We start from the raw sequence: 53,069 nt of genomic DNA on the forward strand, positions 1-53,069 counted from the left end.
TCATCCAGTCGTGTATTACAGGGAAGAGTTAAAAGTAAGCCAGGACAGTTAGCAAACAACAGGTGATGACTGCGTCTCTGGTCGTTATCAACCAGTCGTGTATTACAGGGAGGAGTTAAAAGTAAGCCAGGACAGTTAGCAAACAACAGGTGATGACTGCGTCTCTGGTCGTTATCAACCAGTCGTGTATTACAGGGAGGAGTTAAAAGTAAGCCAGGACAGTCAGCAAACAACAGGTGATGACTGCGTCTCTGGTCGTTATCATCCAGTCGTGTATTACAGGGAGGAGTTAAAAGTAAGCCAGGACAGTTAGCAAACAACAGGTGATGACTGCGTCTCTGGTCGTTATCATCCAGTCGTGTATTACAGGGAGGAGTTAAAAGTAAGCCAGGACAGTTAGCAAACAACAGGTGATGACTGCGTCTCTGGTCGTTATCAACCAGTCGTGTATTACAGGGAGGAGTTAAAAGTAAGCGAGGACAGTTAGCAAACAACAGGAGATGACTGCGTCTCTGGTCGTTATCAACCAGTCGTGTATTACAGGGAGGAGTTAAAAGTAAGCGAGGACAGTTAGCAAACAACAGGTGATGACTGCGTCTCTGGTCGTTATCAACCAGTCGTGTATTACACAGAGGAGTTAAAAGTAAGCCAGGACAGTTAGCAAACAACAGGTGATGACTGCGTCTCTGGTCGTTATCAACCAGTCGTGTATTACAGGGAGGAGTTAAAAGTAAGCCAGGACAGTTAGCAAACAACAGGTGATGACTGCGTCTCTGGTCGTTATCAACCAGTCGTGTATTACAGGGAGGAGTTAAAAGTAAGCCAGAACAGTTAGCAAACAACAGGTGATGACTGCGTCTCTGGTCGTTATCAACCAGTCGTGTATTACAGGGAGGAGTTAAAAGTAAGCCAGGACAGTTAGCAAACAACAGGTGATGACTGCGTCTCTGGTCGTTATCAACCAGTCGTGTATTACAGGGAGGAGTTAAAAGTAAGCCAGGACAGTTAGCAAACAACAGGTGATGACTGCGTCTCTGGTCGTTATCAACCAGTCGTGTATTACAGGGAGGAGTTAAAAGTAAACCAGGACAGTTAGGAAACAACAGGTGATGACTGCGTCTCTGGTCGTTCTCAACCAGTCGTGTATTACAGGGAGGAGTTAAAAGTAAGCCAGGACAGTTAGCAAACAACAGGTGATGACTGCGTCTCTGGTCGTTATCAACCAGTCGTGTATTACAGGGAGGAGTTAAAAGTAAGCCAGGACAGTTAGCAAACAACAGGTGATGACTGCGTCTCTGGTCGTTATCAACCAGTCGTGTATTACAGGGAGGAGTTAAAAGTAAGCCAGGACAGTCAGCAAACAACAGGTGATGACTGCGTCTCTGGTCGTTATCATCCAGTCGTGTATTACAGGGAGGAGTTAAAAGTAAGCCAGGACAGTCAGCAAACAACAGGTGATGACTGCGTCTCTGGTCGTTATCATCCAGTCGTGTATTACAGGGAGGAGTTAAAAGTAAGCGAGGACAGTTAGCAAACAACAGGTGATGACTGCGTCTCTGGTCGTTATCATCCAGTCGTGTATTACAGGGAGGAGTTAAAAGTAAGCGAGGACAGTTAGCAAACAACAGGTGATGACTGCGTCTCTGGTCGTTCTCAACCAGTCGTGTATTACAGGGAGGAGTTAAAAGTAAGCCAGGACAGTTAGCAAACAACAGGTGATGACTGCGTCTCTGGTCGTTATCATCCAGTCGTGTATTACAGGGAGGAGTTAAAAGTAAGCCAGGACAGTTAGCAAACAACAGGTGATGACTGCGTCTCTGGTCGTTATCAACCAGTCGTGTATTACAGGGAGGAGTTAAAAGTAAGCCAGGACAGTTAGCAAACAACAGGTGATGACTGCGTCTCTGGTCGTTATCAACCAGTCGTGTATTACAGGGATGAATTAAAAGCCGTATCGAATGATCAGTAAAAAGTAAGCCGAGTGAAAAGTACGCAATGGCCGGTGACGGTAAATACGGTATTGTCCATTCCCAACAATGTTTGATACAATGTTTGATACAATGTTGATACAATGTTTGATACAATGTTTGAGTCCAGTCACCGGACTCGGTGGTGTAAGTGTTTAAAGTGACAGACGCTAGTTTTTAAACACTGTCATGTAGTTTTCATAAAACCGTTTTTGATCACTTAAATTAGAAATACTCACATTTTATTAATTACAATATTCATTTTTGTACACCTGAATTGGTTCTGCTAGCCTAGGTTTTTGTAATACATCAAAATGCATTTTTAGTCATTCCAAAAAAGGACGTTCGTCTCAGAAGCAATTGTTATCGAGACAAATTCTAGTCTATTTTTGGATGGTATTTCCCCATTTAAACATATAAACGTTAGCTTCTCCCTGTTATAACGTTATCGAAATGTGTCACAGGGCCCCGTTCCAAGAAGCGATCTTAGCCCTAAAATCAACTTAAGCGCATAGGGTAGCTATGCGCTTAAGATAATCTTAGGGCTAAGAACGGGGCCCAGGTTGGTAAAGTTAAGTTTCCATTTCCACGGGCTGAAACTAGAGTATGCGCCTTTAAGTGATCAGGTGTAAGCCTGGTAGGTACTAGGTTCGCATCTCAGTACCGGATTCCACCCAAAGCGAGTTTAACGACTCATTGGGTAGGTGTAAGGCCAATATCCACTGTGATACTTCTGCATATTGACGCAGTCACGGAAGAGAGCGCGCCTTGTGAATACATATTAACTGGCATGGTGTCATATCTATCCATACACACAAAGCCTGCGCGCCTCGTGACTACATATTGACTGGCATGGCGTCATATATATCCTCCTGTACACACGAAGAGAGCGCGCTTCGTGACTACATATTGACTGGCATGGCGTCATATGTCCTGTAAACACGGAGAGAGCGTGCCTCATGGCTACATATTGACTGACATGGCGTCATATCTATCCTGTACACACGCAGTGATGGAAGAGGGCGCGCCTCGTGACTACATATTGACTGGCATGGCGTCATATCTATCCTGTACACACGAAGAGAGCGCGCCTCGCGGCTACATATTGACTGGCATGGCGTCACATCTATCCTGTACACACGAAGAGAGCGCGCCTCGTGACTACATATTGTCTGGCATGGCGTCATATCTATCCTCCTGTACACACGCAGTGACGGAAGACGGCGCGCCTCGTGACCACATATTGACTGGCATGGCGTCATATATCCTGTACACACGGAGAGAGCGTGCCTCATGGCTACATACTGACTGACATGGCGTCATATCTATCCTTCTATACACACACAGTGAGGGAAGAGGGCGCGCCTCGTGACTACATATTGACTGGCATGGCGTCATATCTATCCTGTACACACGAAGAGAGCGCGCCTCGCGGCTACATATTGACTGGCATGGCGTCATATCTATCCTGTAAACACGCAGTCACGGAAGAGAGCGCGCCTTGTGACTACATATTAACTGGCATGGCGTCATATCTATCCTGTACACGCAAAGAGTGCGCGCCTCGTGACTACATATTGACTGGCATGGCGTCATATATATCCTGTACACATGGAGAGAGCGCGCTTCGTGACTACATATTGACTGGCATGGCGTCATATATCCTGTACACACGAAGAGAGCGTGCCTCATGGCTATATATTGACTGACATGGCGTCATATCTATCCTTCTGTACACACGCAGTGAGGGAAGAGGGCGCACCTCGTGACTACATATTGACTGGCATGGCGTCACATCTATCCTGTAAACACGCAGTCACGGAAGAGAGCGTGCCTTGTGACTACATATTAACTGGCATGGTGTCATATCTATCCTGTACACACAAAGAGTGAGCGCCTCGTGACTACATATTGACTGGCATGGCGTCATATTTATCCTGTACACACGAAGAGAGCGCACTTCGTGACTACATATTGACTGGCATGGCGTCATATATCCTGTACACACGGAGAGAGCTTGCCTCATGGCTATATATTGACTGACATGGCGTCATATCTATCCTTCTGTACACACGCAGTGAGGGAAGAGGGCGCGCCTCGTGACTACATATTGACTGGCATGGCGTCATATTTATCCTCCTGTACATACAAAGAGAGCGCGCCTCGCGGCTACATATTGACTGGCATGGCGTCACATCTATCCTGTACACACGAAGAGAGCGTGCCTCGTGACTACATATTGACTGGCATGGCGTCATATCTATCCTGTAAACACGCAGTCACGGAAGAGAGCGCGCCTTGTGACTACATATTAACTGGCATGGCGTCATATCTATCCTGTACACATGAAGGGTGCGCGCCTCGTGACTACATATTGACTGGCATGGCGTCATATCTATCCTGTACACACGAAGAGAGCGCGCTTCGTGACTACATATTGACTGGCATGGTGTCATATCTATCCTGTACATACGAAGAGACGGAAGTGTGCGCGCCTCGTGGGCTTAGATCGCAGGATCGAATCCCATAGATGACTCACTTTCTGATCCCTTTGTCTCCGTCTCAACCTGTGCCACATGAGCTGTCAGATTTGTGGAAGACTATGTGTCAAAAATACCAAGTGTTGGATATCAAAACAGCCGATGATGAATTAATCAATCTGCTCTAGTGGTGTCGTTATACATACACAGTTGTCTAGGGTTCCAAATGCCCCGCCCCTTCCCTCTACGGCTTGGTTATGCCTTCCCTATCACTGCCACCCCCACCCCAGAACCCTACGCTTACATTTCCTAGCTGCATCATAAAAACCACAAAACATTACAATGGATTCTACGTTAATCAACTAGATAATAGCTGGATTTTCAAGTAATTTACTTTGTCAATTGGTTTCGCTGTAGTGTTTGTATTCCTGTTGTTATCTGACGACAGAACTCTGATCAAAGCAAAGGAAACAAATACATGTATAAAGAATATGTTTTTAATTCTCTCTCTGTCTCTCTGTCTCTGTCTCTGTCTCTGTCTCTGTCTCTCTCTCTCTCTCTCTCTCTCTCTCTCTCTCTCTCTCTCTCTCTCTCTCTCTATAGATATATATATCTAGGTAGACAGTGCGCACATACGCACACACTGTCTGTCTGTCTTTCTTACACACAGTCTCTCTCTCTCTCCCCCCCCCCCCCCCCCCCCCCCGTCTCTGTCTCTCTTTCTCTCTCTCTCTCTCTCTCCCTCTGTCTCTCTCTCTCTCTCTCTCTCTCTCTCTCTCTCTCTCTCTCTCACACACACACACACACACACACTCACACAGACTTAATCAAGTGTGAAAATAACTACGTTTAGACACCAAATTCCATTGTTTAAAAATGTGCAGGGGTATCGGCAAACAAACTATTCCTTTCTTTTGGTTTAATTTTTTATTTACAGAACGTGGGCTGATGTCAAAGGAAATTGTCTGAGGCGAAATTAGCCATTTAGCGATCGTGAGATCGAATCTCCATCGCACCATCATCGCTTGGTAACCACACATCCTGCGACGAAATCTCAATTTGGAATGTTCAACAATATGGCGGCCGTCTTGGATTTTGAAATTATTTGATTGAATTTCCAAAGTCGACCAATATTTAGTATATAATTATGCAGGTTTTCATGCTGTCACCTAAACAATAATTGGGGGTGGGGTGGGTCATGTTTGGCACATTTGGCTAGCACAATCGGATTATTGGGAACATCTTCTACATATAAAGTGATCACTTTCCCAAAAGGATAGTAGTACCACGATAGTAGTACCATGTGTGGCTAAAAGTGCCAGACGCAGCGTATTAGTCGATATATACGCCATGTATATAAATAATGCCATCCCTCTTTAGCTTAAAGTAAATCAGAAACAGTTGGGGGTTATGCTGCTCGTTATGCCAGTAACGGCTATAACAACCCAAATTTCGCACAAAAATTATCATACTATTTTAGTAGAACCCCGCACATGTTTGAGGAACAATGATAGTTGTTACATTGGCACTAGTTCAACTTAAATTGATAGGTAGATAGGTAGATAGATAGGCAGGTAGATAGGAAAGTAAAGAGACAGACAGACAGTTAGATAGGTAGGTAGTTAGGTTGGGTAAGGTAGCCCTAAAGATAGGTAAGTAAGTAGGTATGTAGGTAGACAGACAGATAGACAGACAGATAAACAGACACACAAATAGATATGATTTTTTTGTAGCAAACCTTTTATAACACGCGGGTCCGTTTTTCCATTTTAGCCGTCTGGGTGTTTACACTGCCTAAACCAATATGGTCAGTGACTTTATATGAGAACTTCTCCACAGACAAGACGGATGACTCACCAATATGGTCAGTGACTTTATATGAGAACTTCTCCACAGACAAGACGGATGACTCACCAATATGGTCAGTGGCTTTATATGAGAACTTCTCCACAGACAAGACAAACGACTCATCAGTAAGGTCATTGACTTTATATGAGAACTTCTCCACAGACAAGACAGATCACTCACCAATATGGACAGTGAGACAGATGACTCACCAATATGGTCAGTGGCTTTATATGAGAACGTATCCACAGACAAGACAGATGACTCACCAATATGGTCAGTGACTTTATATGAGAACTCCACAGACAAGACAGATGACTCACCAATATGGTCAGTGGCTTTATATGAGAACTTCTCCACAGACAAGACAGACGTCTCACCAATAAGGTCATTGACTTTATATGAGAACTTCTCCACAGACAAGACAGATGACTTACCAATATGGTCAGTGGTTGTATATGAGAACTTCTCCACAGACAAGACAGATGACTCACCAATATGGTCAGTGACTTTATATGAGAACTTCTCCACAGACAAGACAGATGACTCACCAATATGGTCAGTGGCTTTATATGAGAACTCCACAGACAAGACAGATGACTCACCAATATGGTCAGTGACTTTATATGAGAACTCCACAGACAAGACAGATGACTCACCAATATGGTCAGTGGCTTTATATGAGAACTTCTCCACAGACAAGACAGACGTCTCACCAATAAGGTCATTGACTTTATATGAGAACTTCTCCACAGACAAGACAGATGACTCACCAATATGGTCAGTGACTTTATATGAGAACTTCTCCACAGACAAGACAGATGACTTACCAATATGGTCAGTGGTTGTATATGAGAACTTCTCCACAGACAAGACAGATGACTCACCAATATGGTCAGTGACTTTATATGAGAACTTCTCCACAGACAAGACAGATGACTCACCAATATGGTCAGTGGCTTATATGAGAACTTCTCCACAGACAAGACAGATGACTCACCAATATGGTCAGTGATTTTATGAGAACTTCTCCACAGACAAGACAGATGACTCACCAATATGGTCAGTGACTTTATATGAGAACTTCTCCAAGACAAGACAGATGGCTCGCGGTTACATTAAATGATATATTATAGTACACGACACGACCAGAGGCTCACTCATTTCGGAGATAACGCTGCTGGCAACACGTATAAGACCGACGAGACACGATAAATAGCACACTGAATTATGGTAATTCGGACTGTTTTGGGTTGTAGCTCACACGTAGAGTGCTCGCTTGACATGCGGTGGGTCGCAGGATCGCTCGCTCTCAGTGTACTGTTACATCCCCCCCCCCCTCCAACCAGTGCTCCGCGAACACTTGATAATAACGCCCCCACCTTTCGCTCTCTCTCTCTCTCTCTCTCTCTCTCTCTCTCTCTCTCTCTCTCTCTCTCTCTCTCTCTCTCTCTCTCTCTCTCTCTCTCTCTCTCTCTCTCTCTCTCTCTCTCTCTGCTAAGGTGCTGTTAGACAAATGTTCCGTTCGTTTTGTACCGTTGTTTGTTTTGCCGTTAGCGCTGCGTGCTGTAATTGATGTGGGTGATTAATCACCGCCGCAGAAAACAGATAATCTCTGAAAACGAGGCACCACGCGGGTGGTCGCTTTTTCTCGAATTTGGCGACATCAGGTAAGAAACGAAAATAGATAGGTAAGCTTTCTATCAGTAAAGGCCGTTTTCTATGTGCGCGATTTCTGACACATCGCGGGCGGGCAATGCCGACAGCGGACGCGTACTTTACAATGTTTACACATACATCTAGTTTCGTTTGTGAAGTTTGTGTAATTTTAATATTTTAAAAAATTGTGCTGATACGTTAAGTTCTAAGTGACCTGGATCACTTTATAGCTCTTGGTTATCGTCTTTGAATGTCTGCGTGTGTATGTGTGCGTGTGTGTGTGTGTGTGTGTGTGTGTGCGTGTGTGTGTATGTGTGCGTGTGTGTGTGTGTATGTGTGCGTGTGTGTGTGTATGTGTGCGTGTGTATGTGTGCGTGTGTGTGTGTGTGCGTGTGTGTGTGTGTGTGTCTGCGTGTGTATGTGTGCGTGTGTGTGTGTGTGTGTGTGTGTGTGTGTGCGCGTGTGTGTGTGTGTGTCTGCGTGTGTATGTGTGCGTGTGTGTGTGTATGTGTGCGTGTGTATGTGTGCGTGTGTGTGTGTGTGCGTGTGTGTGTGTCTGCGTGTGTATGTGTGCGTGTGTGTGTGTGTGTGTGTGCGTGTGTGTGTGTGTGTGTCTGCGTGTGTATGTGTGCGTGTGTGTGTGTGTATGTGTGCGTGTGTATGTGTGCGTGTGTGTGTGCGTGTGTGTGTGTGTGCGTGTGTGTGTGTATGTGTGCGTGTGTGTGTGTGTGTGCGTGTGTGTGTGTGTGTGCGTGTGTGTGTGTGCGTGCGCGCGCGTGTGTGCGTGTGTGCAGGGGCGTAGCGTGATCTGGACCTGGGGGGGGGGTCGAATATGAACCAAGTGGACCTTTTTCTATTTTGTTTTTGCACCACCAGAAACTCCATATGTATAAACATGTATGTTTTAGTTCTGAAAGCGGACCATTTGCTTCAGCGGAGGGGGGGGGGGGGGGTCGTCCGAACCTCCCGAACCCCCCTAGCCTACGCCCCTGTGTGAATGTGTGCGTGCGTATGCGTGTGTGTTTGTCGTTCTCGCCGTACATCTATTACGGTCAGTTTTCAACTTGGGTGTGTGTATCAGTATGCGTACGTGTTGTGTATAGTATGTACGTGTGTGCGTACGTGTTATGTATAGTTTGTACGTATGTATCTGTAGGTCTCTCTCTCTCTGTCCCTCTCTCTCTCTGTGTGTGTGTGTGTGTGTGTGTGTGTGTGTGTGTGCGCGCGTGCGTGCTGTGTATAGTATGTATGGGGGTTTTTTTTTCAATAATTGTTATTAGAAATATTGTAGTATATAACAAATGTTAAATACTGGAAAATGTTCTGTTTAAATTAATTGTCGTCATCTCAGTCTATAACACAACCTTGGTAAATTCTCACTCTGTAAAAAACAAACATGAACTGTTCTTTTCTTATACAGCGAACATCAATACTGCCCAGCTGTCTCCGTGTACTTAGCTGTAATCTTTAACGGTGCGCTGAGACATCAAGTCGAGGGATTCAGTGAAACACAGCAGCAGCGATTTGCCTCTCTTCCTCTCTCACACCACACCAAGTATTACAATAACTATATGTTAGACACAACAACAGAAGCATTTCATGTAATTAGTTCATTTCCGAGGTGCCAGTAAACATTATCTTTTTTTCTTTAAAAGACTTTTCACTAAAAAAAAAATGAAACCAAAAATGTCAGTTCAAAATCAAAGAAAAATAGTAAAAATCTAGGCCTACATTATCGTCTGCTTACCTCTATAATAGATCTCCGGCTTCTTCTGCAAGAGAATCGGTTAGGCACTGTCGTGATCTGCGTACAAAGACACAGGTAAAAAGAGCAAGAACACCTGTGTGCAGGTAAATTGCATTATCCAACAGGTGACAAAACTCCGACTGGTTATCTCGACGCACGAGGAAGCGAGTCGAGTGAGCGAGACTATGTACGTCGTGTTGTCTATCGATTGCGACAATGCGACCGCCTATCGGTTTCCATGTGTCGTCGCATCGACCGCCATGTTGTGTGCTAATTAAGTAATAACTAGTTTCGCAAATAAGACCCGTTATAAATCATCCACTTTTGTTGTTGCTGTTATTTTTTTCTTTTCTTTTTCTTTATTTTCTTTCTTCGTTTCTTTTTCTTTATTTTCTTTCTTCGTTTCTTTTTCTTTCTTTTCTTTCTTCGTTTTTTTTTTTTTCATTTTTTTTTTTTTTTCATTCTGATCTAGATTTAAATGTACCCTTTTTGTAGCTGATGTATCCTAAAGAAGACATTATGTTCTGAGTCTCTTTTACTGACACCCCCACCCTCATCCTCAGGCCCCCCCCCCCCCCCTCCCCCCACCTCCAAGCCCCGTAATTTAGTAATTTTAGGTACAACTGAGTCCTAGTCATTAGTCAGTGTATTTTTTGGTTGGTTGGTTGATTGGATGGGGGCGGGATTTAGAACACTGAGTTGAGTGCTTCCTTGAGGTGCTTGCGTCGCAGGATCGAACCACTTCGGTGGATCCATTCAGCGGATTGTTTTTTCTCGTTCCAACCACTACACCATAACTGAACAAAGGCCGTGGTATGTGCTTTCCTGTCTGGGGGAAAGTGCATATAAAAGATCCCTTGCTTCATTAGGAAAAATGTAGCGGGTTTCCTATGATGACTACGAGTCAGAATTACCAAATGTTTCACATTCAATAGCCGATGACTAATTAATCAATGTGTTCTAGTGGTGTCGTTAAAAAACAACTTTAACAAACTTTTATATCCTGATATTATGATACTCGGCCGAGGTGCAGTGCTCTAACGAACTGCTAATTGCCGACTTCTTCCGACGCCTGTGGAATTACTTACAAGACGGACGACTCTTGACCTCTACACAGATAAGACGGACGACTCTTGACTTCTACACAGACAAGACAGATGACTCCCCAATATGGTCAGTAAGACAGATAACTCACCAATATGGTCAGTGGTTTTATATTAGAACTTCTCCACAAACAAAACAGATGACTCACCAATATGGTCAGTGGCTTTATATTAGAACGTCTCCACAGACAAGACAGATGCCTCACCAATATGGACAGTGAGACAGATGACTCACCAATATGGACAGTGGTTTTATATAAGAACTTCTCCACAGACATGACAGATGACTCACCAATATGGTCAGTGGTTTTATATGAGAACTTTTCCACAGACAAGACAGATGACTCACCAATATGGTCAGTGGTTTTATATGAGAACTTCTCCACAGACAAGACAGATGACTCACCAATATGGTCAGTGGTTTTATATGAGAACTTCTCCACAGACAAGACAGATGACTCTCCAATACAGTCAGTGGCTGTATATGAGAACTTCTCCACAGACAAGACATATCACTCACCAATATGGTCAGTGACGTTATATGAGAACTTCTCCACAGACAAGACAGATGACTCACCAATATGGAGAGTGAGACAGATGACTCACCAATATGGTCAGTGGTTTTATATAAGAAGTTCTCCGCAGACAAGACAGACGACTCACCAATATGGACAGTGAGACAGATGACTCACCAATATGGAGAGTGAGACAGATGACTCACCAATATGGACAGTGAGACATATGACTCACCAATATGGACAGTGGTTTTATATAAGAACCTCTCCACAGACAAGACAGATGACTCACCAATATGATCAATGACTTTATATACGAACTTCTCCACAGACAAGACAGATGACTCACCAATATGGTCAGTGGTTTTATATGAGAACTTCTCCACAGACATGACACGACTCACAAATATGGTCAGTGACTTTATATGAGAACTTCTCCACTTACAAGACAGATGACTCACCAATATAGTCAGTGGCTTTATAGTAGTGTCTATGGAATAACACCGTAGTTTGACACTATATATGGAGTGTCTATGGAATAACACCGTAGTTTGATACTATATATGGAGTGTCTATGGAATAAGACCCTGGCTTGACACTATATATGGAGTGTCTATGGAATGACACCGTGACTTGACAATATATATGGAGTGTCTATGGAATAAGACCGTGGCTTGACACTATATATGGAGTGTCTATGGAATAACACCATGACTTCACACAATATATGGAGTGTCTATGGAATAATACCATGGCTCGACACTATATATGGAGTGTCTATGGAATAACACCGTAGTTTGACACTATATATGGAGTGTCTATGGAATAAGACCCTGGCTTGACACTATATATGGAGTGTCTATGGAATAAGACCCTGGCTTGACACTATATATGGAGTGTCTATGGAAAAACACCATGACTTCACACAATATATGGAGTGTCTATGGAATAATACCATGGCTCGACACTATATATGGAGTGTCTATAGAATAACACCGTAGTTTGACACTATATATGGAGTGTCTATGGAATAACACCACAACTTCACACTATATATGGAGTGTCTATGGAATAACACCGTAGTTTGACACTATATATGGAGTGTCTGGAATAACACTGACAACACTATATATGGAGTGTCTATGGAATAAGGCGTTGGCTTAGCGCAGATAAGGCCAGGATTAAAACGCACACACATGGGCTGCTTGATGGGATGGGAACAGCCACGCCCACAGCTCGCTGATTGGCCCGCTAGCAGTGGCGGCAACAAGCGAGTATTCGAGCCTGCTGTCATGCTTGGTACCATGCCAGTCTAATAAGTATGCAAACGCTTGCGGTACTGACGCTTAAAGTACCTGCTTAAATTTGATCAGAAAGATGGCCGAGTTTGAAGTTGAAAAGTGGGCAGAGGAGAATGAAATAACACCTGCAACCATTATAGCACTGAAAGAAAAAGGATTTTCTACAAAACGAGCATTAGCTAAACTCACCCCAGAACTAATCGCTAAACACTTTCAAACGGGTAACAAAGCGATTTTACCAGCCCAGGCTCTGCTCTTAGAAGACGCCATTTCTTCTATTCAAGAAAAAACTTCAAAAGTGCAGCCACTAGATCCTGTTGTTCAAGAGTGCCAGTCCAAAATAAGCAACAACCAAGAAATGAGCTATGAGGACATCATGGCAGTAGTGACGAGTGCCGCTAGTCAGCTGAATGCCGAGAAGACCAGACCAGCCAAGGCCGCAAACCCAAACGGTATGTCTGTTCTTCACACATTATTATCAGCTACTACTGAAGGTTTACCTACGACAGCGAAAAGACCGACATTCCGTGATGTACGAGATTTTATCCATCATACAACGAATGAAAATGTTCATGACGATGAAGGATTCGCCTTAGGGCCTCTTGAAATTAAAATGATAAGACAAAAACTTGCCCTAGAAAAACTAACAGTAGCACAGTATTTCGAGGGGTCACTCAGAATCATGAAAGAAATGATTGAGAACGACGGCATGACTATAGACGGTGACAAAAAATATGTTGACTATTTAATCAAAGTGTCCACCTTTGCTCAGGCTTTTAACTGGAATTCTATTGCCAGATATGATCATGCATACAGACAAGACCAGCATGCTGAAGGCTTCCCATGGGCATCGGATAACACCTATCTGATGCAACTCCATCTCCGTGGCAAAAATGAAAGTACCAACCAGTCATCCAGTCGTCCTGTGACGTCACGAAACAAGAAAGACACCAAGACGGGAAAAGTGGTATGTGAAAGATGGAATGGGCGAAGGGGGTTTTCGCTGCCAGAGTGCAAGTTTGCTCACGTGTGCTTCATGTGCTACTCGACCGATCACGGCGAATTCAACCACCAAAGGCCGGTTTCAGACAATACCGCAACAAAAAAATAGATACTTCACAATCTAGACCAGAGTTCTCTGATCTAGGTTGTAAACTGGGGAAATGGACTACTGAACTAGAAAATGATCCAGATAAAGACTTCATCTTAGACGGAATTATTAATGGATTTTCTATAGTAGACGATGCTGATATAGTGCCAACCCCAGTTAAAGTTGCAAATTCAGGCTCGGCTTTAAAGCATGGAGTCAAAAATAAAGTTGAACAACAGATATGTGCGGAAATAAAACAAGGAAACTATATAAGGGTTAACTCACCACCTCTCGTGATTAGTTCATTAGTGCCGTCCCCAAACCAGACGGGGACATTAGACTTATTCATGACTGCAGCAGGCCAATAGGGCAAAGTGTAAATGATTATGCTGTTAAAGAGCCGTTTTCTTGTGATTCTGTTAACGATGTATTAAATGCTATAAATCCAGGCTGGTATATGGCGAAAGTGGATTTAAAATCTGCTTACCGATCAGTAAATATACATCCTGCCTGTTACAAATATACTGGATTAAGCTGGTTGTTTAATTCTTCAAAACATGAAACTTATTTTATTGATAAGAAACTTCCCTTTGGTGCTAGAAAAAGTCCAAACATTTTTCACCGAATAACCCAATCTGTAAAACGTATGATGATACGTAGGGGCTTCACTGCAACTGTTGTATTTTACGATGACTTTCTAGTAGCTGCGGAATCATTTGAAGAGTGTAAAATTGCTTACAATACTCTAATCGGGTTACTTCGAAATTTTGGTTTCAAGATTAACTGGAAAAAAGTGATTGACCCATGTACAAAATTAAATTTTTTAGGTATTGCTATAGATACAGTAGCGGGTACAGTTTCCCTTGAAAATGAACGGGTGGGGAAACTCTGCGATTTGTTGAGAACATTTACTTTTAAAAATCGCGCAACACGAAGACAGCTAGAAAGTCTAGCGGGTAAGTTGAACTGGGCGTCTTTTGTCATTCCATGGGGGAGACTGCATATTAGACGAACGTTTGATCTAATTTCATTACTCAAAGAGTCACACCATAAGTGCCGCTTGCCAAGTATTCAAGATGATATTCGGTGGTGGATGTTTCATTTGCAACATAGCAATAACACGAAGTTAATCTGGGACAGTCGCCCTGTTGTGCCGGTAATTACCGATGCGTGCATAAATGGGGGTGGAGCTTTCTGCTTGGGGGACTGGACTTACACTTCGTGGTTGTTGGACACGCCCGACATCGCTAATGAACATATTAATGTTAAAGAACTGGCTATGACTATAATGGCGGTAGATAGACGGGGCCCCTTTACTTAAGGGACACCACTTCGTGATTCAAACAGATACCACTGCAGCGTGCGCTATTATAAATGCAGGATCAACCAGAAACAATATAGCTTTAAAACGTTTAGATTGGCTTAGCTATTTATGTTTAAAGTACAATGTAACTGTAGAAGCTCAGTACATTAAAGGCAGTGATAATGTTTTAGCCGATTCAATATCTAGACTGCATGAACCAGGACAAATTAACACATTTGTAAATACTGTATTGCTATTGTTAGGCACACAGACCCCAGCCTACTACTGGCTCCCTTTCCATATGTCTAAAGCTTCTTTGTTCTCCATCCGTTATCAGGTGAAAGAATGGCAGCGTTTACAAGTGACCTAGACAGAGAAGCCGAGTTTTGGCATCTAGATTTCACAATTACAGAAGATATCCAGATGTGGGCAGCTATTCTGACTGCTTTCTTTGGCTTACTCCGTGTCAGTAACATAGCGGGTGATTTTAAACGTCCAGGGGATAAATGTCTAAAACGTCAAGACCTCAGCCTATTGCCATCTGGTTGTGTTCTTCGCGTTAATGCTTCCAAAACAATTCAGTTTAACGAGCGGGTCCACCCCGTGGCGCTTCCTCTTCTTCCCGGCAGTGAGTTATGTCCAACCACAGCGGTGCTCTCTTTCATCAAAGTTGCAGGAGAGTTAGCACCTTCCAGCCCCCCCCCCCCCCCCCCTTCTCTTTTGTCGTGAATGGGAATCCTTACCATATGTGTACTCGAGTGTTTCGTAATAGACTCAAGGACTTGTTGATCAAGGCGGGGCTTGATAGTGCCAATTACAACACGCATTCCTTACGTCGAGGGGGAGCCACTTGGCTTGTGTGCTCTGGGGTTCCTCTCCCTGTTGTCCGAGTTCTAGGGGACTGAAAAAGCGACGCAATTTTTGATTACATCCAGCCTTCACCTCAAACCAAACATTTAATAATACAATCTGCTACCAAAACAAATTTCTAACTACCCCTACTTATGGATTTGGGAATTCAATTATATATTAGTAGTAATACATGTACATTGTTGTGGTGGAAAGAGGAATATGTTTTCTTAATATTTTTATTGTTGTAGTTAGTGTATACTTGTAGTTTATTTGAAGCAATAAATGCCTCATGCCCGTATTTGTGTGTTGTGTTTTAAACCCTGGCTTAACACTATATATGGAGTGTCTATGGAATGACACCGTGACTTGACACTATATATATATATATATACTACTCAAAAGAATTTAAGGGTCAGACGATATTTTCGACATTAGTTTCTGAATGTCAATTATATTAGCTAGACCATAATGTCACGCATGGTATTGTTCCATTTTGACGAAAGTGGGTCTAAGCAACCCATAAATGAATTAAAATCCACTGTCATTGACACTGTCGACTAGTTCTAATGGCGAAAACATGCTTACATTTGCACGTAAATTAGGGCGAAAGCGAAAGGTCTGCTAAGTGCCCATAACTTGCTTTTTCACAAAGCGCTTCATTTGCACGCTTTGCATGTGTATTCCATGTTCCCAATGCTGAATTTCCGTATAATTGGAGCTTGCGTTCGTGTACGGTGCTCACTCCAAATTCGACAATGGTACAACGTCAACTGACTATCGAAGATCGAGGAAGGGCTATTGCTTGGCTTCAGGATGGCAATACGCAAAGAAATGACTTGGTGTCAGTCAAAGTGTCGTTGGCCGACTGTGGCAACGGTACCAAGCAACGAATTCTGTTCGAAATCGTCCACGTTCGGGAAGACCCCGAAGCACTACAAATAGAGAGGACCGCTACATCACCAATATGGCTCTACGTCAACGCACAACCACTGCACGCGATTACGTGACAATCTGCGGACTGCGACTGGAACTCGAGTGTCTGATCAAACCATACGCAATCGTCTGAGAGCCAATAATCTACGCTGCCGTCGCCAGACTGTTCGACCACCACTCCTACCACGTCACAGAACGGCCAGACGTCACTGGTGCACGCTTCATCTGCGGTGGCAACGTGTTCAGTGGGGTCGAGTGATGTTCACTGATGAGTCCAGGTTTAGTCTCCAGTTCAACGACGGTCGGGTTCGTGTCTACAGACGTCCTGCGGAGCGCTTCGCTGACGTTAACGTTAGACAACGTCACCGGTTCGGTGGTGGCAGCGTCATGGTGTGGGGCGGCATCTCTATCCACCACAGGACCCCCCTCTATGTGGTGGATGGCAATCTGAATGGAATCCGCTATCTGAATGAGATTATCCGGCCGTTGGTTCTCCCAGGCCTTCAGCAGATTGGCGGCGGGGCAGTTCTGCAGGATGACAATGCCAGACCCCACCGCGCCAAGGTGGTAACGGACTTTCTCAGACAAGGTATCGCCAGGATGGATTGGCCAGCATATTCGCCTGACTTGGCCCCAATAGAGCACGCCTGGGACGAATTAGGCAGGAGAGTTCGGGATAACCATGCCCCTCCGGCCAACCTTGATCTGGGTCAACTTCTTATGGCAGAGTGGCAGGCCATTCCCCCAAGAGTTCTTCAGACGTCTGATCAACAGCATGAGGCAACGATGTGTCGAGTGTATTCGCGCCAGGGGTGGATTCACACACTATTAAACGAATGTTCTAATGTGTAAAATCCATGTTTGACAACCTTCAACTTTGACAGCATGTCATGTGACTTTCTTGTATACAGTGACGTTTATTTGTGTTTTGTAAATATGGAACAATAAATAAAAAATTTGTAATAAATAAATAAATCAATCTAATACACTCTGAAACGTATTTGGTTATAAATTTTTGACCCTTAAATTCTTTTGAGTAGTATATATATATATATATATATATATATATATGTATGGAGTGTCTATGGAATAAGACCCTGGCTTAACACTATATATGGAGTGTCTATGGAATAAGACCCTGGCTTAAGTATATGGAGCGTCTATGGAATGACACCGTGGCTCGACACTATATATGGAGTGTTTATGCTACACCACCATGGCTTGGAAAGACTGTACAAAATTGCACTCGTAAATACTATAATACAATGATTATAGTTTGTAGAAAGCCCGGACGCCAGTCAATTAGTTAGTCACCGCCAATTTTTAACAAGACTTTAAAAGACTGGTTTCTAAACCCCGAGGTAGAATATCTAACTAGCATTTAGTTGAGTTCCAGTTACCTCGTGTTCGTGTCGTTTTTCTTTTCCCAGCCAATTATCGCGCACTCGGACAACAAAGGCTCCAATGACTGGTCAGACGATTTTAAGGATCGCATTATTAAAGCAATCAGGCGACTGGTACATCAAAAGTTGTGGTATATACTATCTTGTCTGTGGGATGGTGCATATAAAATATGTTTTGCTACTAATGGTAAAACGTAGCGGGTTTCCTCTCTAAGACTATATGCCAGAGTTACCAAATGTTTAGCATCCAATAGCCGATTATAAATAAATCAATGTGCTCTAGTGATGTCGTTAAACAAACCTCAGTGGCCAAATTAACGAAGGAGAAGGATTTAGCTCAGTCGGTCGAGTCCTCGCCCGAGGTGGTTGCGACGCAGGATCGAAGCTCCTCGGTGGATCTATTCAACTGACCGAGGTTCTCTCGTTCTAGCCAGTGCACCACAAGTGGTCAACGGCCGTGGTATGTGCTGTCCTGTTTGTGGGAAAAGTTATATATAAAAGATCCCTTGCAGCTAATGGAAAACATGTAGCGAGTTTCCAATCTAAGACTATACGTCAGAATTACAAAATGTTTGATATCCAGTAGCCGATGATTAATTAATCGATGTGCTCTAGTGGTGTAAGAAAACGAACCTGAGCACAATGTAATAGAAAAGTGGAGGGTGAGGGAATGGTGAACGTCCCCCTATTCTGCGGCCACTGTCACGACACGATCTCAACTTTGTCTCTCCTTTGTGCCTTTGTACCCGTCTCTCTGTATGTCTTTCTCAGTTTCTCTTTAAGACAAACATACAACTTACATCGATACTATATACTTTATTACTTTTATCATGTGCGTAACAAGCTATTCCATGAAATATCAATTTTGGCAGTCATGTAAATATGTTGGCATCTAGCACTGAATCCGGGAGAATGACTGTGCTGTAACACATCAGTATGTACCGAAATGAGCATTAACCTGAAAAAAAAGAAAAGAGAAATATAATGAAACAAGCATTCTGAGAGTATTGCTTGAGCAATACATGTCCCCTACCAGGCCTAACAAATGTTTGTATCTCCTAACTTCAAGGACCATAACTCTAAAATAAATAAAAAAAATATCAGGAAAACTACCAGTATATGACTGACATACGGATGGACGGACGGACGAGAGAACAGACATACAGATGGACAAAAAGAAAAAGAAAAAAGTTTTATTTAATGACGCACTCAACACACTATTTACAGTTATATGGCGTGAGACATATGGTTAAGGATCACACAGATATTTTGAGAGAAAACCCGCTGTCGCCACTTCATGGGCTACTCTTTTTGATTAGCAGCAAGGGATCTTTTATATGCACCATCCCACAGACAGGGTAGTACATACCACAGCCTTATACAAGTCGTGGTGCACTGGCTGGAATGAGAAATGGCCCAATGGGCACAGCGACGGGGATCGAGACTGACAAAAGAACGGAGATGGACGGTTGGACCGGTAGCCGGGCGTAATAAAAGGAAAGATGTTTGTTATAAAACACCTTGGCTCATTGGTTTATAAATGTTTTACTAATGGACACAATCACATGAGAGGAAACCCGCATATATATATATATATATATATATATATATATATATATATATATATATATATATACACATATATATATATATATATAGATATATATATATAGATATATACACACATATATATATATATAGATATATACACACACATATATATATATAGATATATACACACACATATATATATATATATAGATATATATATATACACATATATATATATATATAGATATACACATATATATACACACATACACACACACACACACACACACACACACACACACACACACACACACACACACACACACACACACACACACACACACACACACACACACACACACACACACACACACACACACACACACACACACACAGAGAGAGAGAGAGAGAGAGAGAGAGAGAGAGAGAGAGAGAGACAGAGAGAGAGAGAGAGAGAGACAGAGAGAGAGACAGAGAGAGAGAGACAGAGAGAGACAGAGAGACAGAGAGAGAGAGAGAGAGAGAGAGGAAAAACCCGCTATTGCTACTTCATGGGCTTTTTTTTTTTTAGATTAGCAGCAAGGGATCTTTTATATGCTCCATCCCAAAGACAGGATAGTACAAACCACGGCCTTTGTTACACCAGTTGTGGAGCACTGGCTGGAACGAGAAATATCCCAATGGATCCACTGACGGGGATCGATCCTAGACCGACCGCTTATCAATCGAATGCTTTAACTGGGTAACGTTCCAATTTCGCGGTTCAATCGACTAAGATCTCAAACATTTGGTAATAGTGACACGAAACCTTTAAAAGAAAACCCCTACAGACTGAATAGCACTTACACAGCCTTTGATATACAAATTATTGGGCACTGGTGGGAAGAGGAAAATCATTGACGAACCTCGACCCTGTGACCCATAACTACTCGGGCATATCTTCAATATATCCCACGGTCCGTCTGGGCGGGACACACCAATGATAAAGCGCTTGCCTGATGGATCTCTGTCAGTGGGCCCATTGGTTATTTCTATTTCAACCAGTGAACCATGACTGGTATATTAAAGGCTGTGGTATGTGTTATCTTGTCTGTGGGATGGTGCATATAAAAGATCGCTGTGGGATGGTGCAAATAAAAGATCGCTTGTTACTAATTGAAAAAAAAAATGTAGCGGGTTTCCTCTGTAAGACTGTCAAAATTACCAAATGTTTGACATCCAACAGCCCATTAATAAATCAATGTGCTCTATTGGTGCTGAACTAAACAAACGTTTTTTCGTACCAGTAAAACCAGCAACAACTATAAGGGGGGGAGAGACTAGACACCCCTCCCATTACGCCACTTGCACAAATCCTCTCAAGTATCTGGATTTGAACAGTAATAGGTTTAACTAGATCGCCAGTGAAGTTCGAGCCATAAATACAACAGATAGCATCTGATGTCAAATAAAAATCAATAGCACACAATGGTGATCATCGTACTGGAGATTAAAGACCGGTTTCCATAAAGTATGTAACAGTCGTCGATCGACACAGAACAAAAGACAACTGTAATGGGAACACAGCGTAGAACAGGTCCGTCTTAGATCTGACAACTGTAATGGGAACACAGCGTAGAACAGGTCCGTCTTAGATCTGACAACTGTAATGGGAACACAGCGTAGAACAGGTCCGTCTTAGATCTGACAATTAATGGGAACACAGCGTAGAACAGACCCGTCTTAGATCTGACAATTGTAATGGGAACAGTGTGTAGAACAGACCCGTCTAAGATCTGACAATTGTAATGGGAACACAGCGTATAACAGATCCGTCTTAGATCTGACAACTGTAATGGGAACACAGTGTAGAACAGACCCGTCTAAGATCTGACAATTGTAATGGGAACACAGCATAGAACAGACCCGTCTAAGATCTGACAACTGTAATGGGAACACAGCATACAACAGACCCGTCTAAGATCTGACAATTGTAATGGGAACACAGCGTAGAACAGACCCGTCTTAGATCTGACAATTGTAATGGGAACACAGCGTAGAACAGACCCGTCTTAGATCTGACAATTGTAATGGGAACACAGCGTAGAACAGACCCGTCTTAGATCTGACAATTGTAATGGGAACACAGCGTAGAACAGACTCGTCTAAGATCTGACAATTGTAATGGGAACACAGCATACAACAGACCCGTCTTAGATCTGACAATTGTAATGGGAACACAGTGTAGAACAGACCCGTCTAAGATCTGACAATTGTAATGGGAACACAGCATACAACAGACCCGTCTTAGATCTGACAATTGTAATGGGAACACAGCATACAACAGACCCGTCTTAGATCTGACAATTGTAATGGGAACACAGCGTAGAACAGACCCGTCTTAGATCTGACAACTGTAATGGGAACACAGCATACAACAGACCCGTTTTAGATCTGACAATTGTAATGGGAACACAGCGTAGAACAGACCCGTCTTAGATCTGACAATTGTAATGGGAACACAGCGTAGAACAGACTCGTCTAAGATCTGACAATTGTAATGGGAACACAGCATACAACAGACCCGTCTTAGATCTGACAATTGTAATGGGAACACAGCATACAACAGACCCGTCTTAGATCTGACAATTGTAATGGGAACACAGCGTAGAACAGACCCGTCTTAGATCTGACAACTGTAATGGGAACACAGCATACAACAGACCCGTTTTAGATCTGACAATTGTAATGGGAACACAGCGTAGAACAGACCCGTCTTAGATCTGACAACTGTAATGGGAACACAGCATACAACAGACCCGTCTTAGATCTGACAACTGTAATGGGAACACAGCGTAGAACAGACCCGTCTAAGATCTGACAATTGTAATGGGAACACAGCGTAGAACAGACCCGTCTAAGATCTGACAATTGTAATGGGAACACAGCGTAGAACAGGCCCGTCTTAGATCTGACAATTGTAATGGGAACACCGCATAGAACAGGCCCGTCTTAGATCTGACAATTGTAATGGGAACACCGCGTAGAACAGACTCGTCTTTGATCTGACAATTGTAATGGGAACACAGCATACAACAGGCCCGTCTGAGATCTGACAATTGTAATGGGAACACAGCGTAGAACAGGCCCGTCTTAGATCTGACAATTGTAATGGGAACACCGCGTAGAACAGACCCGTCTTAGATCTGACAACTGTAATGGGAACACAGCGTAGAACAGACCCGTCTTAGATCTGAGAACTGTAATGGGAACACCGCGTAGAACAGACCCGTCTTAGATCTGACAACTGTAATGGGAACACAGCGTAGAACAGACCCGTCTTAGATCTGAGAACTGTAATGGGAACACAGCGTATAACAGACCCGTCTAAGATCTGACAATTGTAATGGGAACACCGCATAGAACAGACTTGTCTTTGATCTGACAATTCTAATGGGAACACAGCATACAACAGGCCCGTCTTAGATCTGACAATTGTAATGGGAACACAGCATACAACAGACCCGTCTTAGATCTGACAATTGTAATGGGAACACAGCGTAGAACAGACCCGTCTTTGATCTGACAACTGTAATGGGAACGGTGTAGAACAGACCCGTCTAAGATCTGACAATTGTAATGGGAACACAGCGTAGAACAGACCCGTCTAAGATCTGACAATTGTAATGGGAACACAGCGTAGAACAGGTCCGTCTAAGATCTGACAATTGTAATGGGAACACAGCGTAGAACAGACCCGTCTTAGATCTGACAATTGTAATGGGAACACCGCGTAGAACAGGTCCGTCTTAGATCTGACAATTGTAATGGGAACACAGTGTAGAACAGACCCGTCTTAGATCTGACAATTGTAATGGGAACACAGCGTATAACAGACCTGTCTTTAATCTGACAATTGTAATGGGAACACAGCGTATAACAGGTCCGTCTTAGATCTGACAATTGTAATGGGAACACAGCGTAGAACAGGTCAGTCTTAGATCTGACAACTGTAATGGGAACACAGCATAGAACAGACCCGTCTTAGATCTGACAATTGTAATGGGAACACAGCGTAGAACAGACCCGTCTAAGATCTGACAACTGTAATGGGAACACAGCGTAGAACAGGCCCGTCTTAGATCTGACAATTGTAATGGGAACACAGCGTAGAACAGGCCCGTCTTAGATCTAACAATTGTAATGGGAACACAGCGTAGAACAGACTCGTCTTAGATCTGACAATTGTAATGGGAACAGTGTTTAGAACAGGTCTGTCTTTGATCTGACAATTGTAATGGGAATACAGCATACAACAGACCCGTCTTAGATCTGACAATTGTAATGGGAACACAGCGTACAACAGACCTGTCTTAGATCTGACAACTGTAATGGGAACACAGCGTAGAACAGACCCGTCTTAGATCTGACAATTGTAATGGGAACACAGCGTAGAACAGACCCGTCTTAGATCTGACAATTGTAATGGGAACACAGCATAGAACAGACCCGTCTAAGATCTGACAATTGTAATGGGAACACAGCGTAGAACAGACCCGTCTTAGATCTGACAATTGTAATGGGAACACAGCATAGAACAGATCCGTCTAAGATCTGACAATTGTAATGGGAACACAGCGTACAACAGACCTGTCTTAGATCTGACAATTGTAATGGGAACACAGCATAGAACAGACCCGTCTTAGATCTGACAACTGTAATGGGAACACCGCGTAGAACAGACCCATCTTTGATCTGACAATTGTAATGGGAACACAGTGTAGAACAGACTCGTCTAAGATCTGACAATTGTAATGGGAACACAGCGTAGAACAGACCCATCTTTGATCTGACAACTGTAATGGGAACACAGCGTAGAACAGACCCATCTTTGATCTGACAACTGTAATGGGAACACCGCGTAGAACAGACCCATCTTTGATCTGACAACTGTAATGGGAACACAGCGTAGAACAGACTCGTCTTAGATCTGAAGCAATGTACTACTGTGTTCCAGTAAAATATTTTCAAAAATTATTTTAAAAAAATAAAAAATAAAAAAAATCAAACAAAATCTTTGGTTTCCGGTTAGTCTGCGTCCGTCGGCGACTAGCAACAGATTTTATGAAAACCAGGATTAACTAACATTAAACCAGTTACTGCTAAAAGCAATACATTTCCACTACAACAGATTTCCATATCTTCTAAATTCAAGGGCCATAACTGTCAAAAAATTAAGCCATGAAATTGAAACCCGATCTGTAACTGTGCACAAGTCTACATACGAAATGTCAGCTCAATATATTGCGGGCTACAATGTATAACTGAAAAATGGGTAAATTATCATAAAGCTCAAACCTAACCTGTACACTCAAACCTGACCTGTACATGTACATTGTAACAGACAACAACATTTCATCTCAATACCTTGAGGTATTGCGAAAAACAATGTCCAGAAAACCATACGTGGGACAGACAGACAAACATACAGAAATACAGACAGATTGACGGACAGAAGGGCGGAGGCAAAACATAGCACCCCCACCCGGCACCCCGCCCCGGGACTAATAAATAAATAATATGAACCACTTCCTTAATGGAATTGCCATCGATCACCGACTTGTTACAATATATAAATAATTAGTTTTTCAATAAGGTTAATTATCTAAATTGTTATCTGCTTGTGTCAATACAGTGTTGTCAGCGATCCTTTTAATATTGCGCTCACCGCGTCAGACGGGATTTGGTAACAAAAAAAGAAAAAAAACCTAAAATTGGTTTTGGGGTCGGATGTAGAGCAAGGTAGGGTGGGGTGGTATGAGCCTCATTTTCAAATTTATATTCATTCAATTCAATTCAATTCAGTTCAATTCGTTTTATTCTATCTTCTTTCTTTTCAGGGTGAAGGTACAAGGGACCGTTCAATAATTACATAACGCTCTAGGATGGGGACCGTTCAATAATTACATAACGCTCTAGGATGGGGACCGTTCAATAATTACATAACACTCTAGGATGGGGACCGTTCAATAATTACATAACGCTCTAGGATGGGGACCGTTCAATAATTACATAACGCTCTAGGATGGGGACCGTTCAATAATTACATAACGCTCTAGGATGGGGACCGTTCAATAATTACATAAAGCTCTAGGATGGACATCATTACAAAGTGTTATGAAGAACGAAAAGGGTATTGGTCAATACGGTAGCTAGTTTAATGTTCGTTTTGATTAGTTTTGATTAGTGACACCACCAGAGCACATTGATATATTAATCATCGGTCATTACATGCCAGATACGGGCAATTCTGACATATGCTTAGAGAAAAAAACACTTTTTTCTCCAGTAGTAGCAAGGGATCGTTTATATGCACCATCCCACATACAGGATAGCACATACCATATCCTTGGATATACCAGTCGTGTTGCACTGGTTGGAACGAGATGGATCAATAGTTCGGTAACGTTAAAAGAAAAACGTCTTATTTTCATTCATAAAATATAATACAGCAAGCTATGGTGAATACCTACACTGCCAAACTGTGGGGCTGCCAAACTGTGGGGCTGCCAAACTGTGGGGGGGGGGGTGCCAAACTGTGGGGGGGGTGCCAAACTGTGGGGCTGCTAAACTGTGGGGCTGGGGCTGCTAAACTGTGGGGCTGGGGCTGCTAAACTGTGGGGCTGGGGCTGCCAAACTGTGGGGCTGCCAAACTGGACTACCAAACTGTGGGGCTGCCAAACTGTGGACTGCCAAACTGGGAGGCTGCTAAACTGTGGACTACCAAACTGTGGGGATGGGGCTGCCAAACTGTGGGGCTGCCAAACTGTGGACTGCCAAACTGTGGGGCTGCCAAACTGTGGACTACCAAACTGTGGGGCTGCCAAACTGTGGGGCTGCCAAACTCTGGACTACCAAACTGTGGGGCTTGCCAAACTGTGGGGCTACAGGCCTGAAATCATGTAGACAAAGATGGAAAAAAGATGTGGTTTTGAAATTGTGCAATTATTTTTATTGTTAAAATGTTAAAACTGCTTTTTTTACTCACATCGTATGCGTACATCAAAACACCCATATTTATCCCCCTCCCCACTCCCAATTCATGTACAGTAACTGATGGAAAGAAATGAGGAATGATGGAGCACGTGGTATTCTAGTCCAAGTACTCTACCGTTCAAGAGCTAGATGGACATTTGGACGTTCGTGATAGCTCTGTCCGAGATATCGAATACGCAAAACTTCTACCTACCACCTGCAACGATTCCCGCTCTAGTACAACAATAAGCCTAAGTTTCACAATTAATACCATTACATTGACCACATTTGAGTTTACCGATAACAAATATTTCACATATTAATCACCATTACACATATCACAGGACGAAACATGACAGTATCTCGCTCCGGTTAAATACGCAGGAGCCGACTTGTTTATTCCAGTTTCTGATCCTCCTGACCGCTTCTTCTCTTTTGACGTGCACTGCCGAACACCTGTCTGGTACTTATTTGATGCCACACTTCGCAAGGATTTTTATTAATGCTAAATTCCAGTCGACTGCCGATGATCGTGCTAAATATTGCAGTCAAAGATGAATTCCATACATTCACCAGCAATGGAAGCCGCCATCTTTGTCACTTGTCTGAGGGCTGCTTGTATCCACGGGGCGAGATTTTCAGAAAAAGCCCAGTGTAGGGCCAGCAGCCTCATCTAAACGATTCCGTGCCAAGCACGGGTTACATCCACTACATCTGGTAGTAACATGGGACTGAATACCAAGAAAAATTCCCATCCGTGAGAGACCACAACACAGGGCTACAGTCGGCATTCCCTCATTTCTTCCCATCCATGTATTGTATCCTAGAGAGATCACACAACACAGGGCTAGAGTCAGCATTCCCTCATTTCTTCCCATCCGTGTACAGTATCCTAGATAGACCACAACACAGAGCTACAGTCGGCATTCCCTCATTTCTTCCCATCAGTGTATTGTATCCTATATAGACCACAACACAGGGCTACAGTCTGTATACCCTCATTTCTTCCCATCCATGTATTGTATCCTAGACCACAACACAGGGCTACAGTCGGTATTCCCTCATTTCTTCCCATCCGTGTATTGTATCCTATATACACCACAACACAGGGCTACAGCCGGTATTCCCTCATTTCTTCCCATCCGTGTATTGTATCCTAGATACACCACAACACAGGGCTACAGTCGGCATTCCCTCATTTCTTCCCATCCATGTATTGTATCCTAGAGAGATCATCCTCATTTCTTCCCATCCGTGTACAGTATCCTACCACAACACAGGCTACAGTCTATTTCTTCCCATCAGTGTATTGTATCCTATATAGACCACAACACAGGGCTACAGTCTGTATACCCTCATTTCTTTCTTCCCATCCGTGTATTGTATCCTAGATACACCACAACACAGGGCTACAGTCGGCATTCCCTCATTTCTTCCCATCCATGTATTGTATCCTAGAGAGATCACACAACACAGGGCTAGAGTCAGCATTCCCTCATTTCTTCCCATCCGTGTACAGTATCCTAGATAGACCACAACACAGAGCTACAGTCGGCATTCCCTCATTTCTTCCCATCCGTGTATTGCATCCTATATAGACCACAACACAGGGCTACAGTCTGTATACCCTCATTTCTTCCCATCCATGTATTGTATCCTAGACCACAACACAGGGCTACAGTCGGTATTCCCTCATTTCTTCCCATCCGTGTATTGTATCCTATATACACCACAACACAGGGCTACAGCCAGTATTCCCTCATTTCTTCCCATCCGTGTATTGTATCCTAGATACACCACAACACAGGGCTACAGCCGGTATTCCCTCATTTCTTCCCATCCGTGTATTGTATCCTAGACCACAACACAGGGCTACAGCCGGTATTCCCTCATTTCTTCCCATCCATGTATTGTATCCTAGACCACAACACAGGGCTACAGCCGGTATTCCCTCATTTCTTCCCATCCGTGTATTGTATCCTATATAGACCACAACACAGGGCTACAGGTATTCCCATTCCCTCATTTCTTCCCATCCGTGTATTGTATCCTAGACCACAACACAGGGCTACAGCCGGTATTCCCTCATTTCTTCCCATCCGTGTATTGTATCCTAGACCACAACACAGGGCTACAGCCGGTATTCCCTCATTTCTTCCCATCCGTGTATTGTATCCTAGACCACAACACAGGGCTACAGCCGGTATTCCCTCATTTCTTCCCATCCGTGTATTGTATCCTAGACCACAACACAGGGCTACAGTCGGTATTCCCTCATTTCTTCCCATCCGTGTATTGTATCCTATATAGACCACAACACAGGGCTACAGTCGGTATTCCCTCATTTCTTCCCATCCATATATTGTATGCTAGACCACAACAGGGCTACAGCCGGTATTCCCTCATTTCTTCCCATCCGTGTATTGTATCCTATATAGACCACAACACAGGGCTACAGTCGGTATTCCCTCATTTCTTCCCATCCGTGTATTGTATCCTAGACCACAACACAGGGCTACAGCCGGTATTCCCTCATTTCTTCCCATCCGTGTATTGTATCCTAGATACACCACAACACAGGGCTACAGCCGGTATTCCCTCATTTCTTCCCATCCGTGTATTGTATCCTAGACCACAACACAGGGCTACAGCCGGTATTCCCTCATTTCTTCCCATCCGTGTATTGTATCCTAGACCACAACACAGGGCTACAGCCGGTATTCCCTCATTTCTTCCCATCCATGTATTGTATCCTAGACCACAACACAGGGCTACCGTCGGTATTCCCTCATTTCTTCCCATCCGTGTATTGTATCCTATATAGACCACAACACAGGGCTACAGTCGGTATTTCCTCATTTCTTCCCATCCGTGTATTGTATCCCAGACCACAACACAGGGCTACAGCCGGTATTCCCTCATTTCTTCCCATCCATGTATTGTATCCTAGACCACAACACAGGGCTACAGTCGGTATTCCCTCATTTCTTCCCATCCGTGTATTGTATCCTATATAGACCACAACACAGGGCTACAGTCGGTATTCCCTCATTTCTTCCCATCCGTGTATTGTATCCTAGACCACAACACAGGGCTACAGCCGGTATGCCCTCATTTCTTCCCATCCGTGTATTGTATCCTAGATACACCACACAGGGCTACAGTCGGTATTCCCTCATTTCTTCCCATCCGTGTATTGTATCCTAGATACACCACAACACAGGGCTACAGCCGGTATGCCCTCATTTCTTCCCATCCGTGTATTGTATCCTAGATACACCACAACACAGGGCTACAGTCGGTATTCCCTCATTTCTTCCCATCCGTGTATTGTATCCTAGACCACAACACAGGGCTACAGTCGGTATGCCCTCATTTCTTCCCATCCGTGTATTGTATCCTAGATACACCACAACACAGGGCTACAGTCGGTATTCCCTCATTTCTTCCCATCCGTGTATTGTATCCTAGATACACCACAACACAGGGCTACAGTCGGTATTCCCTCATTTCTTCCCATCCGTGTATTGTATCCTAGACCACAACACAGGGCTACAGCCGGTATGCCCTCATTTCTTCCCATCCGTGTATTGTATCCTAGACCACAACACAGGGCTACAGTCGGTATTCCCTCATTTCTTCCCATCCGTGTATTGTATCCTATATAGACCACAACACAGGGCTACAGTCGGTATTCCCTCATTTCTTCCCATCCGTGTATTGTATCCTATATAGACCACAACACAGGGCTACAGTCGGTATGCCCTCATTTCTTCCCATCCGTGTATTGTATCCTAGATACACCACAACACAGGGCTACAGTCGGTATTCCCTCATTTCTTCCCATCCGTGTATTGTATCCTATATAGACCACAACACAGGGCTACAGTCGGTATTCCCTCATTTCTTCCCATCCGTGTATTGTATCCTATATAGACCACAACACAGGGCTACAGTCGGTATGCCCTCATTTCTTCCCATCCGTGTATTGTATCCTAGATACACCACAACACAGGGCTACAGTCGGTATTCCCTCATTTCTTCCCATCCGTGTATTGTATCCTATATAGACCACAACACAGGGCTACAGTCGGTATGCCCTCATTTCTTCCCATCCGTGTATTGTATCCTAGATACACCACAACACAGGGCTACAGCCGGTATGCCCTCATTTCTTCCCATCCGTGTATTGTATCCTAGATACACCACAACACAGGGCTACAGCCGGTATGCCCTCATTTCTTCCCATCCGTGTATTGTATCCTAGATACACCACAACACAGGGCTACAGCCGGTATTCCCTCATTTCTTCCCATCCGTGTATTGTATCCTAGACCACAACACAGGGCTACAGCCGGTATTCCCTCATTTCTTCCCATCCATGTATTGTATCCTAGACCACAACACAGGGCTACAGCCGGTATTCCCTCATTTCTTCCCATCCGTGTATTGTATCCTAGACCACAACACAGGGCTACAGTCTTTATTACCTTTTAGATAAATTTCATGCGTTTTGATTGGTCAATAGCTAATCCATACCACAGGTACACCGTGTCATTTTCTGGGTCAATACAGAATTTGGGCACCAATACAAAATTTGCCAGGGTGTACGAAACTATCACGTGACTTCCGCTTTGTAAGTTCGGCAGAATTGTTATCGTTTTGTGTTTTCACTCTCGCGCCTCAGCTCTTAAACTAGGAAATACGTATTGAATTCTGTTCGAAAGAGATTGCGATTTATGGTAAGTGTTTTTTTATTACTTTATTATTTTTAAATACATACTTTCTTGAACAGGTTATAACCAAAAAATATAGAAAATCGTTGATTTTCGCATACTCATGCTACTGCATTGTAAATTTAATGGCGGGAACTATCACTGTGTAGGCAACCGAACTATAACAAAACTATTTCTTTGAAAAACGCATGACATGCATTCTTTGGAATGTTATACGGGTAAGTATAGTTCGATAAATATCTATGTGCCCGAGTGTAATCAGTTGTTTGGTAGTTTTCCGTGTAATAATTTTTATTTATAAATTGACAAGACCCGTGTCATTAAGGTGATAAGAGTTGTCCCCCTTTGTTTACAAATCGTCTGCGTTTGACAGCTCGCTACAATGGCCAATAAGAATAAGAATAAAAAAATGTTCTGCTATTTATTAACATTTTCTGCATTAATAACAGAAGTTGAACATTTCATACATATTAAATCAACTTGGATAATTCACTTAAATTAATAATTAAAGTTAAAAATGTTTGTAGTTAAATCTAGATTAGTGATTTGTATTGCCCTGATAAAAGTAGAAATATTTTCAGTTAGTTATAGTATTTTAATTTCTATAGTATTATCTGGTAAATGGCATATCTTAGTGTATAAATAGTTTTTAAAAAATGTTAGTATATTTCTAAAATTCATATAAAGCGCATTCCTTTAAAAAATAATATTTTTGTGTTTTATTTGAAATTTTATCTTATAAAAATATTTTAAACCTTAAAAATCTTTGTGTGATTTGTTCAAAATGTTTGAAAAAGATCTAAAAGGTAATAAATTCGTTACGCAGTTTTTGCCAGGGCGTACGGGATTGTACGCCCCTTCAAATTCTGTATTTCCTGAGGCGAAGCCGAAGGAAATACAGAATTTGCCAGGGCGTACAATCCCGTACGCCCTGGCAAAAACCGCGTAACTAATAGTATTCCCTCATTTCTTCCCATCCATGTATTGTATCCTATATAGACCACAACACAGGGCTAGAGTCTGTATTCCCTCATTTCTTCCCATCAGTGTATTGTTTTCTAGATTGATGAAAATACAGGGCTACAAACCAAGAATGCTAAAATTTGACGGAAGTCCCTGAAGGTCATCTTTATCGAAGTTGAAGGCCGGTCGTTCGCCGTTGTTGTACTTCATAGCCACTACTTTCAACACCTCGTCCAATTCCGGCAGCTGCAAAGAAAAGTTGAGTGTTTTCTTTAGCACCACCACTAGAGCACATTGATTTATTAATCATCGGCTATTGGATGTCAAAACATTTGGTAATTTCAACAGTTTTAGAGAGGAAACCCGCTACATTGTTCTATTAGTAGCAAGGGATCTTTCATATGCACCGTCCCACTGACAGGACAACATCGTTGGTCGTGGTACATTAAATGGAACGAGAAATAGCTCAATGAGTCCATCGATGGGAATCAATCCCAGACTGACCGCGTATCAAGGGATCTTTCATATGCACCATCCCACAGACAGGATAACATCGTTGGTCGTGGTACATTAAATGGAACGAGAAATAGCTCAATGAGTCCATCGATGGGAATCAATCCCAGACTGACCGCGTATCAAGCGAGCACTACCACTGGACTACGTCCATCCCTGGCAGCTGCAACAAACCAATTTACTCGTGTTACTGTTATCAGGAGCCGGTCGTAGCCCAGTGGTAAAGTGCTCACTTGCTGCCATTGGGCTATTTCTTTTGGCAGCCAGTGCACCACGACTGGAATATCAAAGGCTGTGGTATGTGCTATCATGTATGGGATGTTAGGAAGGAAGGGTATGGGATGTTAGGAAGGAAGGAAATGTTTTATTTAACGACACACTCAACACATTTAATTTACGGTTATATGGCATCAGACATAGGGTTAAGGACCACACAGATATTGAGAGAGGAAACCCGCTGTCGCCACTTCATGGGCTACTCTTTTCGATTAGCAGCAAGGGATCTTTTATATGCACCATCCCACAGACAGGATAGTACATACCGGGATTTTCCATATTTAAACCCCGGGCTTAAATAAGGAAAATGCCACTTTCAAGACGGTAATGTTTTATCCGTAATTAGGCCCTGGGCTTAAATTAGGAAAACGTTATTTTGACACTATAACCCACTGAAGAAAATAAATAAGATATGTCACAGAATGATGTACTGTTATTGTTTAGGGGGGGGAGAAAGTACCTTTTGTGAAATACAACATATCAATTATGGTAAGATCTGCTATATTTATTGTGTACGAAGAAAAAATGATGCGAAAATCTGTCTTATACATTAAGAGAAAATTAATGTGCGGTAACTAATATATAACGTATTACACACTTTCTAACCAATATTATGTAGTAGTGTTGGTATAAAGTGCTCCTAATGGCAATAGCTAGTGGGAATTTCCCTATTAGCTCAGTTGGTAGAGCACTGGACTCCACACTGAGTCTGTGGTTCGAATCCCCTCAATGGAGGTTGATTTTTATCTGTTACAGTTGCTCAATTTAAACAATTTGCTGTCGTTGTCGATTTGTCATTCCAAATAATGTGATAGGATAAAAGATTATCCTTTCTAAAAGCTATCAACCAGTACTAATGTTGTCAATCAGAAACAGACTCAAAGCCGTAAGATGTTTTACTAAATTTATGCTAATTTTACGTTGTTTTAAAGTATGCAAAACTAACACGATGATAACATACTATTTGCAGTAGGTATTGTGATAAATATGTGTTGCAACAATACTGTAATATTCCATTTTATTTATGTGAAAATTTGAAATAAATGATTATTGAAGCAAAAACGTTAGAACTAGTACTTTGAACATTGTCGCCCAAATTCGAGTAATCTACGCTACATTTTGTTTATAAATACAAGTTATGTTAATAGAACCAAGCAAAATAAAATATCAAAGGCATATTTCAGAGCCCTAACATGACCAAATCGATAACAAGTATTACTTGTTACATTTAATACAAACTACTGTCTCCATGTTGCACAATAGTAGCGAATTTCGAAGCGTTCTGTTAAGCATGTAATCTACGAGACCGCCCCCATCACACACGTGGGTAGTGCCAATCACCCACAGGTTTGTGTATATAAAGCGGTAATACCAAGTAGTCTCATAAATGCATTGGTATACATGTGGCATTATTTTAATTTATTATTGTGGGTGGAGAAGCATTTGAAGTAATTTACGTGATGTAATCAACGTTACATGTAAATTCTAACATTGCTATTAAAACCATTGCTTGACGTTTATTATTGACTCCCACTAAACGTAGTAGTCTCCCTTGCCAAAACATGTTCTTTGAATATTACTATATGCCTTCATAATCTATAGGTAACGTAGGTAACAATCTATAAGTAACGTAGATTAAAGATATTTTTTAATTATAGTAAAATTCAGTAGTATTGCAATTAAATGTAAGTGTTAGTCGACACTGTCTTAAATATAAAATTAGTAACACTTGAGCTTGAGAACCAATGTTTAGTTATTAACTAATCATTGAATTTGTCTTGTCTGTAGCACTTGTTTCAATAGTAAAGAAGATTACCTTTTCATTTCCAGGATTTCAAGGGTAAAAATTCAGAGACTATAGGCAAAGAAAATTTGTGAGAGAGAGAGAGAGAGAGAGAGAGAGAGAGAGAGAGAGAGAGAGAGAGAGAGAGAGAGAGAGAGAGAGAGAGAGAGAGAGAGGAGAGAGGAGAGAGAGAGAGAGAGAGAGAGAGAGATAGAGAGATAGATAGAGAGATAGATAGAGAGAAAAAGAGAGAGAGAGAGAGAGAAACCTATAGTAGAAAGAACAATGGAAAATGGAAAGGAGAGACAAGGTTAGAATTTGGGTAAAAAAAAAACATCACAGGGAGCGAATGAAATAAGCTGAGAAGAATATTTCTCATGTTGGTTCTAGTCCGTATATGGGTATGGATATTATTCAGGACCACGAAACCTCTTCAAGTACATATATATGGGGGAAAAAATAAAATGAAATCTACGTTACTGTTGCTTTACAGTTTTGTTAGGCATATTGTGTGCTATTTGTTTTATAGGAAACCAATGATGCATAATTGTGCAGATTTGAAAACAGCCCTTATTTGTGGTAAAAATATTGTAGAAACTAAGGTATTGAAACACTGCACGTGTGACTATTTGACACTAGTCACACAATTAACTTAAAATGTTTGAATTCATGAAATAAGTTCATGTTGATTGTTTATTCTGCCAATTATGTGTTTTGTAATCTACGTTTTTTTCGCTTTTGTAATTTATGTTACATAGCTATCAATCGGTCTCTGTTATACAATTGAATACATGATTTTTTTTTGGTATTTGGCTGTGATGGAGTATTTTACCCAGCAAATACAACGACACTTCGAATACAGTATATATTTAATCACATTCACTTGCACCTGCTTTTATAAAGAGGTATTATAATACTTAGTAGTGAGCATATTTTCACATTATGTTTAACAGAGGTAGTTGCTGTTACTTGGCCATATCAAAATCTATCGAATAACAACAACCGATTGAAATGTGTGTAATTACTTTGTAAATTATTTGAAATAACACAACCGTCATGTAATACCATTGACTGGTCACGTAACTTACTTTTAACATTTTATAGCGCTATGTTAGAATATTCGCAACTTTGACATGTTCTGTGTCCGAGTCCTGAAATTTGAGATACTGACTCAATATTAATATTTTAGTAATAGCTGTTTTTGTAAACATTCAAATGTTTTCAATTTTGATTATTTTGTGCTGTCACTTTGTGCAACATTGGTGAGAAAGGGTGATTAGGCTTAAACAAAATAAATTGTGTTTCTGGAGAGGTGCTAACAAAAATTACGTCTGCATTTTTATATACTAAAACGCAAAAGAAACGCAGGTTCTCATTAAATTGGATATAAAATATTAAAAAAACAAAACGAAATGAAGATTTCAACATTTATTTTGGAAATTTTTGATTGAATTCCTTTTTGGCTATTGTTTCATGTCATAAAGTAGGGTGGGGGTCCATGTTAAAAATGTGAAAGAGACGACCTGTAGCATTGTCAAAGTCAGTATCGCGTGTGACCACCCTGGGCATTCAAACAGGCAGTGCAACGTCTCCTCATTGAGTTGACAAGCCGTTGAAAGAATGCCTGAGGGAGTGAGTTCCATTCATGGACCAATGCTGCCTCCAGCGCCTACATATTCTGAGGTTGTCCGCGAGCCTGAAGGCGACGTCCGATTTCATCCCAGACGTGTTCGATAGGCGCCATGTCCGAGATAAGGCTGGCCACGGCAACGTTGGGATGTTGTGCTGAGCCAGCAATGCCTGTGTTGCCCTGGCAGTGTGCGGCCTGGCATTGTCTTGCTGCAGCAAGCGCACACGTGGGTGAGCGGCAAAGAAGGGAACGACGTGATTGTTGATGACGTCATTTTGGTACACGGCGGCATTAACGCGTTGTCTGAACACATGAAGTTGTGTTCTGTGGTTGAATGAGAACCCACCCCACACCATCACACTACCCCCGCCCCATCGGTCGGCCTGCAGAACGCAGCAGTCGGAGTAACGTTCATGTCGACGTCGCCATACTCGGATTCGGCCATCAGCGTTGGAAAGATTGTAACGGCTCTCATCAGTAAACAGAACGTGTTGCCACTGGCCACGTCGCCATCTTTGATGTTGTTGCGCCCACTGTTGACGTTGTTGGCGGTGCCGAGGGGTCAATATTGGTCCCACATAAGGACGGCGGTTACGGAGTCCTGCTGCCCTCAGACGGCGTCGGACTGTATCGGCGGACACTGGACCACGCACCTGGTGAGCGGTGTTAGCTGCTGGCAGCATCCGATTCCTAAGGTGGGTCACCCGGATGTACCGGTCTAGGGCTGCGGTTGTCACCCTCGGGCGGCCGGTGTGTGGTCGATCGTTCACAGATCCAGTGATTTGGTGACGTTGAGAAAGGCGTGCGATTGTCGAAACATGACATCCCAATTGTCTGGCTACAGCAGTACGGGTCTGTCCGGCTTGCAACATCCCGATGGCCATCCCTCGCTGGAGTTGCGTCAGTCGCGGCATTTTTAAAATGTGATTCTGTTCTCAAATTGAATTTATGCGATTAAATCCAGGTGTGTAGGCTTTATAAGCATTTCAATGAGTGTGTTTGCACTGGATTCATGATACGGATGATCCAGCACGTGCAAACGTGTTTTGAGAATTCGTGACGTCACACAGGTAATGAAATTGACACGCAGGTGGGACTGCGGTGTGGGTGTGTGCCATGTCCTTTAACACAGTTGAGGTTCAATTCCACCAAAGATACTGCTTTACAAAGTGCAATTCTTTCGCATTTTCAGGTCCTGCGTTTCTTTTGCGTTTTAGTATATATACATTTATTTTCTTATTTATAAATTATTGCTATTATTCATACAGAATGATTTAAAAACTTTTTGTATCACTGTTAATACAGTCAGTTACTTGCCGTGTTGATCACACGTGTCCCTATCAGTAACGTTACGCGATTGCTGTGTACACTACATAATAAATTGTAAATTGGAGGCACGTACATGTAGTTCTGGTATGTTTTTTTGTGGTTTTAGGGATTATTAAGAATGTAAATATCGAATATCAAACGGACATAATTAAAACATAGAATAGTAACGATTATGCCCCCTAGTAACGATTACGCCCCCTTCCACGACTAACTTCTATTAATGAGAATATATCCAAAATCTTAATTATGAATACTTATTTTTAAATCTTCCTTTTTATGTCCTTTTTAATAAATATGACGTAATTTTTTGGTAACCAAGGGGAGGTAACTATCAATTTGTATCTGTTTTAATTAAGTCCATGGGCTTAATTTCGCATGGGCTTAACTACGGGAAATCCCAGTACCACGGCCTTTGTTACACCAGTTGTGGAACACTGGCTGGAACGTGAAATGGCCCAATGGGTCCACCGACTGGGATCGATCCCAGACCGACTGCGCATCAAGCTAACGTTTTACCACTGGGCTATGTCTCGCCCCATGTGGGATGGTACATATAAATGATCCCTCGTTACTAAAGCAAAACTGTAGCGGGTTTCTTCTCTAAGACTATACGTCTATACAAGTGACACGCAGTACACGAGTATTTAAAACTGTAGCGGGTTTCTTCTCTAAGACTATACGTCTATACAAGTGACACTCAGTACACGAGTATTTAAAACTGTAGCGGGTTTCTTCTATAATACTATACGTCTATACAAGTGACACTCAGTACACGAGTATTTAAAACTGTAGCGGGTTTCTTCTCTAAGACTATACGTCTATACAAGTGACACTCAGTACACGAGTATTTAAAACTGTAGAGGGTTTCTTATCTAAGACTATACGTCTATACAAGTGACACTCAGTACACGAGTATTTAAAACTGTAGCGGGTTTCTTCTCTAAGACTATACGTCTATACAAGTGACACGCAGTACACGAGTATTTAAAACTGTAGCGGGTTTCTTCTCTAAGACTATACGTCTATACAAGTGACACGCAGTACACGAGTATTTAAAACTGTAGCGGGTTTCTTCTCTAAGACTATACGTCTATACAAGTGACACGCAGTACACGAGTGGGTTTCTTCTCTAAGACTATACGTCTATACAAGTGACACGCAGTACACGAGTATTTAAAACTGTAGCGGGTTTCTTCTCTAAGACTATACGTCTATACAAGTGACACTCAGTACACGAGTATTTAAAACTGTAGCGGGTTTCTTCTCTAAGACTATACGTCTATACAAGTGACACTCAGTACACGAGTATTTAAAACTGTAGAGGGTTTCTTCTCTAAGACTATACGTCTATACAAGTGACACGCAGTACACGAGTATTTAAAACTGTAGCGGGTTTCTTCTCTAAGACTATACGTCTATACAAGTGACACTCAGTACACGAGTATTTAAAACTGTAGCGGGTTTCTTCTATAATACTATACGTCTATACAAGTGACACTCAGTACACGAGTATTTAAAACTGTAGCGGGTTTCTTCTCTAAGACTATACGTCTATACAAGTGACACTCAGTACACGAGTATTTAAAACTGTAGCGGGTTTCTTCTCTAAGACTATACGTCTATACAAGTGACACTCAGTACACGAGTATTTAAAACTGTAGCGGGTTTCTTCTCTAAGACTATACGTCTATACAAGTGACACTCAGTACACGAGTATTTAAAACTGTAGCGGGTTTCTTCTCTAAGACTATACGTCTATACAAGTGACACGCAGTACACGAGTATTTAAAACTAGCGGGTTTCTTCTCTAAGACTATACGTCTATACAAGTGACACGCAGTACACGAGTATTTAAAACTGTAGCGGGTTTCTTCTCTAAGACTATACGTCTATACAAGTGACACGCAGTACACGAGTATTTAAAACTGTAGCGGGTTTCTTCTCTAAGACTATACGTCTATACAAGTGACACGCAGTACACGAGTATTTAAAACTGTAGCGGGTTTCTTCTCTAAGACTATACGTCTATACAAGTGACACGCAGTACACGAGTATTTAAAACTGTAGCGGGTTTCTTCTCTAAGACTATACGTCTATACAAGTGACACGCAGTACACGAGTATTTAAAACTGTAGCGGGTTTCTTCTCTAAGACTATACGTCTATACAAGTGACACGCAGTACATGAGTATTTAATACATTCTAGGGGAAAAGACAAATGATAACACTGCCTAGAAATGTGCCGTAATCAATTATGGAGAGGGAATCGCACCACTGTGTGTCTCGTGTGTAATTTCGCCATGATGGTCATCTCTGTAAGGATCTAGTAGATCTAGTAAAACCTCTCAACACCATCTTTGAAGCCCGTCGGCACTGACAACTAGCCTAAGACGCCTTCTTGTTTGCAGTACAAATTCAGCTGGTGATTAATTCATTTCCAGATATATAGTCCCGTCAGTACAGCGTTCACCTCAGGTGGTTGGGTCATAGGGTCGAACCATGTCAGAGGACCCATTGTCGGGTGGTCTCTTTCCCACCTCCCCCGGCCCCACCAGTGACCAGCGATTGGTATTTCAAAGGCTGTGGTATGTGTTATACTGCCTGTGGGAGGAGTGCTACTACTAAAAGAACAAAATCCAAATGTTTAACATTCAACAGACGATGATTAATAATTCAATGTGCTCTGTTTTTTGCAGATGGCATTTTATGTCTTATAATAATGTAGAATTGGGTATATTTTAACCTTTTCGAATAAACTGACCACATTATCTTCCATTTTAATGCTTAGAATTAACAGGGGTGCTAGCCTAAGTTTAGTATTGTATGAAGGAACAGGAAGGAAACACACATTGGGCCCACGGGCGATAAGGTTTATTTTGTTTAACACCACACTAGGATTTTCATTTATTAATCATCGACTATTCAATATTAAGCATTTGATAATTCTACAAGTCATCGGAATAAACTCACTATATTTTTCCATTTAGTAGTATGGGAACTTTTATATGAAAATATTCAGACATGACAGCACATACCACGGGCTTTTGATACAAGGTGGGAAATATTTTATTTAATGATGCACTCAACACATTTTATTTACGGTTATATGGCATCAGACATGGTTAAGGACCACACGTACTGAGAGGAAACCCACTGTCACCACTTTATATATGCTACTCTTCTCGATTAGCTGCAAGGGATTTTTTATACGCACCATGCCATGAACAGGATAGTACATACCACTGCCTTTGTTACACCAGTTGCACTGGCTGGAATGAGAAATTGCACAATGGGTGCACCGACAGGGATCGATCCTAGACCGATCGCGCATCAAGTGAGTGCTCTACCACTGGGCTATGTTCCGCCCCTGACTTTGGTATGGAGTCGTGGCTCATGCGACACTAGTTAGAAAAGAAACCAACCAGAGAATTGGTCCACCAAGGAGATTCGATCCTCTGACCCAATCACCTGACTTTGGTATGGAGTCGTGGCTCATGCGACACTAGTTAGAAAAGAAACCAACCAGAGAATTGGTCCACTGAGGAGATTCGATCCTCTGACCCAATCACCTGACTTTGGTATGGAGTCGTGGCTCATGCGACACTAGTTAGAAAAGAAACCAACCAGAGAATTGGTCCACCGAGGAGATTCGATCCTCTGACCCAATCACCTGACTTTGGTATGGAGTCGTGGCTCATGCGACACTAGTTAGAAAAAAACAACAACAGAGAATTGGTCCACCGAGGAGATTCGATCCTCTGACCCAATCACCTGAAGCGAGTGCTCCGACAACACGTTATACCTGATGCAAATGATGTCAGATATGAAGTCTAAACATCTCTTTGTCACTATCTCTTGAGTCATCTATCTATATCCGAGTCTATGTCTGTGTCTCTCCCCCTGCTCCTCCCCATCTCTCTCCCTCCCCTATCTCTCTCCCTCCACCTATCTCTCTCCCTCCACCTATCTCTCTCCCTCCACCTATCTCCCTCCCTCCACCTATCTCTCTCCCTCCACCTATCTCTCTCCCTCCACCTCTCTCTCTCCCTCCACCTCTCTCCCTGCCCTCCCACCCCCCCCATCTCTGGCTGTTTGTGTCTCTCAGTCTCGCTTTGTCTCTCCCTCAACTCCCTGTCTGTCTCTGTATCTGTCCCTTTGTGTGTGTGTGTGTGTGTATGTGTCCCTAAATTTACTACAAACGCACCTCTTCCTCCAACGCCAATTGCTGCCACTTGATCCAGATGAGTTTCCGGTGCTCCTTGGGGAACGATGAGAGGTATCTGCTGATTGGCTCGGCGTGTTTGCCGCTGAAGATCTGGTTGATCCGATTGGTCACTTGGCCGACATCTGCGAAGAGCGGCACCCACAGCTTGTCCTTGTTCACCCACCGGAAGATGACGAAATAGCCGTGCAGATCAGAACGAGGCCGACCGCAATATGGATGCCAGTCAGATTCCAGCAGAGAATCGACAAACTTTTCAACTTCCTGTTCACAAACAAATATGGCATAAAAAAGTATTAATAGACCCGAATGTGACGATACTGCACAGCAGACGTACTTCAACTATATGACGTATGTAAACACTCGTCTGGCAATGGTCTTAAATCCATTCCTGTATAATCATAATAAAATGTGAACATGCGTGTGGAAATTGTCTACACATGTGTGCGTATTATGTAATGTAAATATAAGTGTGAATACAAACTTATTTAAGGTCTCACTACACAGTTGACTTCCGGGTGAGTTCATTCATCCACTATAGTTCCTAATTGTGACACTTTATGATTCACATATTCACTTCCAGAAAATTGTGAAGAATTAAAACAATATGTATGTTTAATGGTAAGCCTTCTGGTTGTATTTTGCCCATGTTATTTTGTAATATTGTGCAATGAACCACCTGTTCGGACCGGTACTATAACCAGACGCGGTCATATAGCAAAAAACTGACAAATGTTTTGAATAAATGAAATGTGAAAATAAATACTTATATAATGTATGTTCGCAATGGTTTATGTGGTTAGTGCCAACGAGAACCCATTCTATTGGCAATCTTCATTTGAAGTTGGGCAATTTAACATGGCTTTCAATGCCAGATGACATCTGTGCAGTGAGACCTAAACCTGTATAATAAGTAACAGTGACGTCACAGTCAGACCCGTACCTACCAGCCTCATGTCCGATGGCTTAACCACGACACCACCGAGGCCGGTACCGGGCTGCGAACCCAGTACCTACCAGCCTTATGTCCGATGGCTTAACCACGACACCACCGAGGCCGGTACCGGGCTGCGAACCCAGTACCTACCAGCCTCATGTCCGTTGGCTTAACCACGACACCACCGAGGCCGGTACCGGGCTGCGAACCCAGTACCTACCAGCCTCATGTCCGATGACTTAACCACGACACCACCGAGGCCGGTACCGGGCTGTGAACTTCCCAACTTCAAATGAAGATTGCCAATAGAACGGGTTCTCGTTCGCACTAACATAATACACCATTGCGAACATACATTGTATAAGCATTTATTTTCACTCCAAAATTGGGAACACTTCCGTCTCAGTTTTTTGCTATATGACCACATCTGGCTGTAGTACCGGTCCGAACAGGTGGTTCATTAACCGATTCATTCCGGCTGACTCTTGCGCTATACACTCATGTCCCAAAAGGTCGATGCACAATATTACAAAATAACATGGGCAAAATACAGCCAGAAGGTTCACCATTAAACTTACATATTGTTTTAATTCTTCACTATTTCCTAGAAGTGAATAATATGTGAACCATAACATGTGTCACAATTAGGAACTATAGCAGACCATGATGAATGAACTCTCACCCGGAAGTGATCTGTGTAGTGAAGACCTTAGTAATTATTTAATATTGTTGTTCTTTGTATACATACAAAAATAAACAGCAACCTCAACATATTTACATTATATCCATCATCTGAACAGGAAAAACAATTGGTTAGCATTTTAGCATTTTGGATTTTCATAATCGACCATTGGAACAGCACTAACTAAATAAAAACAAATTCTCTAATTTTTTCTAGTCAAAGCCCAAATGACAAAAATAATAATACTTACTTTTTTGTAAGTTGCTTCATTTTTAATTGATGCTGGCGGATTTGGCTTCACTGGTCCTGCGTTAACGGGTCTGTAAAGTTAAAACGCTTGTTTAACGACTCAACTAGAGCAGGTATGCCAGGTAATCATTCGTCTTCGGCTATTGGATGTCAAACGTCTGCTAATTGTGACACGTGTAGTAGCCCAGTGGATTAAGCATTCGCTTGATGTGCTGTCGGTCTGGGATCAATCCCCATTGGTGGACCCATTGGGCTATTTCTCGTTCCAGCCAGTGCTCCACAACTGGTGTAACAAAGGTCGTGGTATGTACGATCCTGTCTGTGGGATGGTGCATATAAAAGATCCCTTCCTGCTAATGGAAAAGAGTAGCCCATGAAGTGGTGACAGTGGGTTTCCTTTCTCTATGTGTGTGGTCCTTAACCATATGTCTGACACCATATAGCCAGAAAAAAATGTGTTGAGTGCATCGTTAAATAAAACATTTCAGACAGGACAGCACATACCAGACAGGACAGCACATACCATGGGCTTTTGATACAAGGAAGGAAATGTTTTATTTAACGACACACTCAACACATTGTATTTATGGTTATATGGCATCGGACATATGGTTAAGGACGACACAGATATTGAGAGAGGAAACCCGCTGTCGTCACTTCATGGGCTACTTTTTTCGATTAGCAGCAAGGGATCTTTTATATGCACCATCCCACAGACAGGGTAGTACATAACACAGCCTTTGATATACCAGTCGTGGTGCACTGGCTGGAACGAGAAATAGCCCAATGGGCCCACCAACGGGGATCGATCCCAGGCCGACCGCGCATCAAGCCAGCGCTTTACCACTGGGTTACGTCCCGGCCGGAGAGAGAAGAGGGTGTAGTGGACTTACATCTATCCACTGAACCCGTAAGAACTTGCTCTGGGTTGGAGCTGGTACGGGGCTGTAGTCCGATCGCTTCCACTGGACTACGTCCTGCCCCAGAGAGAGAAGAGGGTGTAGTGGACTTACATCTATCCACTGAACCCATAAGAACTTGCTCTGGGTTGGAGCCGGTAGTCCGATGGCTTAACCACTGCGCCACCGAGGCCGGTTATACACACACACACACACATGCACGCACACGCACACAGGTATGTATGTATTGATGTATGAATATCTATATATTGTATGTATGTCGAGGTTGACTATTACATACATAGATATTAACGCACTAGCGCAGGGGATAATTAAATCCTTTCTGGCCTCAAAAATTGTCCCATGCCGTTGCTGGGACTCGAACCTGTGGCAGCGATTCGCCCGCAAATTGCAAGACACGCACACACACACACACACACACACACACACACACACACACACACACACACACACACACACAGGCACGCATGCACGCACACGCACACCCGCACGCGCACATAGGTATGTATGTATGTATGTATGTATGTATATGTATTTTAAAGGTAAATGAATCCTCAGTGGTACTTTATTCAAATTTATTTAATAAAAATCATACTTTAGAAAATAAAGAAATAGAAATCTACTCCGATCACTTAGATAATTGATTAATTTTGTGTCTACAAAAGTAGATTTTTACTTTGAGGAAATAGATATTAGCCAAGAAGTGTGTAATTTGTTAACTACATCAGTGGATGACTTCATGTGTACTTGGTAGTGACATAATGTATTTATAATCCAACCTACTGAAATCTTAAATTTATAATTTTCCAAAAAACTACCATAACTACTGTTGTGTTATTATTTTTATTTAGGACAATTGTTATTACAAATAATTATAATTAAAAGTAGTGGACAACATTTTTCATAGTTTTTTTGTAAAACCCCTGAGAGAATTGTTCCTCACCATGGTACAGCGGTAGGTCTAAATTAGCTGGGGGAGGAGTGCCCCTAAATCACCACCCCCACCCCCACCCCCCATTTTACTCCTATATGTCACAACTACTACACTATGGTGTCAATGTTCGATTAGGGTTGCTTTTGGGTTAGTTACATTAGGGTTGCATTAGGGTTAGTTCCATTAGGGTTGCGTTAGGGTTAGTTCCATTACGGTTGCGTTAGGGTTAGTTCCATTACGGTTGCGTTAGGGTTAGTTCCATTACGGTTGCGTTAGGGTTAGTTTCATTAGGGTTGTGTTAGGGTTAGTTACATTAGGGTTGTGTTAGGGTTAGTTACATTAGGGTTGTGTTAGGGTTAGTTACAACAATGTCTATTTTTAAACGTATTTTATTTCACTGGCGCGTATGCAGGGGAGTCTTTCTTATTCCACCCCACCCACCCCCCAAAAAAGTTTTTAAATATTTGCTAGTGTTAGGATTGTGAACCAAACCACCTCCGTTTCCTACGTGCTTGTTGAAAAGCAATAAGATTGTCAAGCCTTTTTCATTGTGCTTTTATTTCAATTTATTTAATTTACTTCAGACGAGGAAAACAATAAACACTAACAAAACTTACAGTTTGATATTTTTCTCTTTCTTCGGCATTGTTCTGGCGTCGATTTGACCAATGACCACCAACGATCACGCTGTAAGACGTGGTTACTATTGAGTGACGTCACGCCACTGTTACATGACCACGTGCACGTTGTAGAACGTGCTGTGCGTGTTGACTCCGTCACAATCGTGCGAGCGACGCTTCATAGTCTATACCGTTTGTTTGTGTGTTTTGTTTAACGACACCACAAGAGCACATGATTTATTAATTATCGGCTATTCGATGTCAACATTTTGTAATTTTGGACGTATAGTTTTAGATAGGAAACTCGCTACATTTCCCCCTTACTATTAAGGGTTTTTTATATGCGCCATCCCACAGACAGGATAGCACATACCACGGCCTTTGATGTGCCAGTCGTGGTGCACTTGCTGGAACGAAGACTATATAGACGACAGGCAATACAGTGCGGCACGCAAGCAGGCTCGTAGGTGGGTGCTGGTGGTGGCATAGGAACCCCCCCCCCCCCCCATTTGAAGACGAAAATGTACGTGTGCTTTTGTCCTACTCTATATAATAAAATATTAAAATGTGGCTTGTGCCTCCCCCACTAGAGAATGTGACCCCCGCTCCCGTTCCATATACCGTGTCAACGGGCCTGGGATTACCGTTCATCCACTGGTACGAAAAAAGTTTGTTTTATTTAACGACGCCGCTAGAGCACATTGATTTTTTATCTTATCATCAGCTATTGGACGTCAAACATATAGTATATAGAATTGCATTTACAGGGTCGTATCAGCCATAAATTAACTAAGGGGGGGGGGGGGGGAGAGAGAAACAGGTTAAAATTTCGGTTTGTTTAACATCACTAACGTACTTTGATGTATTAATCATCTTATATATGATATCTGAATAGGAGGGTAGGAACAATGTTTAATGAGGGGGCGGAACCTCTAGTGGGCGGGCGGGGGGGGGGGGCACAATGTTTATTGAGTAGGGCCTAAATAAAAAACAAAACAAAGATGTCTGTCCTCAGATGGGATTCCAGGGTTGCATAATCACCCCACCCCACCCCATCCCACCCCCGAACACCGATTCTTACAGGCCTGCATCGGTAAATGTATGTCAATTTGCACAGGTTGAAACTAGGGTCCACAACTTGACTCACACATTGCGACCCCTGCGTGTGCTGTAACCTCACCGTGGTGCAGGGGTGTAACATTCTCTTTGAGAATGGCCAATACAGCACAAAATTGAAGTTTTGAGTAAAATTCAGTATCTGTAAAATTCTGTGATATTTGTGTTTTTGCACAGTTCTTTACACTGTTTTTGTTTGTCTTGAATTTTTATATTGATGTTGATCATCACTTTAGTTTTGTTTCCATTTACCATAGTTTGACACCCAATAGCCAATGTATTTTTCGTGCTGGGGTGTCGTTAAACATTCATTCATTCATTCATTCACACATTGCGAATATTCTAATTAAAAACCAAAATTACGCTGGTCACAGATGTTATAGATCTGTGTAAGTTGAACTGACGCAGGGCTCGAACTTAGCGGTAGCCCGGGCTGTTTTGGCTACCGATTTCTCACTCGACTACCAGTTGGCTAACCCCGGTAGTCCGCCGGGCTACCAAATGTTTTGACATGTCCAGTCACTCCACAATCAACAAGACGTTTAAGTCATCGGTGTCTAAAATTCCACCTTTCATGAGCACGCTCTCCGCTGCTAGAGTCACAGTAACTGTTAATTGCTCCCCTAGTGTGACCCACAGCTGGCGGTTGCGCAATATGATTTAGTGAAATAAATGAGTATATTTGCCAGTTGTAGGATTTTGTGTGCGTTTTTTTAACATAACGAACCAAAACAAATAATTTGATGTAATCCAGTGGTCAGATATACCTGGTTAATACGTGTTATGGAATTTTCATGTGGGTCATGGGTTATCTATTCGTAGTCATTTATAACAATCAACCACACGGCCCGTTGTTTTTACGCCTACTTATAAGAAATGCTTTGTATGATCAAGACTATTTGCTGCAGCTGAAGTCTTAAACTAAATGATAATTCAATCGCAGTTTATTTCCTTCTAGGCTGTCTATGCAAATTGTCAAATTATTGTTTACAAAATAAGTATCTATTACTATGTTAAAGAAATGTATAAATAGACTAATGTTTTCAATGTTAAAAATATTAATCTTTCTTACAAATTAATTTTATTGAAATCTCTCTTATCGTTTACTATGGCTTTGCGCGATAACCTCGCTCAAAATGACATCTGACTTTGTCACGTGATAACACAAACACACATGGCGATCCTGTCTGGAATAATTGGCTTTCGACATTTACAAGTTTATTGTCAGCAATAAAAACCACGCTATTGTTTTGTTAAGATTCTTCAAAATGACACCAATTGAAAATAGTTGCAGCCATTTTAAGTATTAAAATATGCAATATCTATCTGAAGATCGTACAATTACTTATTCGATCAGCAGACCGTTATACATGTCAAAAACGTATGAAGTGTTTCAATAATATTTTGTAAGCCTTCAATACGAGATTAGGCCTAAAAATAATTAATAATAATAATAATAATAATAATAATAATAAATACTATTGTGTATTTCTGGAATCGGTAAGTTAATGCAGGTACAATAATAGGTCGGGTTTTTTCGTAGTGGTTGTTAGATTTTTCGTAGTGGTTGTTAGATTTTTCGTTAGATTTTTCGTAGTGGTTTTTAGATTATTTCGTAGTGGTTTTAGTTAGATTTTTTCGTAGTGGTTGTTAGATTTTTTCGTAGTGGTTGTTAGGTTTTTTCGTAGTGGTTGTTAGATTTTTTCGTAGTGGGTTGTTAGATTTTTTCGTAGTGGTTGTTAGATTTTTTTTTTCCATACCATCTTTACTCCTCTTTTGAGGTCATCCTTAAAATATTTAGTTTCAAATGTGGGTAGATAGGTAGGGATTATTATTATTATTATTATTATTATTATTATTATTATTATTATTATTATTAGGCCTAATCTCGTAATGAAGGCTTTTACAATATTATAATGCCACATATGAGACTCTTCATTCTGTCACATATTAATGTCGAAGTTTTCAATATTTTCCCCAGATTCTGTTTTATGATTTAAAACAAAAAACTTTATTGTTCTTTAAGGGTTATTATGCAGTTTTAATAAGTGTATATTTCACAGTATAATGCTTATTTTCTTATTTGTATAATAAGATGTGTTTATACACATACACCAGGTTACCATTTACTACCCCAAGTACAAATTACAAACAGTACTTAGAACGGCTGTGTCTACAGTATCTAACAGGCTATTAATAGCACATGTTAAGCCTACAGTATCCAAGGTTCCCACGAAGTGAGCTCTGTGCAGAGCTATTAATAACTCATCCCTGGGACATCTTAGTGGAGCCTGTATCACGATTGGTTGCCACAGTCACGTGACTGGGCAGTTTCATGGTTTTCTAAGGGTCGGTGCTTGTTACTTTGGGCGTTGTTTTGGAAATCCACCATCCTCCTCAACCAGCCTCCCAATAAACAGTAGTTGTGGTTACTTCTTTGTAAATTATAGTCAACACAGGTTCCTATGTATTAGATATTGTTCTTACTATATATTCATGTTCATATTTTAGTTTTATGACTGGAGTTATGTCAGCATTGGGTCATCAAGGTGTTGTAGTATAAAAGTATAATTATTGTAGCTAGATCTTAGCCTATCTTTCACATACTTAAAAGTATTGTGTTTTACCCCCAAGATTCAGTCACATATACAATGCATATATTATTGCGGGTTTATACATCTATCGTTATCAACCTTCAGTGTTCATGCAGGGGAATACCCCTTAATGTGTATGCTAACAGGAAGCTTGCAGCCCGGTAGTGTAGCACTACCTACTACAGGTAGTCACAGGCAACTATCAATGTAGTGCACACCTACTGCTGTGGGCTTGTTGGTTTTTGTCACGGGTACAAATTTGATGTCACATATTTACTCAATATTTCAGGCAATATACAATGTAGGTGCTACTGTTGAAGTTCACACCAATCTGTAGTACATGCAGGTACATCTTGTCAATAACAAATAAACTAGTATGGGGGTGCTACTGCTGAAGTTCACACCAATCTGTAGTACATGCAGGTACATCTTGTCAATAACAAGTAAACTAGTATGGGGGTGCTACTGCTGAAGCTAGCTGAACCGCAAGCCACAGCTGCCGCTGAGGTCATACCAATCCGTAGCTCAAGGCTGCTGCTGATGCTCTGGCTGAACCGTAGCATTTTCACACCTTGCTAGTCACATCATACTTCCACAGGCACCTGTCACTGTACTTTATTCCGCATACAGTACACGTGATGGAAATGATGTACTTAGTGCTGACTGACCCCCAAAGCCAAATGTTATGTATTTTATGTTATGTATATTGATAGTATTATGTTCACGTGTAGTTTTTATAGTCATAATAGTATTGTTTTCATATAATGTATAGATACTATGTTGTAGTACTTTTAATTATAGTCTGTGGACAATTTCATTCATCCCGAGTTGGTGTTGTGTATAAATCATGATTTACAAAAACCCACCCTAAAACGTTTAAATAAAAATAAATTATTTTTCTCTTTTCTCTTTTTTTCTTTTTTTCTTTTAAAGTTAAGGGGCTACCAATTTTTTCCGAGGGCTACTAGATTTTATAACTTGGTAGCCTGGACCCATATTCACAAAAAGTTAAAATTTACGTCTACGACTACTTACGCCGTGATTTAGTTTTCTGTGTAAGACGCACCTTATTCTCAAAGATGGTCGTAAAGTAAAGTAACTAGTTGGAAGTAAATTACGATTTTAATTCTCACTGTGTAAGTAATAATAAAACACATTAGGAAAGCGATGGCTACCGGGTAAATAACAAATGCGCAAAACGCACCTGCTAACAATAACGAACAGTGAACCATTTTTGGTACTTTTGAACGAACTTGAGGACATTCCTTTAAAAGGAAAAGATAACTCAGGAGAAATTGGCCAAGTCGAAAACTCCCGTTCGATCACGATTTTATAAATCCGTGGTCGTTCGCCATGGTAGCCTGGCCTGTGATCGTGCTTGATTTTTATATGTACACAATTACGTGCATTGCAACGTGAGTTGCACTCTTATATTTACGTCCAACTTTACACGATAACTTACGGTTTCGTTGTTTTCGTGATAGCTCTTCAGTCGTAGATTTACGTTTACGTGTAAAACTAGGCTTACGATATTTTGTGAATATGGGTCCTGGCCTGTGACGAAACCGGAAGTAGAGTCATCTAAGTCATCCTTTGTTGTCGGCAGTCGTTGTAAAACATTTTCTGATTCACCGACGTTACTTTTTATTTTCTTATGTAATGTGGAAATTAATGATTAAAGCAGAATCGTATCCTGATCAAAATACTAGGGGAGGGTGGCAATATTGTAATAATATTATTTATGAATAGCAGGCGTGTGCAGGAATTTTACCGGAATTGGGGAAGTCTTAGCCCGAGTACTCTGACTGTAAGAGAGCTAGACGGACATTTGGACATAAACACGCTCTCATTTACAGTCCGAGACCAAGCTATGTAATTTTTTGGCAATCGCCGACCACCGAAAAGTAGTCAAAGATTTCCGCTCTAATACCACAACAATCCTATGTTTGACGTCAAATACATTTACATCGACCATTTTCGAGTTCCTTGATTAACAAAAATTCAGATATTAATCACTACACACTACAGAATGAAACCCGACAGCACCCACATTCAGCTAAGCTTCGGCAAACACTGGACAGCAGAATTCTAAGTTCGCCGACCTATATTGTGACGTTGCGTCACATGATCACCCACTCGGCCATTCCGTCTTCCAGGGGCCGTCTCATACAAAAATACGACAAGTGCCCGACAATCACCGAAAAAAGTTTGTTTTGTGTAACGACACCACTATAGCACATTGATTCATTAATCATCGGCTATTGGATGTCAAATATTTTGTAATTTTATCATTGTGTTAGAGGAAACCCACTACATTTTATTAGTAGCAAGTGATCTTTTATATGAACCATCCCACAGACAGGATAGCACATACCACGGCCTTTGATATACCAGTCGTGGTGCACTGGGTGAAGCGAGAAATAGCCCAATGGACCCACCGACGGGGATCGATCCCAGACCGATCTTGCATCAAGTGAGCGCTTTACCATTGGGCTGTGGACAACCACCATAGCAACAGAGAGTGGTACACACACACACACACGCGCGCGCGCGCGCGCGCACACACACACACACACATATACATACACATGTAGTTTGATATATTGTATATAGTGTTTATAAACACAAACATTAACTTGGTCGCCTATGGGATTTTAATTGGTATAGTCCAACTTACACACATACACACTCCACCACCACCACCACCACCCTACCCCAGCAGACACACCTGCTATATTAGATACAGGTATCAAAGGACACAGATTAAGGGGAAATACAGCTCTATTTTTTAGATCGCTATTCA

General features: G+C 42.0%; 2 protein-coding genes across 2 annotated transcripts; one reads left to right on the plus strand and one right to left on the minus strand.

Annotated features, from left to right (window-relative positions):
• Positions 1-6,479: 6,479 nt before the first annotated feature.
• On the plus strand, positions 6,480-7,307 carry LOC121378118. Its single transcript, XM_041506219.1, has one exon. It carries the CDS (start codon positions 6,480-6,482, stop codon positions 7,305-7,307), a length of 828 nt encoding a protein of 275 aa, XP_041362153.1.
• An 11,692-nt stretch (positions 7,308-18,999) lies between these two features.
• LOC121377727 lies at positions 19,000-46,676 on the minus strand. The gene is made up of 5 exons (XM_041505812.1): positions 46,554-46,676; positions 44,084-44,153; positions 42,197-42,478; positions 32,588-32,708; positions 19,000-19,156 (listed from the first exon to the last, which is right to left on the minus strand). Exons 1-5 carry the CDS (start codon positions 46,580-46,582, stop codon positions 19,152-19,154), a joined length of 507 nt encoding a protein of 168 aa, XP_041361746.1. The 5' UTR covers positions 46,583-46,676; the 3' UTR covers positions 19,000-19,151.
• Between the last annotated feature and the right edge of the window lie 6,393 nt (positions 46,677-53,069).

The sequence above is a fragment of the Gigantopelta aegis genome, chromosome 7 (assembly GCF_016097555.1).
Source record: "Gigantopelta aegis isolate Gae_Host chromosome 7, Gae_host_genome, whole genome shotgun sequence".
NCBI lineage: Eukaryota > Metazoa > Mollusca > Gastropoda > Neomphalida > Peltospiridae > Gigantopelta > Gigantopelta aegis.

What these genes read in the sequence shown, in the direction of transcription:
- LOC121378118 (XM_041506219.1), top strand. Translation starts at nt 6,480, where the DNA reads ATGGACAGTGAGACAGATGACTCACCAATATGGTCAGTGGCTTTATAT.
- LOC121377727 (XM_041505812.1), bottom strand. Translation starts at nt 46,582, where the DNA reads ATGCCGAAGAAAGAGAAAAATATCAAACT. An exon ending in ATGAAGCAACTTACAAAAAA is followed by an intron (nt 42,479 to 44,083) that starts GTAAGTATTATT and finishes GTTTGTGAACAG; the next exon opens with GAAGTTGAAAAGTTTGTCGA. An exon ending in AATTGGCGTTGGAGGAAGAG is followed by an intron (nt 32,709 to 42,196) that starts GTGCGTTTGTAG and finishes TTTTCTTTGCAG; the next exon opens with CTGCCGGAATTGGACGAGGT.